The 60344-nt window shown below is 41.1% G+C and overlaps 1 pseudogene; it reads right to left on the bottom strand.

Moving 5' to 3' along the window:
• Positions 1–28308: 28308 nt before the first annotated feature.
• LOC149204110 (F-box/kelch-repeat protein At1g55270 pseudogene) lies at positions 28309–59852 on the bottom strand (annotated as a pseudogene).
• Between the last annotated feature and the right edge of the window lie 492 nt (positions 59853–60344).

The following is a 60344-nucleotide window of genomic DNA, read 5'->3' as shown; positions in this document are numbered from 1 at the left end:
AGAGCCATGAACAACCATGCAACAATTGGGCCACAATATTTAGACTTCTAATGTCAATCAACTCTCTAGATCTCACTTAGAGTTTATGTTGATTTCTGACAGCAAAACTATTCACTAAATTATGTTCCAAAGCTTCATATGGAGGCAGGGCTAAATATAGGGATCTCAATCATGATTATGTTGATTTCAACATTGGGAACCGACATCCATTCTACATGCCTAGCAATCAACCTCTACTTAAAATTGTGAAGGAATTAAAGCTCCTTTCTTTCATGAACTTCATGTCTCTAAGACATCACAACACTCATGAAATCAACCATTCATATTCCATACAAAAAACAAGCATCACACATTCCTCTATAGACTTTACTACAGGAATTTAAAAAAATGGACAAACACAACGATGGAAGCTTCCATGCTCATATTCTTAACCTAAATCGACTTTACAAGTGAACACTTCTAAATACAACAACACATAGGAATAAAATGGGATTGCAACAATTTACAAATAGAAATTAATTTACCCCAAAGACCAACACATCATTAATCATATACAGATAGATAGGTAATAAATACATAGGCATATAAATAAACTTCTCATTAATCAAAACCAACTATATATTAAATTTTCCATATATACAATGTGGGCATGTGAAACTCAAGACTATCAACCTCTACCTCTTCTCCTCGCGTTGGAGCTTCTCTTCTTCTCCTCCTCGTGTTCCTTCACCACACCACTCTTCTCAAACACTCTTCCTCTTTAAAAAGAAAGCTAACATGGGACAACCAATAGTCACAAGAGATGATTTGTTTCCCCTTCCAGAAAAATAAGGGAAACTGAAACTATATTTACATTAGGAAATAATTCCTCCAACTTATTCTAAAAACCAAACTCACTTCCTAATGTAAATATCTACAGTTTCTTACAAAAAAAAATAAATTTTCTCCCAACATTATCATGTGGCCATCCCATCACATTGGAAAGTTGTTGTCCAGTCTTCATCGAATTTTGTGCTCCACCTATGCACCTGCATCAGACTCCCAAGGTACAAAAATCTATGACCTCCTATTCATATGCATTTGGTCTTCTTGAACAACTTCAACTTGTGAGCTGCATCATGCCTCTACAGTAACAAATCCCCACCTTGCTACTAGATACCTCACCAAACTTTCTCTTGAGTTTGGGCTTTTGGCACCTTCCCGATTCTCTTCTCTGGAACCCTTCGATCACTCATTTCTCTACGATACTGCAAATATCCTCACCTTCCTCTATTGTCACCTACACAGTGAAACTTAAAAATATTACCATATCTTTAATCAACTTGTACCTTCTTCTACTACTTTTTTTGCAAATTCTGACCTTTACTTGCTACTGAACTATTCAAACTTTCCAATACATTGCTCAAAATTTCCCCATAGTCATAGGTTGTATCTTCATACAACCAACTATACTTTCATGCTTTCCTTTTGTCAATTTCATCTTCTAATTTAGCCCTTGGATGAAATTTGTTGTCTTCAAGTTGCTTCATCCACTATAACAACATCCTCACACATGTATTCATCACCCTTGGATTGTTCTTCCATGGCTGCAACTCAAGTCCCTTGAGATTTTCCTTTAGCTAGGCATTTGATCTCTGTGTCAGCTTCACCTGCAACAAATTCCATTTTATTTTCTTCCAGAGGGTCCATCTGTAACCCTGGCTTTCCTTATCGTTTTGTAGCAGTCCTCTCATCATCTCTAGTTATAATTTGATTCTAGATACTTCTCTATCAAGTTGTCCTGACTTGATCTACTATGACTTTTGTCCGAACCTTTACTATGACTCTTAATAATCACAAATTTCCTTCTTCTATGAGCTTATCCCTGCTCACGGTGAGTTGTACACAGGCCACTGCAACAAGATGACTCCACCAACCTATTTGTAAATACCATACTAAGCTCTTCCATACCTATTATTCTCCTGGTATTTCGGTTGACTCCTTCCTCTAGAATCTTCATTCAAACACTATCTACTCTTCTGGCATCTACATGCAATTTACTTATCTTCTTCCTCTCAGAAATTTGTTGTTCTTCCTCACTTTCTACTACAAGATTCCTTAACATCATCCTCAACTGCAAACATGCATCACTACTACTTGCAATCCACAATTAACTTAAACAAAAGACCATTACCTCCTGTTCAATATTTACTTAGACACACAACTGATGCTGCAAAATTCTTCTTACTATTATCATCCCTTTGTTGTTGCAGACCCTCCTGTTCTTTAAATCAACACCATTCTTCTTGTTCATTATCCAACCATAACTTTGGTCATCTTGACTTTCTTGTAGCAATTGTTTCACATGATTGATTTTTTCTCTTAACTCAGCCATCTCATTCTCAAGTTCTTCATCACACATTCCTTTGAGTCTAACTACTTTGGCACTTTACTTCTTCTACTTGTGACTTTCCTTTGAACCCCTACTACGACTAATAACAATCATCTTCATATCTTCCTCTTGTGAACTCTCATTGCCTACTAGTGAGTTGCAACAAGCCCTTCTTTTATTTGTAACAAGTTTGCTACTTGTCACCCATACCAAGTCATCTTCTTGGTATCTTCTCTTCTCTAGGTTCTCTGCAGTAGAACCTCTTCTTGAGCACTCTTGCTCCTCCACTTTCAAAGCTATTGGTTGTTTCATATTCAACTGGTCACACTTCTTAGTTTTCAACAAATTTATTTTGTTGTTGGGTTCTGTCACCATTTCTTCATCTAAGAGTATTTTTTTCCGCTCCTTCTTCTTTGACATAACTTACTTGCTATGGTAGTTGCTACCAATTTATTCCTAAAAACATGATTCTTTTAATGACCATAAACATGATATTGAATTTTATAAGATCTATAACAAGATCTCATCTTCCACAATCTTTCTTGGATCTACTTGCTGAACCAATTCCTTTCCAACCAATACACTTATTTTTCCTCAAGAGCATATCAACTCTTCACTTCCCTGCAATCATCTCACTTACTTCCTAAGAATTCAACTTGTCCTCCTCTTGTTGTAAGGTTATTCTTCTCTTCAACCTCTTTTCATTGTCAAGTTGTCTTCAAACCTAGAAATTCCATCTGTACATGAAACAAATCTTCTTAACATGCAAGCATCTCCACTATCACTTCATTTCACTTTCAAATGTATTGTAACTCTAAAACCTAATCTCTGTTATTATGACGGCATCACAAAAGAGCAAACAGGCTCATCACCATAGGGAATTTAGGATCTCTTCACCAAAGAACGTAGCTTGCTCTGGTACCACTTGATGATGACCGGGGTACCCCGATTGCCAATAACCCAGGATAACTCAACACACAACTTTGTAAATCTTTCCAACAATATTTCATGCAACATTTAAAATTTGCAGTCAAAAAGAGAATATGGATTTACATTTCCTAATGTCATGACAGATCTTTTTCTCACCTTATAATCCTTGGTCTCACCTCATCCAAATTTCATATGCCTATCTTAACGAATGATGTAACAAACAGGCCAAACATGCTTGAAAAACCCAAACATGCAGTCCTGGAAATTTTGGTTGTAGGCATTGCGAAATGATTTCGTAACGCTGTTATAAAATCTTGTAGGCACTACGAAATGATTTCATAGCGCTCCAAAAAACTGCCTTTTCGAATTCCTAGAAGGTGAAACGACTCTACCTTGTTCTCGACTGATTCTCCACGACCTTGAGTTGCTCCTTAACACCATATATGGTGTTACGCAATAATTTGTCACTGTCTCCCTGTCAGTCACCCTACTGTGTTAGGAATTCACAATAATCAAGGTCATGCCTTCTGAACTGGCCAAAAACCCGCTTTTCCAAAGTTTTCCTCATCAGCGCGTCTGTTTCTAAAATATCCGCGATGATTGGCGCTTTATAATAGATCGCATGCGCTGCCAGCGTGGAAGCACACGACTTTTCCGCGCTGATCGAATTTCATGACCAGCGCAGCCTCTGTTTGTATTTACCCGCGCTGACATGGCCCTTTCCATTATGTCTTTGCAACGTCAGCGCGCCAGACCAGTTATGCACCCGCGCTGATCCAGTTTTGGCGAATTTGTTCCAATAGCCAGCCTTCCAGATAACTCCAGACTTGGTTGTTGGCTTTGTGAGTATCGCCTCCCTTCTATGGCATGTCTGTTCGACCCTTTGCAACTACTTCCCTTGAAGATAAGCTCATCCTTCCCCCCTTTTAGGAGGCTCCTTCTCCTATATAAACTTCCATCATTACCATGAGCAGCTGGGGTTTTGGAATAGCTTGGATTGTGTGGAGCTTATAGTGCTCAGATTGCTGCTACTATAGGTAATTGGTGTGATAAGTGTGGAAGTGCTTGATAGCTTAGGGAAGGTTGTGTTGTGTTGCTTGTGTGAGAGAGAGAGTTTCTTGTCTTGGGAGAATCATTTCCAAAGGTGAATGCTTAAGAGACTTGCTGACTGGCCCCTCCTGAGAAGGATACCGACGTCAGAACATTTGGTTGTACTCTTCTCTGCTTGATTAATAATAGATGACTACTATTATTGTTCCATTCTCATTTGTCTATGCAATGGTTAATGTGAATTACATCCTTTCTGACTGATGTATGGTTTCTTTTATTAGATTTCACGCTTGTGTTTGTTTCCTCTTCGTGTGTGCAGGTGTCTATTCGCGGAGATCGCGGAGGATCGTGACCAGCCAGAGCGAAGGAGCGAAGGCGGCATCTCTTCATCAAACAACAGCGCTGGAATCCAAGTAGGTGCTCTTTGCCTACCTTTTAATTGCAATTAGGAACTTGCATAGTAGCATTGACTGATTGTTGCTAGACCCGTTCTGGGCTAGTAGGGATCGCCTCTATCCGTAGAGGGGATTTACCTCTCCAACAATTTGGCGACTCCGCTGGGGAGTTCAGCCTTTTGTCTCTTGTGTCCATTCTTGTGTTTGAATTTGATTGTTCTCTCTTTTCAATATTTGGGGATTGATTCTCTGCTTGTAGACTTCCTGGGTCCATCTGGGAAGTGTCTTAATTGTTAAAGGGTTTCTACCTTTGGTTTGGGAGCTTTTGCTTTGATTCTACTCGTTTTTTACCCTCAGCGTGGTTTAATTCAAAACAGACGCGCTGACGTCGCATACCTGCTTCTTTGTTTTCCCTGTCATCGCTCCTGTACGCCTAACAGTCGCGCTGACCTCATTTTTGAGACAGCGCGCTTAATCCATGTTCTTCCGCGCTGACGGCGCAAAGTTGCTACAGGCCTTCTCTTGTCAGCGCCGAGTTGCTGAAGGCCACCCGCGTTGATCCTGTAGAATTCATTTTTGTCCAAATTAGCCTCCTGAACCTGTTGCTTTGACTTTCCCCTCTTCTCTCCACTTGGTTTATGACTTGTTTTTCATTGCCTGAACTCTGAGTTACTTGTTTACGAAGTCTTGTTCCATAAGGTTTCGTTTTTGCTCATTTTTCGGTTTTGCAAATACCTTCCTCTTTGCTTTCGCTGCTTGGTTTGTATTTCAGCCATCATTTTTACGGTTGCTGGATTGAGTTGAATCTCTAATTGGCTGGTTGTAACTCTCATCCTCCAGGTGTTTGCTCTTCTCCATTGATTTCGCACTCTAGCCCTAGGGCATCTAGTGGCCGTGTGTGTGTGTCAAGCCTTCCGTAGGAAGCCTGTTCTCTTGTTTGACCAGCCAACTTCAGATTTGTTTTTTTTACACTTGTTCAGTGATTGTTGAAGTGTTTTTGGTTGTGTTTCCGAGCGGTTTGTGCTTCCTCCTTGTTTGAATTCTTGTTTGTTTTGCCGAGCTTAGATCACATAGCTCGTGCGGAACTTGGCTTTTCCCTTTGATTTGGAGATCTTTTTGGATGTTTTGGCAACTTTGTGTGCTTTCATTAAGTGATTTGCTTGGTGTTCCTGTTCCTCAAAATTCATTTGGATGCTTTGTGCCATTGAAAGAAAATCAAACTAGTACCTTTGCTTTCGAGAATTGAAAAGGAAAAGAACATTTCATTGATTTGCATTTTCAAAAGAAAAGTTTCCTTTCCTTGCTTTTAGCTGCATTAGGTTGTTTGATTGCTCGTGTTCGTTTTGTTTGATCGAAAAATTCTTTACCTTTTCATAGCTAGAATTCATCGAACAAAATGGTATTCTTTGGCATGTAGTTCGCATCTAGGTAATTGTGAGAGAACACACGATAGGGCCTGAAATCGAAACTTAATTTCAAGATCAACCATAAAATGAACTAAATTAACCTAAAAACGCATTGGAACTAAACGCAAATATCTAGAGGTCTAGGTTAGAGACGTGTTCCAGCGTCTTTAAACATAGTCACTGTTGTTTCACATTATGGTTGGGTGATTCCTCCTTCTGTGACTCGATAGTGGTCTAACACGGACTGTGCTCCCACGTACCGTCGCGTATATAGGGAGACCCCACTAGGCTTTTATCCTTTATCCATAGGAAGCCGAGTCTGCCGCCTTGTGAACCGTAACGCACCGAACACAGCATTCGGGAAGATTGACTGCAGTACGGAAAGTCCTTGGCTCTCATACGATTGCTAAGGTGTATAAGCAGTTTTACGGGTCGCCTGGTAAACCCTTTGCCTAGAGTCTCCAGAGCAGTCACTTTTGATCCTTTTCGGACTCCCTAAATGAAAACGTGCCTGTGAGCGTCTTGTCACTTCGTGCTCATTAAACATTCGAAGGAGACTGGAGTCATCTTTTCGTCCTTTTCTCGACTCTTGAAACATGAAAAGGTCAAGTTTGGTTCTTGTGTCTTAAAAGTTTATTCGGCCACGATAACATCACCTGGTTAGATCTTGTGTGCGTTAGCTTGAGTAGGTTTCGTTTTCATTTGCTATGGCAGCTTTTCCAGGATTCACTAACCCAGGTTCCCCCTCTGGTGGGAACCCAGGACAATTCCCTCCTCTTGGGAATGTTGGTGCTCCGTATATGGCGACGTTGTCCCTACCAGGGTTAACTGTCGGGTTGCCTGTGTGGTTGTTTTCAACCTCTTTGGTCCCTACCGTATCGGCTGTTAGTCCATCAGTCCCTCCACCTGAACAACGTCATGTTGATCCTAAGGTGGATCTCTCCCCTTCGATGCCTACTTCTACGTCGTCCTCTTGTACTTCGCCTGGTGAAATTCTCGATGTGAGTAACCAGGTGGCTAAGAAGAAGAAGAGGAAGACCAAAAAAAAGAAGTCCCCTAAGGGACAGCCTACACACACAGTCCCCCTCTCAAGTCCAGCTATCCACTCCAGTGCACCTGAAGTCGGGTCACCTTCTGCTCCTCCGCGGAAGGTTAAGTTTCCCTGTCGATTATGCAGGGAGGACCATCTGCTTCGTGATTGTCCTAGCATTCCCAGGGTATTAGAAGTTTGGTCTCACGATCCGGCCCGCCCTTCATCGTCCACTGATGATCATGGCGATGCTACCTCATCAGTTGGGAATGGTAAGGAGAAAGGGAAGCTTCGAATCCCCTGTCGACTTTGCGAAGGCAAACATCCCCTTCACCTTTGTCCATTCATGGATAAAGCCTCTGCTGTGTTGGAAAGTCTTGCTGCTCCTCCGAATCCATTTCCCGCTGGTTATCAACGTCTTTCTACAGCTGTAGATCGCGCCCCTGTTGAAAAAGAGATCGCTTCAGATTCCCCTTTTGTCCAGGCCCCTCTTCCCGACCCTGGCTGTTCCCAGCCTGTTCCAGACCCGTCGTTGGTCGGAAAGGGTGTTGATTCGAGTTCACCTCCTCTCGAGCACTCTGTTTCAGAAGAGCAAAATTCGCATGTTCTTCTCGTCTCCTCAGATTCTCCTGAGCTTGATAAAGGTTCTCCTGAAACCTCTCCGGAGAATTTAGATTCGGTTCTTTCCGAACAGGGGGGCAACCATATGGTTCCCCCACCAAATAGTTCGGTCATCTCCTTTGATTGGATTCGTTTGACTGCCCCTCCCCTTCCGTCCCATGCGCCTTTCTGGGTTACCGCCTATGCTTGCAATAAGGCGCTACCCGGCACTGTGTTAGACGAAGGAGCATCGGTTAGTCTCATGCCCGTTACTACTTGGCGAGCTTTGGGTTCCCCATCGCTTGTACCTGTCGCACCGCATCTCACCGCGTTTGATGGAGGAACGAGTCAGCCATTAGGGATCCTCCCGAAGTTTCCTATTACTTTGGGAGGCAAGACTGTCTATATAGACATCTCAGTTACCCAAGGTTCTTTAGACTTCAGTCTTCTCCTTGGTCGTGATTATGTGTATGCCATGGGAGCCCTTGTTTCTTCACTTTTCCGTGTGGTCTGCTTTCCACACGACGGAAGAATCGTGACGTTCGATCAATTATCGTTCGTTCGTCCACAAGCCCCTCCAGCACACTCGTCCTTCCCTCCTGGCTTTCATCCACAAGTTGCATCTGCCCCGCCGCAAATCAACTACGTGGCTACTCACCCCGTGCCCGCACCCAGTGATGACACCATCGTTCATAGTGTCCTGGGGGAATTAGGTCCTGATTTCCAAGATGTTGGCCTTCCCTCCGGAGCCACTTTCTTGGGGGACTCCACTTCCCGTTCATTATGACGAAGTCTGGATGGAGCACAGTTCCTTGTCTTGTGTCAAGCTCGCTAAACAATGAAACAAGGCGTTCCGAGGACAGTTCTTTTACCTGTGTCAACCTCGTTAAAACAATGAAACATGAGCTCGTGCAATTCGAGCGCAATAACCATTTTGTCAACCTTCAACCCATTTTCAATGGCTTGAAGCTTGGGGGGCATGTACCTCGAATTGAGACACGATGCTGGGGGCATGCCCGTTTCCTTTTCCATCAAGCATAGTTTGCATGTATATACGTGCCTTTAAGCTTGCATCAAAAATAAAATCCATTGTTCAAAGCATAGTTTGCATACGTGATTATCATGTGTGTTTTTAAGCTTTCATAAAAATAAAATGCATGTGTACATTCCATCATGGGTCGTTTGTTATGCCGTAGATACATCAGATCACATGTGTGTCGAACAGTCGCATAGCATATAAAACACATCATCACATGAAGAAAAGATCCATCTAGGAATAGGCATACGCATATAAGATATTTCCCAAGCATAGTTTGCATGCGTGTCATGTGTGCTTTTAAGCTTGCATTTAAAACATTAAAATATATGGGTCATGTGTTGTGCAATTCATACATAAGATTACATTTGTACTGAACATTTGCATAACATAAACAAAACATCATCACATGTAACAAGATCCATCCAAAAATCGGTATGTATATATATATATATATCGTGTGGCGCACTAAGGCGCTCAAAAATAAATGTATGTGTCAAAAATAAGAGTCACTGTCATATGTCTCTCAAAACATCAAGGGAAGTAAACCTAGGCGACTACTGTGCTGGGTTATGCTCTCTGTAGCATACAGCCGCTCGTGCCACCCGCCTCAACAGGCGGTGCATCCTGGGTGCCACCCCCACTGTGTGGATCTGGTGCTCTATAGGGACCTCCTCGACCCCCTGATAGTCCGGTACACCCTCTAGCAACCCCTCAAGGTTGCGAGCTATAGTCTCTGTAGTGTCAACTCCTGGAGGAACTAAGGCCAGGGCTCCGGCTCCTTGCCCCTCCCTCCGTGCTGACGGTGCCAGGCCTATGGGTCTCGTGGGTCCCACATCTGCACCCAGTGACATCTGTCAAGACATGTACATGAAAAACCAAAAACATCAAAAAATGTTAAAATGAGATCAAGTGACATACCTCCATCATCCCAATGCTCTCCTGCGGGCAGCGGCATGTCAGGGTCGTTGCGGAAGTCCATGCCCGCATACGGCCAATCCTCGACAAAGATGACCTGTCGCTCCAACCACTCTCTGAAATACACCCCCCAAGCCACTGGGCGACCACCACCTCCACGTGGCATGACGCGGGCCCATCGACTGGCCCTCGTCTCCCGAGGATCTCTAGGTGGATCTACAACCATGGTCTGTAGCTGTAGAGCCGGCACCCGCTCCAGCATGAGCGGCAGAAGAAGCGACCCATACGCGAACTGCTTCGTCTCTCCACGACGGCAGTTGCTTAGTTGCCTCTTCATGCTAGTGGTCACAGCAGTCGCCCAGTCAAAGATGGTGGGCTGTAGGCACTCCAGAGCTAACAACAGTTGGTTCTTCGAGGCCTCATGGTTGGCCAAGGAACCCGCTGCCCGTGTCACTAGGAAGAGTATCGTGCGAAGAGGCATGTCCCGCACTGTCGGGATACCAACCTTCCCGCTCCATGTCTTTTCAGCTCCTGGGCATACTCTAGCCATCAGCTGGTCCAGAGTCTCACCGCTGGGTCGCTGCCCCTCCAGGATGGGCCTCTGGCCCCGGCGCGACAAACCAGTCAAGAAATAGATATCCGAGGCGTCGAACTCGATGTCTTGGCCGCGGATGGTGAATTTCCCGTCTATTGGGTTCCAAGCTCTGATCAGGAACTCCAGCAAGTCAGGTTGCGCTCTCAGGCGCGGAGTCAGGAAGAACTTCAGGAAACCGCACGCCCGCATTGCGTTCCGGCATTCGGCAAGTGCATATGCGGCTATGTCTTCGTTATCATGGGCTCTCTCTTGCCATACAAAAGCCATTTTGCCCTGCAAAGCCATGAAGAAACATTAGAATGCTGTTTGTGGAAAATTGTACGTTCATTTTATAAAAAATCAAATTTTTCCGCGCCAGCGCGACTGTTTTAAAAACAGTCGCGCTGAAAATGGCGCCCCTGTGTTTTTTCATTGGGTCAGCGCGGAAGCACACGTGTTTTCCGCGCTGACCCAAAAGGTGGTACGTGTATTTTTAATTCGATCAGCGCGGACCCGCGCGGGAAATCCGCGCTGACCGAGAGCGCACCAACGCTCAAAGAATTCGGCCAAACGGCCAATTCCCACCGTTAAAATGCTCAAAAAGGGACTCAAAATAGAGCGCATGGCAAGGGGAACCTACCTGGAGCAAGCCGTTCGATGAATGGTGTCCGCACGGGGAAGAATTCGCTCCGTCAACTTCGCAGCTTCACAACGTTCTCAAAGGCTCAATATGGTAACAATGGTAAAAATGACTATTTACCCTTCTATTTATAGTAAAAATGGCTTAATTAACTATAGATTTTACGAATGTGGGTTTTTATCATGCTTTTACCATGGATTTAGCAACGTCTTATGCCTTTATGCATGTTTTACTATGTTTTTAAACATGTCGAACGGATTTATGCGGGTATTTTTACTATGCAGGTCCTCTGAAACGGTGAAGTCATAACGGTCCTAAATGCACTTGGTCCCAAAAAATGTCGTCTTTGAGCTCTTTTCTGACATAAATCAAGAAAAGATTGCCGAGCTTCCCCTCGGCTCGTTAAAGGGAATGAGAGGCGGTCGTTTTAAGCTCTTTTTCCGACCGTGTAACTTAAAAAGATTGCCGGGTGTTTGTCGTTTCGCACTCGTTATTGGCTCTAAAACGACGTGTTTTCGACTGCTTTTTTACTTTTTTGGGTCGAAGGCACTATTTACGAAAAGTACTCCTCGATCGTAATGGTCGGGCGGTTCTTTCGAGCATTGTTTTATACTTTTTCGGGCTCGAGAGACACAACTTTACGAAAAAGGACCCCCCTGGAGTTTCCTTTTCCGCTGTCTTTTCAGACTCTCTAAACAAGAAAAGACGCCGAGTTTTTCCTTTGTCAGGCTCGTTAAACACTTGATGACATCGGGCATCGTCGAAATGACACTCTTTCAAGCATATGCTATCCCCGTCAAGCTTGTCATCCAAAAATAACCGGGGTACCTGCCAGAAATGGTGGGGAAAATGGAACTGCAATTGTCATGTCGGCAGTATGTCGCTCTTGAACGTGGCACTGGTCTGCATTCGTGTCGGGTGGGAATTTCTCATTTTGTTTCACAACTGGCCTCCGTGGGTACGGGTTATCCTATTTGACCTCTCATTTGCTCATTGCCGTCATCATCATACCCTCTGCTCATTTGATGTCAAATACTGCCAAATCCACTGTCATGCCGCCGATATGTTCAAGAGAAGTTGACCTCTGCAATAATACAACGTCATCTGCTATCTCACACAAATCATTTTACCTCTGTCTCGTGTCGATGATGTGGGAGACATTATGGCCCACCTTCGATCAAGGTCACTTCCCGTCGACTTCAGCTCATTATCCGGGAAGGTGACTTAGAGACTCCCTTCAAGTGCTTTAGAGCCTGCATGCCTCAATGGCAGGTTCTTCGTGTTCGACGCGAGGTTTTCATCATTGGCCTCCGATCGGATGATTCTGCAGGTGTTCGACACCAGCTCATTGATTCACACGCCGCAGATTGTACCTATAGTACCTTGAGGACCATTGTCATTATTGGTGGTACCTCTCGCGTCTGTTAACAGTTTTCATCACTGACTGGTAATCAGACGATGTTCATGCATGTTCGACTTCAGCTCATGTATTCACATGCTTGGACTTGTACTTTGTTCGGGTCGGGACGGAGCGCAAGACCCTGGATCTCTGTCTGTTATGGTCCAGGTTGCGATTTTGTGGATGATCATTACATGACTCATTGATGGATGGCTGCGCCCATACCTGAGTCTTCATGGATGGCTGCGACCATACCTTATCATTATTCTGGTCTCTTTAGCTGGGTGGCTGCGTCCATTCCACAGACCTTTTCGCATGTCTTTCGGATGGCTGCGCCCATGCCTAGACTGCATGTACTTGATTATCAGAGATATTCGGTCCTTCCTGGTGGTGTTCCAGTTCGGCAAGTTTCGTAAAGCATTTCACCCCTCCCACTCTCTCGGTCTTCATGCTTTAGGGGGCATCTGTTACGCAGTAATTTGTCACTGTCTCCCTGTCAGTCACCCTACTGTGTCAGGAATTCACAATAATCAAGTTCATGCCTTATGAACTGGCCAAAAACCCGCTTTTCCAAAGTTTTCCTCATCAACGCGTCTGTTTCTAAAATATCCGCGATGACTGGCGCTTTATAACAGACCGCGTGCGCTGCCAGCGCGGAAGCACACGACTTTTCCGCGCTGATCGAATTTCATGACCAGCGCAGCCTCTGTTTGTATTTACCTGCGCTGACATGGCCCTTTCCATTATGTCTTTGCGACGTCAGCGCGCCAGACCAGTTATGCACCCGCGCTGATCCAGTTTTGGCGAATTTGTTCCAACAGCCAGCCTTCCAGATAACTCTAGACTTGGTTGTTGGCTTTGTGAGTATCGCCTCCCTTCTATGGCATGTCTGTTCGACCCTTTGCAACTACTTCCCTTGAAGATAAGCTCATCCTTCCCCCCTTTTAGGAGGCTCCTTCTCCTATATAAACTTCCATCATTACCATGAGCAGCTGGGGTTTTGGAATAGCTTGGATTGTGTGGAGCTTATAGTGCTCAGATTGCTGCTACTATAGGTAATTGGTGTGATAAGTGTGGAAGTGCTTGATAGCTTAGGGAAGGTTGTGTTGTGTTGCTTGTGTGAGAGAGAGAGTTTCTTGTCTTGGGAGAATCATTTCCAAAGGTGAATGCTTAAGAGACTTGCTGACTGGCCCCTCCTGAGAAGGATACCGACGTCAGAACATTTGGTTGTACTCTTCTCTGCTTGATTAATAATAGATGACTACTATTATTGTTCCATTCTCATTTGTCTATGCAATGGTTAATGTGAATTACATCCTTTCTAATTGATGTATGGTTGCTTTTATTAGATTTCACGCTTGTGTTTGTTTCCTCTTCGTGTGTGCAGGTGTCTATTCGCGGAGATCGCGGAGGATCGTGACCTGCCAGAGCGAAGGAGCGAAGGCGGCATCTCTTCATCAAACAACAACGTTGGAATCCAAGTAGGTGCTCTTTGCCTACCTTTTAATTGCAATTAGGAACTTGCATAGTAGCATTGACTGATTGTTGCTAGACCCGTTCTGGGCTAGTAGGGATCGCCTCTATCCGTAGAGGAGATTTACCTCTCCAACATATGGTTTCATACGCCTTTCTCCATCAACTTTGCAAAACCATAACACATTTTCCAATCCAAATTAGTCACAAGAAGGGTTTTGATAACATTCAAACATGGTACTCTATTTTTTGTGACAAAGCTTCATTCGTTGTAAATGCCACACAGTGTCTACCCTTGAACATAGAGAACATTCATCCATGGGGTTTTGAAATGAAACACAAAAGAGCCAGGAACAACCACACAACAGTTGGGCCACAATATTCAGACTTCTAATGTAAATCGACTCTCTAGATCTCACTTAGAGTTTAAGTTGATTTCTAACAACAAAACTCTTCACTAACTTATGTTCCAAAGCTCGATATGGAGGTAGGCCTAAACACAAGGATCTCAATCAGGTTATGCTAATTTCAACACTCAGAACCAACGTCCATTCTATAGGCCTAGAAATCAACCTCTACTTAAAATCGTGAAGGTATTCAAGCTCCTTCCTTTCATGAATTTCAAGTCTCTTAGACATCCCAATCCTCATGAATTCAGCGATTCATATTCCATACCAAAAACAAGCATCACACATTCCTCCACAGACTTTACTACATGAATCAAAGACAAATGGACAAACATAACGATGGAAGCTTCCATGCTCAGATTCTTAATTAAAATTGAATTTACAACTGCAAACTTCTAAAGACAACAATGCACAGGAATAAAATGTGATTGCAACAGTTTATAGACAAAAAATGATTTGCCCCAAAGACCAACACTTCATTAATCATATACAGACAAAAAGGTAACAAATACAAAGACATAAATAATCTTCTTATTAATCGAAATCAACTATACATTAAACTGGCCAGATATACAATGTGGGCATGTGCAACTCATACCTCTTGACCTCTTCCTCTTCTTCTTGCGCTGGAGATTCTCTTCTTCTCCTCCTCTTTTGTCTTCGTTGCACCGCACTTCTCAAACGCTCTTCCCCTTTAAAAAGGAAGCTAACGTGGGACAACCAAGAGTCACAAGAGATGATTCGTTTCCCCTTGTCACAAAATAAGGGAAACTGAAATTATTTTTACATTAGGAAATAATTCCTCCAACTTATTCTAAAAACCAAACTCATTTTCTAATGTAAATGTCTACAATTTCTTACAAAAACATTTGAAATTTCTCCTAGCATCATCATGTGACCATCCCATCACATTGACAAGTTGTTGTCGAGTCAGACCGAGCATTTATAAATTTTATATAAAATCCAATAATAAAAACTTAAGTTGTATAGTCTACACAATCAAATAACCAACCAGATTTCAAGATATAAAACCGATTATACGTTCAAAAATACAATTTAAAAAATAAAAATATATAAATATAATCATGAATCTAAAAAAACTAATTTTTTAATTATATTTTTTTTTCCAAAATTCTATATTTAAAAAAAATGCATCTCAACAATCACCTACCATGGTTAAATCCTTGATTAAAACAAATCTGTACTAATTCCTAAAATGACCCTTCAGCGTGCAGTGGAGGCCATTATTTAGTTAGATGACCATCTAACCTTGTTTCACCGCCCATCTATTTGCATTGAACCCCATAAATCAGGCAAGGCAAGGGAATAATCGGACTTGCAAGTCGAAAAAATTGAAATCCATAAAAATTTATAGTCACGTATGATTCACGCCAGCCAAACGTGCGGGATGCCGACGCGGTGAAATATGGAGGAGGATTGTTATATCTTTAATGATTTTTGAGGTCCGCCTGTCGTGGGAAGTCATGGATCCGTCCTATCGGTGTACGTATTAGATTTAGTGTTGATGTTAGGAAGGACCCGCTTGAATTTGGTGTTATTCTCAAATTTATTTATTTATTTTTATTTTTTCTTGATTTAAAATGTGATGAACTGGCCTAACCTTCCAACAATATTTTCGTTAAAAAGACAATGCCAAGAAACTGATGTTAACATGTTCTCATAACTTTCTCTGATGTCTTTGAACGCATCACATTCCAAAATGAAATGTTTTTCCGATTCCACAACCCTAGACATGCAAAATGTACACACATGTTCTTCGCAAACTTCTTTCAGCATTTTCCACCATTAGTTCATAGTCACATTGTGAGCTTAGCATAACTATTGATAATGTTGTCAGTGTTTTCATTTGAGTTATTAAATGCATCTTTATTATTTTTATACTATTATTCATATTACTTGAATTCAACGCACATAATTAAAAAACTATATTAATATAAAATAAAATTCTAATATATAGATATGTTATTATAATAATGAATTATGTATTATTATATAAGTAATAATCATAAAAGTAATTTATTTATTATATGCTTTAGAGTTTTTTAAAATATATTTTTCAATTGAATTTGCCTAGAATTTGATAAAAATATAGATTTAAATTTTATTCGTTACATGCTTACCTAAATTGATAGCTCATGAAAGGAGCTATTTCATGTGGATGAGACAGGTGTTATCTTTGAGTGATTGTTGATGGATTAGATTCCCTGGTCATAGCAGTGTAGCTAAGAATGGATTCCATAAGTCCACAGGTAAAATTCCTATCATTGATTGGAAGCACTCAAACAAACAAAAAACCATGTTCCCCATCCTTCAATTTGCAATAGTCTAATATCATGTTAATATGTGAGGGGACTTATGATCAACTAACTTGGGAAAGGCAATAAGTGTTGAGAGTTCTAGAATTCAAACCATTAATGCAACATAATTTGTATGCACACGATATAAAAAAAAATAGTATTAATGGTAATTGTAGTTCAATATAAGGGCTTCCAATTATTGTTATTGTCATCCCAGAATGCCACGCATCAAGAAGTTGTGTTGTATAGACAAATTTTTCAATGCTTTTGTTTGTGAGAAACTTATTTATGGATATTGAGTATGCTCAACCAATGTCACAAATTGATATCATGTATCCTTTGTTTTTTTTTTTAACAAAGTCGGATACTTATATATTATAAAAGGCCAGCAATACTGAATTCGATTACATAGGGGAAAAGGATTTGAAAGTTGAGGGTCAAAAACGGGTTCGCAGACCCGTATTCCTCATTGCTTCTTTTGATTAAACTGAAAACAAAATGAAGACGACTGTACTATCTAACGAAGGAACCGCCTATCCATTTAACTTTACATTGCATATCTATGAAGGAAGGTGTTGAGTGACTGAGTCATCCTGGTGTCTTGCGCTTGCCTTGGTTGAAGTTTCGGCCTGGTAACTCTGAGTGAGGGAGCGAATGTGTTGAATGGCTGCCTCCAAGTGGCTGCATCTATCTTGAAGAGCTTCGATCTCATTCTTCCTTTTGTCTAGCTTTTTTCGCTTAGAATTCCTGTCTGCATGGTAGTCATCCGTCAGCTCCTTGAGTTGCTTTGTGAGGCTATTTATCATAATCGTATGGGCCTTGCACATGGTGCAGTCCCTATTATTGAAGATTCTGTCCAGAGCGATGCCGGGTTGGGCCTGAGCGGGGGGGTTGTTATGCTGTTCAGCCATTTCAGTAATTAAAGGACCAGTGTTTGAGAAAAGAGGGGGCCCGATAAGAGCTGAGGGCGAGGGTATTAGAGGAGGATAAGCAAAGGCGCAGAGGTTCTGGGATGGAGAATATAAGATCAAAGGGCTCAGGGAGCTGAGATGAGAGAGCTGGGGAAGATTTCTAAAAGCTCTGCAGAGAATGGAACACAGAGAGTTAGTTATAATAAAACCCACAGAGCGAGAGACAGAGTTTACCAAGATCCGGATGTAGGCTTGATCCCGCTGCGAGCTGTTGGAGATCACACGAAGCCAACTTTTAAGGAGAACAACAGTATTATGCCTTGCAAACTTGCGGGCGTTGTGGTTTCTGAGATCTAAGGTGCCATTTAAAGAGAGCGGGAGGCTTCTCCTGTTGTCGGTCCGATGCATGAATCCAGACATGTGAAGAGAGCTGCTCTTTGAAATGATTTCTCTGCCGCCCAGAATCGTGTGAGAGAGATGGACTCGATCTCCCCTCCAGAGATTGGCTGCGCGAGTCAGGATAAAAAACATGAATAAACTTAGCTTGCTGATATGGATCATATTTTGTTGACAGAAAAAGGATCCTTGGTACCGAGTTATGCAGTCGAGATGGATTGGGAGACAGAAAGAAGAGTTCGAGGGAGATCTAAGATGATGATCCTCCTGTCTGAGTTGACTTCTGTCCTGAATTGAGGCGATGTGAGGGATCTTTTTATGGGATATCCTTACCATATACCTTGTCATTCTCTCTTATCTGACCTGGCTGCCTACTTGTGGCTTTATTTGCTTGCTCATCCGCTTCCCTGTTGTTCTCCCTCAGAATATGCTTGAACGAGACCTCTCCCAGCTGCTTAATGTTTTCCTTTATCCTAGTTTTGATATTATTCAATGCCATCTGCTTGAAGTCTCTCCCTGATTTCATGGCCGCAATGATGATTGCAGAATCGCCCAAAATAAGAAGGTTCTGAAGGCCTAATTTCCGAGAGATAGAGGTTCCCAGCAGAAGGCTATACGCCTCTGCCTTGTTATTGGTCATGGTGCCTAAACCCCATTCATAAGATACTATAACTTCCCCTTGAGGATCTTTAATGATCCCACCCACTCCAGCTTGACCAGGATTATTCTTGGAAGCTCCATCGAACTGGAGGACCGGTCTCCTTTGGTTTTGGATCCACTGGGTGACTTCTTCTTTTGTCCCACGAAGTTTCCAATCCGGGTTGCCTTTCCAGATGCTTGGGTTTTTCGAAGGGGTTGTCCCATACTTAAATTTTCCCATCCACTCTTTTATTTTTGCATCAGACGAGTCCATGTCCACCTGAGTTATACCATTAGCCTCAATAGTTTCTGAGATTAGTGCAGTTGTTTTTGCAATGGTGCTAACTATGCTTGGTTTTTCGTTGTTGAATATACATTTATTCCGGGAGATCCAAATCTGCCAGCAGAGATTTGGAGGAATGCTGTTCCAGAGCCTTGCTGCTAGGGTCTTGCCTTTTTTGCTCTGAGGTAGGAGTTTCCCCCAGTTTTTCTGAAGAAGAGTGATTTGGTTTGGCAATTGACCTGTTTCTAAGGGGCTGGTGAGGAGCTTCCAACAAGTTTTGGCGAACGGGCACTCTATGAAAATGTGTATGCTGCTTTCCTCTGCTGCCTTGCACATGCAACAAATAGAGGGACCTTGGATGCCTTTCTTCTTGAGGTTCTCCACAGTGAGGATTTTGCCATGGAGTAGGGTCCAGTTGAACAGTTTCACCTTTGGTAGACTTTCACTTCTCCATGCAACTTTGTGTAGGGGCCATGTGTTGACTGCTGAGGTATTTTGAAGAGCTTTGTAGCCTTCTTTCACCGTGTATCTTCCACCATTAGGATCCCAGACAAAATTATCCTCAATCTGTTTGTTGGTGGAGCTGCGCCTGTAAGGGAAGTCTTGAGCTCGGCCCATAGGTTTGCAAGATCCGAGGGGAGGTTAAAGGATCTCCACCCTATCCAAGAGTTGTTCTCCCAAAGAGAGATATCAAAGAGGGTTTTGAGTTTTGCTTCAGTCATCCACCTCTGGAGGGGCCTGAAATTGAGGAGGGATTCCCTTTCATTTGACCCCATTATCCTGTCCTTCCAAATATTAATCTCCTTGCCATTACCCGGTACCCTTGATATATAGGATTTGAATTGAGGGAGCATTTTTTTAATCAGTTTCCACATAGGCGTACCCTGCCTATCAATGATGGTTTCAGTGAGTATGTTGCTATTGGCCCCGCTCAGATACTTCTTCTTAATGGCTTCTGTCCACCAGGTTCCTCTTTCATGGAGAATTCGCCAAATTAGCTTGAAGCCCATGGCCATGTTTGCAAGTCTTGGAATTCTGATTCCGAGTCCTCCCTTCTCTAGGGGAAGAGTGACCTTGTCCCACTTTACTAGACTAAACTTTTTTGAATTTTGCTTTCCTCCTTGCCACAGGAAACCTCTAATTATCAACTCCATGTGTTTGTGGATGCTAGCCGGGGCTAAAGTTGTTGCAAATTGGTATATTGGGAGAGCTGTGAGAATGGCTTTGATTAGTATTGTTCTGCTCGCCAAGTTTAGCCAGTACACTCCCCAGCTTTGAAGCTTGCCTCTCAATTTTTCAATCAGCTTGACCCAAATCTCTGATTTTAAAGTTTCTTTTGCTAGAGGTAGCCCTAGGTACATAAAGTAAGTCCAATTCCTTTGAGCCGGGATTTCCATTATTGTGGAAATTCTCTGAATTATATTTCTAGGGACGTTCCAAGTATAAATCATGCATTTGTGGTTGTTTAGCTTGCCTCCAGAGGCTTGCAAAAAAAGGTCTAGAGCTTTTTTGAATCTCCGGGCCATGAGACTTGAGGCACCTCCTATTAATAAAGTGTCATCTGCAAACATGGAGTGATTGATCCCTTTGACACCTCTTGCTATTTCGACCCCTGTTATTTCCTTTGTCCTTCGCATATTCTCCAGCTGTAGGCTGAGAGTTTCCGCCATGATAATATAGAGGAAGGGGGAAAGAGGGCACCCCTGTCTCAATCCTCTCGTGCTTTTGAAAGCCTTGCTGGGCCTGCCATTTATAAGGGGGGCCGTCCAATTGTCTGATATGCATTCCATGATCTTGTTGATGAAGAGCTCAGATATCCCGAATTCTTTTAGAACTGCCTGGAGGAATGCATGATTCACCCGGTCAAATGCATTTGCCATGTCAAGCTTAATGATCATACCCCTTTCGTTTCTTGATATGCTGCTCTGAATAGCCTCCTGGATAAGGATGACATTATCAGAGATTTGCCTCTTGGGAACGAAGCCACCTTGGTTCTCTGAGATGAGGGAGGGGAGCAGATTTTTGAGTCTGTTTGCTAAGATCTTGGTTATGATCTTGTAGGAGACATTACAAAGGGATATGGGGCGGAATCTATCAAAGGATTGGGGATTAGGGTCTTTAGGAATAAGGGCCAGATGGGAGGATTTCATACCACTGCCCATTTTGCATTTAGCGAAGAAGTTTTTAGCCACCCTGATGTAGTCCTTCTTTATGATATCCCAATGGGTCTTATAAAAGTCCACTGTGAAGCCATCGGGCCCCGGGGCCTTGTCCGAGGCCATACTGTATATTGACCCTTCGATTTCTTCCACCGTGAGCTCTTTGTCCAGTTCAGCGTTCTGTTCTTCTGAGATTTTGTTTTTCAAATTTTTGAAGAAGTCCAGGTTGAGCATGTGATGCGGATCAGCGGTTAAGAGGTTTTGAAAGTGCTGAGTTGCTGCTTCCCTAATCTCCTCTTGATCTTTTATCTCTACACCTTCCACTGCTATTTTTTCGATATTGTTTCCAGCTCTTCTTAGTTTCAGACTGTTATGGAAAAAGGATGTGTTGCGGTCTCCCGATTTGAGCCAAAGGCATCTTGATTTTTGCCTTTGCTCCTCTTCCTCTTTTCTATTCTGCTTGTACATCTCCTTGTACAATTCGTTTTCTTTTGCTTGGTCTTCCTCCGTTTCTTGTCTGGTTTCCTTTTCTAGATTCCATATTGTTAGTTTTGCTTGGAGTTCAGATTTCTTTTTACTTTCTTCTTTTGCCTTGTCTCTTGCCCAATTTTTGATTGCTATCCGAAGGAGCTTGATCTTGGTTTCCCATATGAAGTGAGGGGAGCCTAATATTTCAGTTGCCCACTGCGCTTTTATCAAAGGTTTGAAGTCCTCGCATTTGTCCCAGGCTCTGTTGTATTTAAACGGGAGCGGACCCATATTCCTCCCCTTATCCATTTTCAGTGCCACCGACTTATGATCTGAGATATACCCTTGAATGATGAAGCTTTGGATGCTTGTGAAATTAGCCACTATTGTCTCTTGGACCAGAATGCGATCCAGCCTTTCTTTTATGTTGTTCCTTCCTGTTCGCTTATTTGACCATGTGAAGCGCCCATTCTGAGGCTGTATGTCCACCAGATTATGAGCTTGAATGATTTCTTCGAGGGCATCTCTTGAGGGATCTGCCAAGAAATTCCCTCCTATCTTTTCTTCTGCATTTCTGATTAGGTTCATATCTCCTCCCAGGCAGATGTTTATTCTTTGGGCGTCCAATAGATCAGATGAGATTGACTCCCAACAGATGGCTTTTTCTCTGTAGTGAGGGGGGGCGTACACATTGTAAATAGTGTATTCTTCTGTTGCTGCTATGTTTTGTATATCTGTTCTGATCCACCATCTACTTTTCCTGTAGTCTTTGAGCTTCCATTTGTTCTTATCCCAGAGCGTCCCTAAGCCTCCTGAGGCTCCTGCTGCATTTACTGCTGTTCCCTCATATATGTTGCTTTTTTTCAAACTGCTTTGGAATTCCTGCTCGGTGATTTTGGTCTCCTGGAGAAGGAGGATGTCCGGATGTTCTGATTTTAGTAGGTCTCGGACTGCATTTACTTTAAGGGAGGAGCCCATCCCCCTACAATTCCAAGAGACCAGATTCATCATTTATGTTTTGTGTGGGCCCCGCCTTTCTCTTTCGTTCTCTCCCCGCTTCCTTTAGATTTGTCTAGAAAAGTATCCATTGGTTGTTGGGTCCCTGTGGCCATCTCTTTGGCAGCTGTCTCATCCCTTATTTCTTTATTGGATTTTCTTCCAACTTTTCTTGGAGGGTCGATGGAAGAGCTAGTTTCCTTAGACTTGTTTCTCTTTAATATTCTTTCTGCTGTTGGAGGAGGAGAGGATGGGTGGGGAGATTCAGGAGGAACAGAGGGGGCTCTTGGAGAGGGAGGGGGGGAAGGGGGTTCTTCAGAGGATAGGGTTTCGAAAGGGTTGGAGGATGAGAGGAATGGAGGGCCAGATCCGGAGGGATGAGAAGGGGAGGGAGGGGTTTCTGGAGGTGGTTTAGAGATACTCGATGGAGGGGGGTTTGATTTCTTTTTCTTGACTGTTTCCCATGCTTCTTCCGGAGCTTCAATATTAGTTTCAGAAACATTTAACTTAGATTTAGTACATCGGTTTGCAAAATGCCCATATTCATGACATACCTTGCACTTGAACGGTAGTTGTTCGTAGTCCACTTGCTGTATGTGCGTCCACTGGTCCACTTTGAGCTTGATTGCTTCTGGCAGCCCCTTTCCCAGATCAACTTCCACACAGATCCTTGCGCATGCATGCATATTCTCTTTTGGTTCCGATCTATCGATATATTTTCCCACTGTGTTTCCAATGGCTTTTACAGATTCGTCACCCCAGCAGTGGAGCGGCAGGTGCGGGAGGCGGACCCAAACAGGAACAACATTAGGGACGTCCATCTCTGGGTCAAAATCAGGGGTCCATCTGTTCAAATAGAGGCCTCTAGTGTCCATGAAGTAAGGACCATTTCTGAAAATGAGGTTCCGATCCTCCGTTGTTTCGAAGAGGAAAGTGAAAAACCCTCTTCCACAGAACCTTATTGCTATCTTTCCTTGAACCATTGAGTTCCAGTTCCTTTCTACCCATCGTTGAACTGTGCGGGGAGAGGGCCATAGTCCGGTAAACTGGCCAACCAGGCCCCGGTCAGCTAAGGCTACTGCAGCTCTCCTCGGGAGGGCGGGAGGGAGCGAGACTTCCGGTATTTCATCTAGCTTTTTGATGAATCTTGTTGCTGTATGTCTGATTCTTTTGGCAGAGTTCTCTGGAATAAGAGAGGCAAAGGACTTTTCGAGGTCCTCGGGCTCCTTATGAGGTGGATCCATTGAAGTTGATGCTTCTGCACCTCTGGCTCTCCTGCGGAGGGGCCAGAGGGATGGAGAACCCTAGAAGCAGCGCTGCCAGGCGCAAACGCTCAGAGGGGAAGGGATCAACAGGCAGACGAGGCAGAGGCCCTGGAAAAGAAGGAGGGCAGAGGCCCCGATCTGAGAGAGGGCAGGAGGCCCTGGGCAGAAGGCAGGCGCCGCCGAGCAGCAGCGCTGCCAGACACAGGCCCGCGGGGAAGGATCAGGAGGGAGCCATGGAGGACTCCGGGCTTCAAACGCGCGCTCAAGCTCTCCCAACTTTCTTCATCATATTACCTTTCATATTTCTTAGTACACTATTCTATAGATAACTTTACACCTACAGGAATAGGAATATCATGTATCCTTTGTTATTGAATGAAAGAGCTTATATTTGCATGCACTAACAAAAAAAAAACAAAATAGCAAGGAATAACACCAAACCTATCACACAACGAAAAAGAAAACAAAAAGAGCATTAATAGATGCAACTACTAAATTTTTAGTCATTGAAGGAGACAAAATAGGTACATAGTATGTCTCAATAACACATTTTTTTACTTTGGAGTATGTACAATGTTTCAATGGGTACTAGTGATGGTCAATGCACACAAAAGAATCATGTGGTATGTTGCAAAATACAAATACATCAGATCCCTTAAAGAGTGGGCACTTGGAACCCACTCTCATACAACAAAATTTCTAATCGTTGAAGGAGATAAAATAGGTACATAGTATGTCTCAATAACACACTTTTTATTTTGGAGTATGTACAATGTTTCAATGGGCACCAGTGATGGTCAATGTAGGTAAAAGAATCATGTGGCATGTTGCAAAATAAAAATGCATCAGTTCCCTTAGAGAGTGGACACTTGGAACCCACGTATGTCAACATGAGATTTCAACAGATGAGCGAAAATTATTGTATTCAACTCATGATCATATCTACCTTCTAAGCTTAACTCTTTCTCTAGAGGTGACCCCAAGGGTCCAAGTTTGCCTCAGAGCAACTTAACCATAATTTAAAGTATCTACCAAATTCTATGTTTCACTACAGGTGGCTTATGTAGCTCAACTTCCTACAAGTCTGATTTCAAGCTCAGATCATGTCTTGACTCTTACCAATGGGTTCAGGTACCAAATGCAATATTATAAAAACTGAGTTGTGTAGATTATGCCTTGATTTTTACCAATGGACCAGATCCCAAATACATAGTTAAAATTTTGAGTTACCATGCATAATAGACAGGAAACTAGACATGCGGTTTTGTTAAATGTAATGCAATGTCAATTTTTAACAATCCATGACTAAAATATATTGTGCCCTAATTATGCATACATTCAAACATCTTATAATGAAATGAGATGAATACAAAAATAATAAATGAATTGCTAAAAATAAAATATCGCCATGAGAACCACGAGGAATCCAAATCATATCGCCCAATTTTATTAAGCCAAATATCAACATATACATCAATCAACATCTATATATCTCTTTGCACCTAATTTTTGGCATCATCGTCATCTTTTAATGACAGTTTCCACATAAAAATGACAAAAACACCTAATCCAATATACCTCAATTCCGTGACACCAAAATCCCCTATTTTCATGGCAATAACTTACTTCTAGAGTCATTGGCCATCTTCCAATATCCACCAAATTATTACAAGCCATGAGAGTGAGTTTCTCAAGGTTAGGGAAAACACCCTAAGGAAAAAAAGCCTCTGATATTTCTACATGATAAAGTTGTAACTCCTTGAAATGTAGCATGTCTTTGTCAATGGAATAATCCACTTCATTCAACACTCTTTTCCTTTCAATTATGGTAGTAACAACATTTCTCTTTCTCTTTCAACATTTTTAAATGACAGTTTCTGTAATGGACAATTCAATATTCTTAAAATTTCTACGTTGTTCATCTTCATGAAAACTGGTGGAAAGTATTTCATTCCACAATTTGATATGTTCAACTCTATTAAATGAGCCATGGTTGCAACTAAATCTGGAAAACATTGCAATATCTCACATCCATCGAGCCACAATTCCTTAAAACTTGTTAGCTCAACAAGCAATGGTGGCATCACTTCCATGATACAACTACCAGGAAGAGACTGTATCATGTGAGGTGACCTCATGTTATAAAGGGTGGAGAAAACAGTCAGAGAATGTAGGGGATATACAATGAATGAATTTGAACAAAGAGGATTGACATCATGAAGTTAAGGTTTTTAAGGGCATTGAGTTTAAATGGGAAATTCCACTGAAGCTCATAAAGGATAATGATGCAAAATTCACAGATGAAAAAATCATAGACCTGGAGGACAACATAACAGATGACAACCTGAATATTAATAATAGATGAAACCATTTCAATTTGGACCAAGGTATTGGAAGTTAAAATATCTAAGAGAGTCGGGGGGATGTAACAAACATCGAGGCCAAAATCTCTAGTGATGATGGAACATGCTCACTAAGAACATTCAACACCATCTTTGAAATTGTGTGGAAAGCTCTACTAGATAGCACATGAACTCACAAACCAGCCATAGAGCTAGTGGTCCTTCAGGATCCAGATAAGCTTATTACCTAGAGAAAAATGAGATGTTCTCAATATTTCAAATGTTTAAATCTGATGGTCAATTCTTAAAATTTTGATGGACCTGTATAAATGGTTATAACCTTGTGGCTTGACCATGAACAATTTAGTACTTAGTATTTGATACGATCATAATATTCTTGGGATCAATCTATATAGTTTAAAAGTTCAAGGGCTTGAAGGGATATATATATATAAACTCCAAAAGCAAGGACATATATGACCTCCCTGCTTTTGGAGATTGTATCCATAATGACCTCCATAGTTGATTATACCTATATAATAATGTATTTTCGTTCTTAGCAGAGCTAACTATATTATTGTCCCAATTGTTCTTTCGCAATAAACTGGTGATATAATAGTAATGTTTTTCTTCATTATTATCCAAAAGGCTTGGAGATGATAAAGTATGATATTCTAATATAGGCATTGTAATAATCGAACTCAACTACTGACTATCCATTTTCAACTCATTGTACAAGGAAGAGTAGATGGCAAAATGTTTTTGCACTCTCATGTGGGCAATCAAAAAGGATTTCATCCCAAATCATCATTATCTTTATTTCAATGATTCAGACTAAGTGACTACAAAACTATAGAAAATTATGAACTTGGCCCTCACAAAAAAAAATTACTTGTGAAATATGGAACCCTGCATACAAGGATTGTTACCTATACCTCTACTACTTACAATCAGTAATACTTGGATCTAGTGAACTTCTTATGGTAGCGAAATATTATTCTTGAATTTCTTATAGCAAACAACAAATGTCTTCTCCTTGATCGAAGTTTCCATCTAGTATTCATACCATTCAAGACTACTCCTTAGCTATAGTCCATCCATTCCATGAGTGCATCTTCCTCCTTTTGAACTATGTTCATTGTTAATGGATCTTACTAAGCAATGAGAATAACATAGTTAGGTGTCATTATATTTAGTAAAAAAGAAAGCATCATTCTGCATCAGCACAAATAACAAATAATAAATATATAACAAAATGTATGATCAACAAACATCTAAGCACTGCCATCAGAAAATGGAATATCACTTCCTGAATACTTAAGTCCATGAAATATGAAGTTCTCCAAGCACACAAGTCCCAACTCGAAATTAAGACACTCATATACATGCATAGACTAATGCAAGTATTTATAAATCTTCAACCTCTTTATATGAAAAATGGTTTATTTAACATAACCTCTAACAAAGTTACATGTGTACAATTTCTATAAATATTTGAAATAAAAATAGCTTATTTTTGTTGATTTGCAATGGTAAAAATTCAACTAATTTGATTATTTGTCCACCGTTCTCTATCTTTGAGACACTTCTTTGTCTCTTGGCCTGTACAAGGTGATCTTTAGCCAGTTTAGAGAATCATAATCACTTGTTAAATCACTGATCTTTTCTTTTTCCATGGTTAAATTTTTTCATTTGAAAAGTACAAGGATTTTCACTAGACATGTAAAGGCACATAGAACAATAGAAAACAAGTTGATCAATGCATGAAGCTTTGTTATAACCGCAAATATTCTTAATGGATAAGTGCAAATCCTCATCTTGTTGAACCATTTATTTCCCACCTCTTTTGCCTCCACCTTCTGCAAAAATGTTTTGAACTAAAAGCCCACTGATGTAAAAGTTCATCTCCAACTGTAACGTTGTTGGGATCAATCCAAATGCATAAGTGAAACACTTAGAAGGTTGTGGTTTACTTGTAGACTTTTACACATGCAAACCTCTTCATAAAACAAAATAGACTTTGCAAAAAAAGGTTTGCACTCTTGTACCAGGAATATCTGAAAATGGAAATGCTTGATTACCTTTCCTGCAAATTTGGATCTCAATAGTAATCTTATAAAAAAATTTACCAACAATCACAACAGACAACACCCATAACTTGCACACAGAACTTGAACCATTCTCAACCATATGGCTACAAAATTATGTAAGAACTTGTGGCTACTATCTACTCCTGATTGTATTTGTCAGAGGATGTTTAGAGACTCCTAAATATGTTAGAACAACAATGGAGTACCTACCACTATGCTTGAAGTACTTAACAATGAACAATGTGACTCTTGAGACGGTTTCTTCCAGCAATATTTGACTAGAGATTTGTCACAAATGTTTTGAAACGACCTTTTTCCTGTAATGATTTCCCAAAGCATACCTTTCCTTGTTGCGTTGTCTACTTTTTTCACATCAACCATTGTGATACTCATATTATTTCAAATTATACAAAGCTTCCCTTTTAAGGGGAGCAACGCTGCTGCCTCCAATGCACGGGAGTTACCCAAGTGTAGCTTGTTGTCCACATATTTGTTCTAAGAATCAATACACCATCATAGACTCTCATCCTACAGCCATCTCTATAGTCTAATGCATTTAGTTAGCCATTAAGAGCGACACTAGGATTGCACGAGCGTGCAACCATGCCCTCATAAACTGGGGACCAATGATTAGTTTTAGGAACATACATTTCACTCATGACTTGACGATGAGAGCCAAGGCATTTCAAAAACCATCTCCCCTCATATACAACTCCAATGAATGGAACACGAATTAAACAAGCTATGGCTAAATCGTTAGGAAAGCCAGGAAATAATGTAGAAGGAACCTTTTTCTTTCTTCCTCGTGCACCATTGCTTTTCTATCCTCGAATAGATGGTTTAATATTAGGATATACACACATATTTGATCCCAGTACAAATTTATTTTCCCAAGCTACAATTTTTAGGTTTGTATCTACTCTACAATAAGAGGTTGCAGTGTCAATCTGCAACAAGCTCACATAGTGTTGCAAATTAAAAATCATTTAATATAACTGAACATAATTCAGAGTACCTTCTAAAAAAAATATCATCAGTAAGACGCTTCAAATATAAGCCATATAAATATTGACAATTCAAGGTGAAAAGGTTTGCAAGTTTTCACCTTCAAATACAAGCTTTAACTAAAACATTAAGTTTCATCTTCACAATGAAGGTAGTGTTCAAAATATCATTGTCAAAACATACCCATTACATGGTTAAAGTTATGCATGACCATAATATTCTTCTTTTAAACGTTAGACTTATTGTTATCAAGGAATTGATTAGCCCAAAAACCCACTTCCAGATTAGCCAAACAGACAATATAAATAGGCCAAAGAGGGAAAATAAAATTTTCAGCCAAAATGCACTTTCAACACCAATTGATTTAACACTTATAGTGGGGTCAAAGAAAGAAATCTTTATATTCAACACAACAACAAAAAATCATCAATGAAAATTTGTCCATTTTTCTACCACCATCTGAAAGAGATGTAAGATAATATTGCACGCATTTAGGATGATCATCAGACCATCAAAAAACTTATTCCATTAGCTGCCCAAATTTTACTCCCTTTGATGATTCTAAACGTAAACAAACTTCATTGGTGAACCAACTAAGCGATGGCTTAGTCAAGTGGCTACTCAATGGCAACTGGAAGCCAATATTGACAATTTCAAGATACATAGAGAAATGCCACTTGATCAAACAAAAGTGCAAAAGGTAAGACTTCCAAAACCAGAAAAGTTGAACTTTGCCGCCTTTAGTTGTCTATCAAGATTGCGCTAGCTCTCTCTTTATGGATCTCAAAAACACTAAAGGATTAGTACATTTGTAACTTACTAAATACTATCCTAGAATATAAACAACTGAATCCATAAGATGTCCCCAAATCTAAAAGCCAAAAAAATAGCATATGCTAATTACCTAAAGAGAAAATTAACAAGTTGGGAAATTTCATAATAGAAATCCTAGAACAACATCTCACAGAGAAAAATCCTAGAACAAGGACCTTACTTAAAGAACTGCTGGAAATTATTATATGGTCCTACAAACCCCATGTGGTCTGCATGGCTAATAAAGAGGGCAAAGGTAAAGTGGGGAGGGCGTGGTCACAAAATATGCCATAAGTTTTATCTCGAACCCTCGTCGACTATTTCAGCCTTCAGGTATCCCAATCAAAGATGTTTGGCTCTATATATGCAAGAGGCTCTTAGTTTTCGAGCACATATCCTTCACCTGCCATCAAACTAGACCCCACACAAAGGATCACAACATTTTTTAGGGTGATACCTTTAGACAGGGGCACCAAGAGACTGATTGATACCAGTAGTTATCCAAACTCTATATCAGTGAGGACGCGTGGGACCTCACCTCGCCACACGAGATCTCAACAACAGATTTATCTCAGATCTGTTCTCGGGAGACGGACAAGGTCCTCCAGAACTCAACAGCGCGCGAACTCCTCTAGGCAACAGTTAGTGGACAATTTGCATTTTCCACCGGCTTTTCATTGGGCCAACATACTTTGTTGAGTTTTATTCAGTTTTATTCATTCAACCTCAGATGTTAGGAGAAATAGGTGTGATCCTCAAACCCATTAGCTCCTAGATCTTCTCCGCCAGGGAATTTCATGCATTGTGTCTTTTATAGGAGACAGTTTAGTTCTCCCGCATTATATGGACATCATTGTACTCAACAGTCCCTTTGACCTACTTTGTGGTCAATAGTTGGACATAAATATAATTATCTTATCTTATCTTATCTATCCAAAAAGTTATTGGTGGTATTAGTGGCCAATACAGAACCCCCAAGCCGTGGTAAGAACATCGATGCCTAATAAGCATCGAATTAGCCCTGAGCTTCACCATCTCAAAATTGCAAAACCAAATCATTATCCTGAATGAGAATAAAACTCAACCCAGTTGTTCATCATATTATTAAACTACACAACATATCGGCTTGATTGTGGTTAGTTAATTAAGAATAACATCATAAGATAATTAAGAGTAATTAACAATAGTTGGAAAACAAGAAATATTTAATTTATATTAAGAAGAAAACCTTATCCAAATAGATAACATAGGGATACCCCATTATAGGGCCCAATAATAAACCATTAAGTTAAACACATATGGTTTGGTAAGGAACCAAATTTGAACAAGCACTGGGCTATAATGTTGGGTGCAATAACTTTCACGAACAGATATGGCCAAATGTCAACAAAACATAGATACAATTCCTATGCCATAATGTGCTACGGTTGGATGGGGAAATAACCTAAGTATTTTGAGTTTCACTTGAAAAGTGAGGGTGCGGGGTGGGGGACCGAGGAACTAACCTGTAACAACCCCAGAGATAAATTTGAATTAGAGTGTGTAGGGTTAACCAAGAATCTCTAAGTCATGAATAATAGATAATCCAAATGAGGAAGAACTTTCTCACTTGTGGCGTTGTGGTGAATAAGAGCCATGCCATTGTCAAGCCTAGGACAATAAATTTATATGGTTGGAAACCATCTTAGTAAAATAGACACAATGCAATAAGTAAACCCAAATTTTTTGAGTAGAAACAGAGGAACATGAACCTGCATGACATAGATACAATATTTGCTAGGTTTGGAAGCTAACAACTTCAATCTAAACCAAGGCACATTTCAAAAAACCTAATTGATACAGTAAGTAACATAAAGAGTTACCTGCACCTAATCCATAGTAAAAAAATTAAAACCTTGGAAGCCAATGGAAAAAGAAAAGTGAGTAGGAGATGTTACTTGGGGAACTACGGGAAGAAAAAATCACTTTCACACCTAATCCATAGAAAAAAAATTATAACTCTGAAATCGAATGGCAGAGGAAAAGTGAGTAGGATATGTTACCTAGGGAACCGTGGGAAGAAGGAACTGCCTCATTGGTTAAGAGAAAAGAGGTCCTAATGATTTCCACACCAGAGTTGTAAAGGTTGAGCCAGATCAAAGTTCGAAACCCATAAGAAAACCCTAAAAATGCATGCACACATTAAGAAACATTATCAGAAGTGAATACAAACGTCATGTTAAAACATACATATATCAAATAAGAAACAAAGCATGTAGACGGAGGAAAATTACCAGTGAAACCTTTGGGTATCCTTCAAACTCCACCAACAATACACCCGTTTTCATTTATTACGTCACCATGCTAACATCTTGGTGTGTTTTTCCTCCCCACTATTTTCGTTGCAGACAAGCAGAACCCGAGCCCCTTGGTTGTTCTTTGCCATATCTTTAGCCATGCGGAGAACTATGCCTCCAACGAAGCCGCCATGTTAGTACATCATGACTCTCGTAACGCTAGAACAAAGACCCAAAAGCTTTGTTAGATGATAATCAACTATGGGCATATAGACTCCATTGGTAGTGTAGAAAATGAGATGAGTATGTATATTGTAGGTTCAGATCAAGGATGAGAATGTGTTGATCATCAGGGGGAAGTGAAAGTGTGAGGTAAATGACGAGAATACTAAATACTTTCACATGGAGAGAAAGTCAAGTATCTTAAAAAACCCATGCTTCCCTCTCACGCCAATTTGGATGCAATTTCCGTGCTCTATGAGGATGGGGTTCTTACTATTACCATGCCTAAGGTTCCTTCACCCAAGCCTTAGAAGCCAATGACTATTGTTAAACCGAGGCCCCCATCCCCATGTGATTAATAGGTCACAAAGACCTAAGGCCAAAGATAGGCCCAATGATAATAAGGTATGAGTTATGTCATGATGAAGTGGACGATGACAAATTTGGGAATGAATGAAATTTTAACGTCCACGAGACTAGATATAGTCTTTGGGACCACTAACTTCCCTGCCTTTTGCCTTTTGCAATTCAATCCTCTTATTATTCAAATTAATGATGAGTTGACCCAACCTTCTAACAGTCCCCTCATTGAAAAGACAATGCCAAGGCACCATTGTTAACATATCGTTGTAACTGTCTCTAATATCTCTGAAAGCATCACATTCCAAAATGAAATTTTTTTCCGATTCCACTGCCCTAGAAGTGCAAAAAGTACACACCCGCTCTTCCCAAGCTTCTTTAGGCCTTTTCCACCGACCTGTTTCACACCGTAGTTGATGCGAGTTAGTTCTTAATTGAGCAATAAGAATCTTTGCTCTCCATGGAATGCTAGCTCCAATGTACTCTTTTTGTTGGAGATCACAAGTGGGGTTGAATTCTTGAACATAGTACTTCTTCTTTCTACCCAACTCTTTTCCCCATATATGCTTACGAAACTTCTCCATAACATAACTCTTTAAATCCTTGCTATTTGTGGGACATGCATTGAGGTAAATATTCCATTTTTGCATCCATTTGTTGTTTTGTCTCATCCATGATTTCTTTCTTTCACTCATTCCTTCATTGAAGATAACTTTAGGCCATCTACCTTCTCCCATTTGCTCAATTCTCTGAAGATACCTTATGAGATGCACCATAGCAATTGCTTCAATGGAAGTTGCTCTTGTTTCACTCAACATTATCTCATAAGACACCAAACTTTTTATTTTAAACTTGCTCATGATCAAACATTTTTGGATTTTCTCAATTTGCTTCCATTTTGAGACAGGGATGCTGCTAGCCCACAATTCACACCCATATAATATCACTGGAAAAACTAGGAGCCCAAAAATCACTTTAATTATTTTTGAATCCCATAACTCTGTCTCTCTACATATGTTTTGAAGAGCATATAGTGCTTTGAATATTTCCATGATGTGCGGTGCAAGAATGTTCATTCGTCACTTTAGATATTCTGCTTGAAGTTCAATCAAGTCCTTTGCCTTTCCTATTTTCAACTTCTTAATTCCTGTCTCTACTTCCTGTAATGTGAAAAGATTTGTAGTTGTTTTAATCTTGGGAGGAGGCTCCTCCTTGGTTCTTTCTCATAGAGTTGTTTTGCATAGTCAAACCATTGTTTGGTTGTAATATTATTTTCAATTTGCTTCTTCCTTGGTTGAATTTCCTGCCAAAAACGCTTTGGGTGATTCTTGCCTAGATATATTAACTCTTCTTGCCTTGTTTGCATGAACTCATATTTTTTCTTTTTTAAAATATGCTTATATAACTTTACATTCATCTTCTCCTCGCCTGCCTTTTTCAAATTTTTTCTTGCCATTTTGCATTCCTCATCAAACCAAGCATTTACAGGAAAACAATTTGATTCAGATTTCCTAGTTTTTGCTCTTTTGCACTTCTCAAGTGCACTCTAAATTATATTTGTTAATTCATGACTATTGAGGCTTTGGGAACCACTCTTCCCCTTCTGAATTGATCTCTCCAACATTGTTTTGAAGATAGTGAAATTTTCCCGTGTTAGAAGATTTTTTCCCCTTGATATCGATTGTCGAGAACATTGGGTTTTCTTCCTATGTTGTCTTTCTTCTAACCAATATAGCTTTATATAAATTGGGTTATGGTCTGATTTTAAGTCCCACATATGCTCTCCAATATTAACTTTGTCTATCATTTCTATCAAGCTCTGTGAACAAATAACGTCGTCAACAACACTTGCCCCATTGTACGTGTTGCAAGTGAACTTCCCATACCTTTTCCATTTATCAAGACCATTGCAGATGATTAAGTTGAAAGCACCACACAACATGAGCAACTCCTCTCCAAAATGATTGCTAACTTTGTCATCTTCTGAACTTCTCAGCCATTGGGGATTCCCCTCTTCAATGAACCAGATAGGATTGTGATCTTCTTTGCAACAAAAAAAACTAGCTTATTGATTTGTTGTTCTAGCATTGAAATCTACCCCTAAAATAACTTCTCCCTATTAAAAATATACAACAATATCTTTATTTAAAGCTGCATATGGGTCTTCTATATCTAGCCCCTTATTTTTGTAAGTTTTTGAGGCTTGAGGTGCAAAATCGCATGCTGCAATTCTTATGTGGTTCTCATTCTCTGTTATTTTGAACCACAAATATTGCTTATTTGTATCTTCCTTCACAAACTGTATGTGGCGACCTTCTTTTTCTTTTAGCATTGCTTCCTTCTAATGCCAATTTGGATGCAATTTCTATGCTTTGTGAGGACGAGGTTCTCACTATTACCATACCCAAGCTTCCTCTGCTAGAGCCTCAGAAGCCAATGACTATTGTTAAGCTTCGATGCCCATCCCCATGTGATTAATAACCTGCAAATGCCTAAGGCTAAACATAGGTTCAATGACAATAAGGTATGAGGTATGTCATGATGATGTGGAGGACGATGAATATAGGAACAATAACATGAGGAAAAACTTCATAATAGAACACCTTTCAGTGTAATTAACAACTTCGACCGCTATGTAAATTCATTAGTAGTTAGCCAATGGCTTTTGATAAACAACTTAAATTTCATTAAGTACACATTCAACTTGATGTATATTTTTTAGAATTTCATTAAATATCTACATTCAATGTTAATGGTATTTTAACATATGGTATATTAAATTAACTTTAATACAATAGCTCTCTGTATGGGGTGATTAAAGACGTGATAGGTGGGAGGGTGCATGGAAATCATCACATCGTGTCATGATGGGAGGGGACACGCCATTATGCCCTCCATTGTTTACAGTGAAAGGTGGTTTTCTCTGCATATGCAACATTATAGGACATTACTTCACCTAGTCGTTGCACCATGATGTTCACCTATGTCGTGTAAGGGAAGATTGTGAGAGATGGATCACAAGTGAGGAAATAATGCATGGCAATTCATTGCAACTCTTTCTATTAATAATGATTTTCCTTTGGATTTTAGAGTTACTCGAAGTTATGAATAGATATTCCTTCTTTGCTCATTTTTTCTAAATATTGGTTGAGTTGTGTCCTCCCTACTCTTCGATCTTTACAACATAAAATACTATGTTGACAACTTTTTCTATTCTATTTACAGAAGGAAGTTGATGAGAGAAGGTTTCATAGCTAAGGTGAGGAGAAAAAGGGGGAGTGAAACTACTATTTGTTGGTTTTTGGTCATGTTAAGTAGTCTATTTCTAACTATCTTTTTCAAATCTAGGTGTTACTGAACTTGAAGCCTCCCATGCACCATCAATGTGCTTGTTGTTGGCATGGGCCAACCCACTATGAGGTGTAGGGGGGTTCCAGGGCTCAATATTAGGCTAAATCATTACCTTGTTAGTATTCTGATCATGCTCCCATAATAATACAAAGGAAACTACTAGAGACTGAGCAATAGGTGTTAGGGGAATGTGGTTTCTTGTCTGATTGGAAAGTCACAAACACTGTAGCATCTTGGATGCCAGATACATGTCATACATGTGGATGATAAAACAATATCTGCACACGATTTATTTATATTGGAAAATGAAATCTTTTTTGGGCAAGGTGTTGCTGGATCATTATGACCTCCGTCATTTACTGTGGAAGGTGGTTTTCTTTGCATACACAACATTATGGGACATTACTTCACCTAGTCGTCACACCACTCTATTCGCCTATGTCGCGCAAGGGAAGATTGTGAGAGTTGGATCACAGGTGAGGAAAAGATGCATGGAAATTCATTGCAACTATTTCTCTTAAGATTTATTTGCATTTGGATTTTGGAGTTACTTGAAGGTATGAACACAAAGCTTCCTTCTCAGCTAAATTTTTCTAAATATTGGTTGAATTGTTTCCTCCCTACTCTCCAATCTTTACAACATAAAATATTATGTTGGCTACTTTTTCTATTTTATTTGCATAAGGAAGTCGATGAGGCAAGGTTTCATAGTTGAGGTGAAGAGAAAAGGGAGGACTTCAACCACTCTTTGTTGGTTTTTGGTCATGCTAAGCACTATATTTTTTATTCTCTTTTTCAACCTAGGTGTTAGTGAATTCGATGCTTCCCATGCCTCATTAACATGCTCGTTGTTGTCATGGGGCAGTCCACTATGAGGTGTGGCAGGGTTCTAGGGCTCAATATCAGGCTTAATCATTACCTCGTCAGTATCATGATCACACTCCCACAAGAATATAGAGGAAACTACATGATATAAAGAAAGAGGTGGTAGAGGAACGTGGTTGCTTCTGATCTAACTGGAATGTCACAAACACAATAGCATCTTAAATCCCAGATACAAATCATACATGTGGATGATAAAAAAAAATGTGCACGATTGATTTATATTGGCAAATGAAATATTTGTTGGGTAAGGCATTGTTGGATCAATACGATAGAAAGGATGAGATCATGCTTTAGTTATACAAGCTCCAACTTCAGGTCAAGTATTTGGATAAGAATTTGGAAAGAATTGAGGTACAAATACGCCCCCCTTGAATTGGAGGAGATTCCACAAGTAGGGAAAAAAAACCATAGAGGTGGACCCATTCGATTCTACATAATTCTCATGTTGTTATCTTGGTTTAGCTATTTTTTCTTTCTATCTCATGGTTATCAATATAGGCATACTAGTTGGTTAGAAACTCTTAGTTTGGGCAACAAGCCTTTTATAAATTTTGATTGGAACTTTGAGTTTCAATCTCTGGAAAACAAGAATTCGATGCACTGCCATTGGTATGGTTTCCCAAGTGGGATATAAGGGCGTGCACAATATATTTAAAACTATAACCTTTTAATACATTAATATAATTTTAAATTACAAAAAAACTTTAATATAATATCATGACATTGATATTTTAAGTGTATATCATTAAAGTTTGTATGTCGATAAACATACAAAATTATACAATTTATTGTGTTGAAAAGTGCAGTGTATATTATATTCATAATACTAATTAAAATTAAAATATTAATTAAATGATAATATACTCTATATACGTGATATGAGCATAATATGTCACTTATAGGAAGGAAAGGATAACAATCGTTCCTCCCAACCACCCGAGAATAACCCAATTGACAACTTTGTGTGTGTGTGTGTGTGAGAGAGAGAGAGAGATATTGACCATGAGCATTGAAATTATTTGTAAAACACAGACACACACACATATGTTTTGACCACTAGGCTGGAAATTATTTATAAAACAATTTTTATTTTTTTTTAATTTTTTTTTTAAATGGGGGTTTGATTATTTATTTCTAAGAGTGGTTCTTTAACCAACAATCCCTTCAAAGTTGGATCAAAGGTTTGTTAATGTTACTAGCAAAATAACTTTCGAAGTCATGATTCACTGACTATAATAGATGTGTATATATACACATGATGGGTGATAAGTCATGCCTTTTGGCAAAGGGCATGACCTATCATTATTACCCTTTAATGATTACATAAAGATTGTTATATGACTGTTATTTACAATATTATTATTTCTTACATAATAATCATTATATTTTAGCCCTAGTTGCAGTACACTCTAGGTATATTATATATTATAGTAGTGTAATCTAAATATTTTACATTTTTTCCTTCTTTTTTTTTAGGTATATTTTCCAATGAGTTTTGTTTGAAATCCAACAAAAAATGGTTAGAATGGTAGCTTTGAATTGTTAAATTTGACCAAATTGAACGCCTTGAGAATTTTTCAAAACTCTAAATGTGTTTATACGTTCAAAAATGCATTTTAAATAACAAAAAATAAAATGATCTCATAGAAAATTGTATCATTGAACTCATATGAAAAAGGAAAAATGTAGAATAATCAAACCCGACCTATTATAATTTGTGAGAAAAACTTAGTAAGAGTATTCCTTTAAAACTAAAAAGTGATTTAAGACGTTAACTCTTTAATAATGCGAATAAAAAACAAGAACAAAAAGTTGTAATTAGACTATTGTGAAGATGGATATAAATTCGTAGACAAGGGAGAACTTAACCCCAAAGAGAAATCTGAAACTTAAAATATAAAATTCATAATTAACATTTAGTTAAATTCATAGCAAAGTATAAGCCTTTGTGCTCATGGATAAAATCCAAGTCTAACAAGATCTCAAAAAAACTTCTCAATTCTTTCCTAATCTTTTTTCACCAAAAATGAAGATCTAACTTTTCATTCAATTTTATTATTATTTTCCTACTTGATTATTTTACACAAACAAATTAAATATGTAAATCAAGGTGTTTTTAACTTTTAAATCTTAGGTGTTTTAGAGAAATGATTGAGATCTTCCCCAACCAAGTTAAATTCCCGCAAGTGACATGATAATTATATTATATTATATAATACAAGTAATGATAATTATATTATACTATTTAATATAAGTATAGTAAAATGATAATTCCCATGAGAGGTGCCCATCTACCACGGAACATGATGTCAACGATGAGGTTAGTGAAGATTCATGAAGGACATGTTGGTGCCCCCACCTGGCAACTTTCATGGCCACCCCGCCCCCGTAAGGAATTATATGAAGGTGGTAAGTTTTTGTTTGCACATGTAGGAAGCATGCGAGGGATTGGGAAGGTACAATGATGTGGTGGTTTACACATTCATAGACCCATAACTTCAATTATGGGAGAATATAGGTAGAGAGAAGGTTATTATGTAGAGACATGGGGTGAAGGCAGTAGCGCAACATGCATGAGGATCTTGGATCGACTTATAATCCACCAAACATGGCATGATTCCTCCACGATATCCAATTCTAGACTGTCAGTGTCATTTTATGGAGAACATGTAAACAAAGACCCTAATTATAGCAGTCCATCTCGACAATTCAAGGCTCTCATTGTTCGTGCAAGTCAGTCCTCTCTGCAAGACTTTCTTTTCTAGTTTCAACCTTTTCTTGCTCTTTCCTTGCAACTATATTCCAAATTTATATCAATTTTTGTTTATTTCTTTGTCCTCTGCAAGCTCCTTTGGTTTTTGGACCTACATCCCCGTTCTTGGTCCTATGTATTTGGGAGGCTACTTCTCACTTGTTTCTCTCTAAGTTCTCCCCCAGTTATTGTTTCTTCCTAGTTTTTTGTTGGACCTATCACCAATTCCCCCTCTTGCTCCAGCCCATGCCTCCCTATTTTCAATTTCTATTTTGGTGGCTTCGTCCCTCATTTGGCCTTCCATTGTCCACCTTTTCTCACTCCATTTTTCCTCGACTTGTTCCTCCCTCCTCGACTTCCCCTACCCCCCCTTCTCAATCATGGTTCAATGTCGACTTGTTGGATGCTCACGCTGAGGAAGAAAGAAGTAGACTAAGGGCTCCCTCCTCTCCCAAATTCAACCTCCAACCTTGAGAGGCACTCGTGCTCAATCCTCTGCTAGGGAAGCTATGGACCAATATAGGGTATTATCCCTGAAGCCATCCAAAGGGAAATATAAAATGTAGAGGAGCAAGTTCAACAAGCTTGCAGGTTTATCCCAGATACACACATGGAGTGGGAGACCAAATATTGGATCCATGATGTTGGAAATTCCATTAGAACGAGAACATTTGCTTATATGTAAATTTTCAACTTGTATTGGAACATAAAAGCTATCACGGGGAGAGTTCTTATTGATAGATTTGACACTTAGTAGGAACTGATCATTTAAATGGCTAAGTTTTGGGAAAAAATGGATAACATAAAAAGGAAGGTCACTCTTCTGAACAAGCAAATCACAGGCACTGATTCCTCATCATCCAACACTGATGGTAATCCTCGACAGCCAGATCAGGCACACAATTCAACTGAATGAAAGAACTCAATGCTCATGCTCAGACTAGTATTTTATTTTCCAATGTGGCAATTTCTTTCAGTTTATGTAGTGCTTCCTATGTAGATATTTTTTGTCGGTTTTGTTCTATTATCTCAACAGATTAGGAACAATAGAAACAACAAAAAATTTGGGTTTGCAAATATGTCCGATTTATGTAGCAATAGACTAGTAGAGATTATCAATATTGTAAATATGTGTTTTTTGCAGTAATATAATATATCCGGTCTTACAAAAAAAATAGTAAAATGACAATTATATTATATAAGTGTGTTAATTAGATTTAATTTCTTCTCACCCAAATCAAGTTGAAGCCTATGCCCTTCTAATGAGAATAGACCTCGCTTCATCTTGTGAAATGCATAATCTAAAAGTTATGGGTGGGGCAATTGTAAAAACACTATCTGCCACATTTTCCTAGCAAATCCTAAAGACTTAGCTTTGACTCCATTTTTATTCGCATTAGACTCATCCTCCCTCTTTTCTCCTCGACAACATTTCTCTTTACCTGCAATCCAATAACATGTTAGCATATCATCAAGTTAACAATGCTATCCTAAAAAATATGGGGGTTCAGGTTATCAATGGGAATATATCCTCTCCCTTATCTTATGCTAAAATGGATCACTAAACCTCCTCATCAACACATCATACATGTGTCATGCTCGAACTTTTAGAAATCCATGCATAAGACACCTTCCCCGTCACACCATACTTCTCCATTAACTTGCATCAATGTAATATGCCCTTCCCACATTGCCCCCCTACTCAAGGTGGAACTTTGCATGCTTTGGTTGCCATGGTAGTGTAATTGGTTCATTATGTTTCTTCATGGGACTTGATCAACAAGGTATAGGTATTTATTTGCCTTAGATTTCTCCTCACAAGGTTATGATATCTTTGGCCTTTCTAGTTGTTAACACTCTTACATGCTCGCCTCTTTGTGGTTTTTGATTTTCCTTCCCTTTGATTTCCATTTCCCTAGTGCTCCTTGGCTCATTAAGTTGGAATGGTGCTCGCAGCCTCCCTGCAGGTAAGTTAATCCTCTCCCACTTAGAAGGTGAGATAATTGACATTGCTTCTCCTCTCAAGTTATTAGCATATGCTTGGAAAATATAAAAGTTTGGCTGGACATAATGACAGAAGTTATGATCAAGCATGAAGAATTTATCAAACAACTCTCGGGTGAGATAGATACAATTTGTAGCATGTTTCGAAACTCACCACTGGATGAAACATGGGTTCCATGCACAACCACTCTTCTACGAGTTAAGGCTCCTCTTCTACAAACATAGCACACTATGCCCTTCCCTACCTTAACAATGTAGCACCTGATGGATCATTTTTGAGACCTAAGTTCACAGGTCATCTTCCTCATACAATTCCTTTTAAATGTGTTGCTTTTGTTTCTTAGTGTTAAGAATTGTTCTTTGGATCTACACTGTTAGATTTTCTGCAATCCTTTTCACTTTTCTAGTTCTTGATGGCTAGATATAATTTTTAGCCCACTACTTGGGTATGCCCTCTTTCCAATACAACTTTATAGTTTTTGTACTCATATAACATCCTTTTGGGACAATTTTTCTAAATTCATATATGTTCACAAGTTTATGTTAAAAAATATATACTCAAAATTAGATTAAAATTTAGAAGGATCACTAGCATTACATACTTCAGTTATAGTATTTTAAAGATTTTTTAAAGTCCTAAATCAATTCATGCATTCAAAAACACAAGTTAAACAATGTAAAATTACAATTTCACAAATAATTTGCATAACACTATTAGAAAAAATACACATTAAAACATTTCATCTCATATTTTTAAATTAAATTGCATGAATAACTATAGAAATTATGGTTTAGATTTGAAACTTCTCATAAAATTTACTAAATCACAAGACTCACACCTACTCTACTATTTCGCGGAATTCAATTCACAATCTAGAACTCAAACCATAAACATAAAATAAGAAACATCACACATACATTGATTTATCTAGGGGAAAGAAACTTCTCAAAACCCCTCCTATATGTATTGCATTAATCAAAGAATAGAGATGTATTACATATGCTTGCTCAAGCCTAAGCACAACTTGCAAGTGAATAGCCTATCTCTCTACTTGAATCATTGACTCTGGCCAACACTTAGCCAAATATCAAGCCCTCCAAGCCCCTATTTCCTTGCGCAAACCCTGACTAATTGGGCCCCTATCAATTAGGAATTTCCCCTTAATTGATTGTGCAATCCATAAGGTTTGATATCTGATTGCATGCACCACATGTACACATTGGAATAGTCTACAACTGATAGTACACTACCTTGGAATCTCCACCTCAACTGGGTAACTCGAATTCTTTGCATGAAACAGTTATTTTGGGTTAATTGATTAGTTATCTCGATGATCACTGAACTTTGCCTGAAGTCTAGTTGTGCTACTTAACCTTCCACTAGTTCCTCCAATAGTTAGAACTAGTTTAACTAACCAAAACTCAATTTAACTAAATTATATTGCTACAAATTATGAATCACTCATGCTAATTTGAACTCAAAGCTTCCAACTAGAATTAATTGAGTTAACTAAGTGACAAGAACCATGTCACCTCAGTTAACTACTTCCAAGATTTTTGTTGAAATGGAAATTCGAATTTTCTCTAGTTTGAACAAGGCAAAGTCAAACTGGGATTTTCTTAATGCAATTTTCAACACTCCGTCTCAGCAAGAAAGGGATTATCAACCACCTCGATCTTGCCTCTATGGAACTCAAATTTTCCTCTTGACAAAGCCCTTGTCAAAATATGGACATCTTGTTCCTCTATTGGAATGTATTCTAGTAACATTATCTACCTCTGCACACAATCCCGTAGATGGTGATACCAGATATCTATATGTTTGGATCGATCATGAAATACATGAATTTCAGAGAGCTTGTTGGAACTTTGATTATTGATGAGCCCCAAATTTGGTAACATTTTGGGCTCATTTAGCCTAATTATCCTTGTTCAATCCTTCATTTTTCGTAACTTATGCATTATTTTTTAGTGTGTTTATGTCATTTGTACGAATAAGGGTAGTCACTCTTCCTACGTGGCTAACACGTGCTCATTTCAGGATTTTTTGACACATGTTGGAGCAAAACCGAGCAGTCATGGGCTAGGAGACAGCCAAGCTTGGGTTGAGGATTCGTAGGGGGGTTGTCTATGGCATTAAATAGCCTCCCTCGGGATCTTCACCCCCAACTCCGAGCTCCAAAGGCCACCAAAACCGGATCTAGAAGGCAGCCAAACAGATTTTTTGGAAGGAGCTGTTCACTCACAGTTTGGGCAACCAAGTCCCATGGATTTAGGAGGCTAGCTAGGGCCTCGTGGTGTATAAATGTTAAGGCCTCAGCCTTCATGAGGGACTTTGGGAAAAACTCTTGCATACTTTGCACTATAGTGCTGCTAGCTCTATTTTGTTCTCTTGTAGCCGTTTTTGGCATAACTCTTGACTTATGATTATTTTTTGATAATGAGAAGCAGTCAGATTTGATATCAGCTCTGAGTTTTCTATAGGAGCCATAGCTCTCGGGGTTGGGCCCAACCTGAGAGCCTAGGGCCTCCTTCTTTGTATTGTTATCTTTCCTTTATGCATTGTGATTTTCCTTTTATGCATTTGAAACGTGGTTTTGTTGAGCAAGATTTAGTTGTGTTGGTTAAATAGGTCACTGTTGAGGAATAGAATTGCTTCAGATGTGTAGAATAGATTGATAGGATAATAATCGATAAAGCTCCAGGAAAAGGGGTTGTCTACACTCTCAGTTTCACCTCTCCCTTATTGGATCAGGGGCTGGAATTACAGAAACAATGCTGCCCAACAAAACACTAGTTTGCTTGACCATGCAATCTTTGGTGTAATGTCTTCATTTGTAGAAGTTAGTCATGCGTTCAGACCTTTTGAGATGTTTCTTTGATTAAGTGATGTACATGGTTCTCTTTAGAAATAAAGCTGATGTTCATTTGTTTCGTTGAAAGTTAGGATAGATTAGCTAAGATTTTGATTGTGTGCAGGACTTGGTTGATTCGGTTAAGTGTACACCGTGCAAGGCATCTCCATCACTCTCTCATCCATCTACGCTTCGTCCAGGCCAGCTGCTCCATCCCCTAGTTAGGTTCCTCGTCTCACAACTATTCTTCTGCCCACGTAACCCTACCTCTTGCTCTTCCATTGTCTTAGCCTTCTTTAAGTCAAGTCAGCCTTCCACACCCTCTCATCACTTCATCCATCAGTCACTGGGTCATTTCAGGCCCTACCCTACCTCCCTATCCATTCATGCATCTTCTCTCACTCACCCATCCTCCAAAATCCAATTTTAGAACATCCTGTAGAAATTTTCTGAACATCCTGCAGAAATCCTTGAAACATCCTATAGAACCCCTGCAGACTTCCTGTAGAAGCTCACAAATGAGGTTGTTGGATAGCCAAACTTTGTGAAACTCTCTGGAAGGGTGTTAGGGACTCCTTAGACCCTCCCTGAACCTTCCCAACTTTTTCCAAGCATTTCTCTTCCTTGATCCACCCCTGCACAAGTAAAAAGCCAGTTAAAACACATGCATGATAATTTTGATAACTTATTTGAAAATACAAAAAATATGTTTCCTTCAGATAGAGGTAGCCTAGACATGTGCATTTTACCTTCATAGAAGTAATGGCATCTCTCTTAATGGTTTGCATTCTCTCCTCTGCATCAGTAGGACTAGCTGGTAGAATTAGGGTTTGCTAGGGTTTATGTTACTTTTTGGCTTTCAGTTTCTTTCTGCAAGTAGATCAGTTTCCTTTGAATTAGCTTCCAGCCATCAGTTAAAAAGCTTCTTCTAAGAGCTCATAGAAGTTGGCTTAAGCCCCTAGCGACTTGTGCCAGCTGACCAAGTGACAGCTGCGACAAGAGCTAGTACTTGTGCATATAGCACCGTCGCTTCCAAGTTTGTTACGAACTACCGGGTTGATAAAAGTAAAGAAGGGAGTCCCAGGAGTTGCAGCATTATTGCTGCAATACTGGAGCCCACCATCTTTTTGGCGCCATTGTCGGGGAAGCGTCAAAGTATTGGTGATTGTTGCTTTTCTTCTATTTTCCTACACTCGCCTTCTGCTAAATAGTTTATTTCATTTCCATTCTGCAATTTCATTTCTGCAAAAGTAAAATAGATATTTCCTGCTTTCATAGATTAGCATTTCAATTCTACAATTTCAATTCTGCAAGCGTAGATTAGCAATTTCAATTCTGCAAGCGTAGATTAGCATTTCAATTCTGCAAGCGTAGACTAGCATTTCATTCCTGCAATTTCATTTGAGCAACATAGCTTAGTCCTTTCCTGCTTTCATTTCAATTCCGCGTTTTCATTTCAGCAAGATAGCTAGTTGCAGTTCAATCTATTTTCAGTTTTGCAGGTGCCAGAAACAAAGAAAAAAGCAATCAAAAGCCTTTCCATTTCATGCCTCGTAGGAACAGAGATAAAACCGGAAAATTCTTACCCAACACCCCCACCACTTCACTGAGTCACCCTTCTCTCTTCTTTGGTGACAGTGATCCAGAAGAACCTATAGGCGAGCCTCCTGAGATATACGAAGATCCTATAATAGAAGAAGAGTTAGAGAACACTCCACCTGAAGCCATGGCTGAGAATAGAAGAGAAGATGAGAGAATAGAAGGTGCCTTTCCCATCCGAGAGACCAATGGAGACATGAAAATGAAAAACATAAGCCCCTCCGCTTTACCTCACTTCCATGGATTGACTACTGAAGACCCTGATACATTCCTGTTTGAGTTTGTTGTCCTTTGTCGAACCTATGACTATACAGAAGATGAGCAAAAATTGAAACTCTTTCCCTCTACCCTCAAGGATGCAGCCTTACGCTGGTTCATGGGCTTACCTGGAAACAGTATCACCACTTGGGCTCAGATGCAACAAGCTTTCAATACCAAATACCAGGACTATTGTAGGTCCAAGGAAACCAAGGGAGAAATCTTTCGGATGACCATGGGAAATGATAGTCTTTAGAAGATTATGAGGAAAGGTTCCAACTTAGCTATAAACGAGCCAGGTGCACACTTGACCTTGAATCTCTCAAGTTGGTCCTGCTCCGAGGAGTCCCTGAAGACCTTCTAGATACCCTTCACATGCTAGCTGGAGGAGATATTTACCAACTACCTTATGAGGATATAAAGACTGTGTTTAGAAACCACTCTAGGGCAGCCCGAAAAAGAGGTAGGGGAAACCCCCTTTCAGCTAGTACTACTTTCTCCAAGCATGAGTTTGTTAATCAGCTGGAGGACCTCAAAAGTGAGGTGAGACAGACCATTGCCATGCAACTTGATACATTCCGAATCCAGCAAAAGAAAGAGGAAGCTGAGAGGGCTTTGGCCATCTTCTGTCCTAGGTGTACAAGGAAGCACCCTAAGTCCATTACACTCAGTAGAGGTATGTTCCGTTTGTGAGGAGGACCACCCCAAAAACCAATGCCCAACCTTGCCTGGGTTTAAGGCCATGTACCAAGGAACTGAGGCACCCACTGAACCTCTCTACTTCCTCAACCAAAGGAGGCCGCATGGACCTAGACCTTACCAGCAGGGGATGCAAGGGACATCCCAAGCTTATTATAGCCCCAACCAATCTGCTCCTATGCCTTCTTAGGGTCCCCCTGCTCATCCTTCCTGGTCTGTGCCTCCTCCATGGTCTTACCCACCTCAATACCGTACTCAGCCCACTACTCATTCATTTCACTCACATGTCCAGCCACAGCCTCAGTGGAATGCACCTCAACTGGGGTGGAGGCCCCAGTACAACACTCCTCCCGCCATTTTGCCTCCACCACCAGCTCAACCACAACCATTACCTCCTGCTCCTCCAAGACAACCCCAAATGCCTGCTCAACCGAACCCGAATCCTAACAACCGACAGGCCCAACAGGTATATACTGGGGAAACAACATGCCCTACCTATGCTGTGGAGATCCAGGAGATCAACCTGCGATCCGAGAAGACTCTTCCGGATCGCCAACCTCCTCCCCCAGAGGACGAGGAAGATAAACAGGAAAGTGAACCCAAGGCCACTCCACCCTTTCCTGAGAGACTAACAGTAACCACACAACCCGACCCAGAGGAGAATGAGCTTCTGGGAGAACTCAAACAGTTGTGTGTGAGAATACCACTTCTCCAAGCCATCAAAGATGTACCGATATACAACAAATTGGTTAAGGAAAAGTGTTTCAGGCACCCAGGCAGGTGAAAAAGAGATGCCTCAACCATCAATGTCATAGGACAACTGTCTGATCTTATGTTGGGGCAAGTAATCTGTCCAAAGTATTTGGATCCTGGGAGTCCTGTAGTTGATGTCCACATCAATGGCACCATCATACCCCACACTTTGATTGATTTAGGGGCTGCCATTAATGTGATGACCAGGGATACCATGCTCAAACTCAACCTTCAGGGTTCCTTAAGGAAGACCTCGACGGTCCTGCATTTGGCAGATCGCTCCACCGTGACTCCTGAAGGGATTGTGGAGGATGTCTTGGTCTCTGTTGACTCTTGGGAGTATCCTGCGGACTTCTTGGTTCTTCAACCAAAGGTAAAGCTTACTGGATACCCCTTTATTTTGGGAAGACCTTGGTTAGCCACTGCGGATACTTACATAAGCTGTCGAGCAGGAAACATGACCATCAAAAATGGTCCTATGTCCAAGCAGCTAGTCCTATACCCTCCTGCCCAACCTCTATTAGAGCATGACTTACCACTTTGGTTGGAAGAAGGAGAAGAGGATGAGGTGTACTCTGCACCCTTGTGCACCTTAGAAACCACCAGGGGAGGTCCTCAAACCGAGGATGATTTGATTGAGACCTTGATTCAGAATCCGCCTCCCAGTGCATTGTCCTTAGAGAAATTGGTGGAGGATACTCAAGCCAACACCTTAGTGGACCTTTGTGTGACCGATCCAATCTCTCCCAGAGTAAAAAATGTGGAGTTTGGCCCCGAGAGAACGTTAAAGATCAGCTCCTCCCTATCTCCTTCCCAGGAAAAGGAGTTGTATAGTCTGTTGGCCAGTCATCTAGATGCTTTTGCTTGGAACTATAAGGAGATGAAAGGAGTCCATCCTTCGGTCTGTACCCATCACATCTACATCAAAGAAGATTGTAAACCGGTTAGGCAACCTCAAAGGAGAATGAATCCAGCCCTTAAGGACATTGTCAAAGAAGAATTGCAAAAACTGTTGGATGCAGGATTCATCTACCCCATCTCGGATAGCGAGTGGGTGTCTCCTCTGGTGTTGGTACCCAAGAAAAATGGAAAGTGGAGAATCTGTGTGGACTGCCGAGGACTGAACAAAGCCACCAAGAAAGACCACTTTCCTTTGCCTTTCATAGATCAAGTGTTGGATGGACTGGCGGGGAAGAAGTTTTTCTCTTTCCTAGATGGGTTCAGTGGGTATAACCAGATCCAAATCAGCCCAGAAGACCAAGATAAGACCACCTTCACTTGTCCTTGGGGTACCTTTGCTTACCGAGTCCTTCCCTTTGGGCTATGCAATGCTCCTACCACTTTCCAAAGAGCAGTATTGAGCATCTTTTCTGAGCTGGTCCATGATTCGGTGGAAATCTATATGGATGACTTCACTCCTTATGGGTCCAACTTCCAGGAAGCATTGTCCAATCTGGGAAAAGTTCTAACCAAGTGCATTGAGATGAACCTATCCCTTAGTTCTGAAAAATGTGAATTCCTGATGACTGAAGGAACCGTGCTAGGACATACCATTTCTCGCCAAGGATTGCAGGTGGATCCTAATAAAATTGCTCTCATAAAAAAGGTTCCACCTCCTTAGAAGGTAAGAGATGTTCGGAGTTTCTTAGGCTTAGCAGGATATTATAGAAGATTTATTAAAGACTTTAGTAAGCTAGCCTCGCCACTGTTTGGCCTCTTAGCAAAAGATGTTGAGTTCAAATGGACGGACGACTGTCAAAGGGCTCTGAATGAATTAAAGTATAAGTTGGTGTCCGTCCCGATATTGAGAGGTCCAAACTGGGCCCTACCTTTCCACATCCACACTGATGCCTCGAACAAAGCCATAGGGGCAGCCTTAGGACAGGTTGAACAAAAACTCCCATATGCCATATACTTTGTGAGCAAAAACTTATCCAAGGCAGAAATGAATTATACTATAACTGAGAAAGAGTTCTTGGCCATGGTCCATGCCCTGAACAAGTTCCGACACTACATCACCGGCTATCAAACATTTGTACATACTGATCATGCTGCAATTAGATATTTAATGAATAAACCAGATGTGAATGCTCGTATTATTAGATGGTTACTTCTGTTGCAGAAGTTTGATTTGACTATCGTTGACAAACCAGGTAAAGAAAATGTTGTTGCTGACTTCTTGTCTAGACTGGATTTACCTGCAGGTGAAGATGGAACAGTGGACGACCAGATGCCAGATGAACATCTGTTTGCTATCTCAGTACTCTCTCCATGGTTTGCTGATATAGCAAACTATCTGGTCTCAGCACAGTTCCCTCCGCATCTATCTTCAAAAGAGAAAAGTAGAATTGTGAGGAAGAGTGCCTCATTCACTTGGATCGGGGGCAACCTATTCAAACTTGGCCCCGATCAGATCTTAAGGCGTTGTGTAAGGGAGGAGGAAGTCTTTGACATCCTCCTAACCTGTCATGATGGGCCTTGTGGAGGAAATTTTGCAGCCAAGAGGACTGCCTTCAAAATTCTATAGGCAGGCTACTATTGGCCCACGCTTCATCAAGATGTCAAGAGATATATCAGCCAATGTGACCGATGCCAACAAATGGGGAAGCCGACCCCAAGGGACGAAATGCCTCTCCAACCTCAAGTGACTCTTGAACCATTTGAGAAGCGGGGTATGGATTTTGTGGGTCCTATCAATCCTCCTTCAAGGCAAAGGTCTTACATCATTGTGTGCACAGACTATCTGACAAAGTGGGCGGAAACCAAGGCAATCAAAGCAGCGACAGAAGAAAAGGTGGCTGAGTTTTTAAGAGAAAACATCTTCTACAAATTTGGCTACCCAAGAGAGTTAGTCACCGATCAAGGAAGCCAGTTCACCTCCAAATTAATTGAAGACTTGCTTGCTCATCACAAGATCAAGCATAGGACTTTCAACCCCTATCATCCTTAAGCAAATGGGCAGGTGGAAGTCACCAATAGAACATTAGAAGGGATTTTGACTAAGGTGGTGAGCAACAGCAGAAAGGATTGGGAAGATCGCCTGGTTGAGGCCACTTGGGCTTACAACACCACTTGGAAGACCACAACCGGCTTCACACCTTATGAACTGGTCTATGGGAAGAGAGCTTTGCTGTCAATTGAGTTCGAGTACAACACATTGAGGATGGCAGCTCAGCTGGACCTAGATCTCAGCCATGCCCAACAAGAAAGGTTATTGCAGCTGAATGGGCTAGATGAACACCGAATGCAGGCCCTTCTCCACTCAGAAGTGGTTCAACTTCAGAGGAAGATATGGCATGACCGGCACCTCAATGACAAGCAATTCCAACCAGGAGATTGGGCGCTGCTGTATGATTCCAGACATAAGGATTTCAAGGGGAAGCTGAGGACAAGATGGCTAGGACCATATGTAGTGGAGAAATGTAATGAAAATGGGTCTATTCTTATTCGAACCATTGATGAGGAAGCCATCCCCATGCTCGTCAATGGGCATTGACTAAAGATCTACAAGAAACCTCTTTCGAGGCAAGAGTTCATCAAAACTGTGGAAAAATCAGTGCTGGTCATAGAGAAGGGTTCTGCCTCTGTTTTGGGCATACCCTGAGCATCATAAATAATAATAATAATAATAATAATAAAAAGATCCTTGGGTGAAAACCTTTCTGAGGCTCCCAAGGCAGATGGTAGGGGTGAAAACCTCATTGAGGCGCCCCTGCTGTCTCTCTGAAAAAGAATTGGAATAAAAAGACCCTTGGGTGAAAACCTCTCTGAGGCGCCCAAGGCAGATAGTAGGGGTGAAAACCTCATTGAGGCGCCCCTGCTGTCTCCTAAAAAAAAAAAAAAAGAAGAAGAAGAAAAAAACCAAAGAAAAAAGAAAAGAAAAAGAAGGAGGCAGAAACAGAAAAACAGGCTCAATCTTTGGAAATTAATGCAGGTTGCAGGTATTCCATGCAAAAAGGAGGCCTCTCAACTCAAGGACAAGGGTCCCTACCATGCTACCAGGCGACCTCACCAGCACTCCCTCCATAAACACTCATCTCTTCCAAGGTTTGGGCACAATCTGGTCATAGTTTAGCCTTCTACAGGAAGCTACAGGACTTTCTACAGGAAGTTCTATATTTCTACAGGAAACATCCTGTAGAATCTTTGGACGGGCCAGGACCGACTATGTAGAAGAATTTGAAGCTCGAAGTCCAATAAGGAGGCATGCAACCAATTTTTTCCTCCATCCCCCACTGCTGTCACCTCCTTTCACCACCATTGCTGCCATATGATTGAAATACCTGCACAGTCATACCAGAACATTGGACTCTCAGAAGAAATATTTTTAAGTGGGAAATAAAGCATGCATAGGCTCAACGCTTTACCTGTCAAGGCAATCTGAGGACCCTGCACCTGTGAATGTGACTCCACTATTTTAGCATGCACCTTAGGAGGAGAAACGGCTACAGGATGTCCTACAGGAATCCTGTAGCAGTTGATCCGGTTAGAGCACACACCATGAAGGAACCTGCAAGTCATGAAGTCGGTGCATGCACCATCCACAGCCAGGAAACCGGTCTCACAACCAGCAGCAGTCAATAAAAAGGAGCTCCCGTGCCTGTGCATGAAGCAACAGCAAGCGGATCCATCACCCCTCGTCCTGAAGCATGAGAAAAATCACGTCCACGGTCGCACAGGTAAGTGCCTCACCCTGTTTCGTCAAATTACATAAGCGATGCTCTAAAATGTGTGTAACTATGGAAATGAATGGATTGAACAAGTCGGGTAGCCATTCAACTGGCCACCACAACCAGTCCGACGGCCTCGTCGGATCCGAAAAGCTTTGGTTGTGTCGTCAAGATGGGAAATGGACACGTGGGAAGCATCCAATCGGAGAGAAGCGGCGATCTAACAAGAGTGGCGGCGGTAGATATACAGGGAAGGATTCGGCGGTCAGGCATACATGCAGCGGAATGATAGCAGGTGACATCGGCCAACGGGCCGACGGGGACAGCTCACCCCCGCGCCACGAATTCCGCAGAAATTCAAATCCGCCGGCTAAATCACGTATGGTGCACTGTACTCATTTATTCTCAACCGTTTTGCAGCCGAGTACGCATCCTAAATTCTATGAAGGCTGTTACTCCGAGTTCTCGGCCTGTTCCAACGTCCTGTTGCTGCACAGAAGGCCCAGAACCACTGAAGCGCTCCCCAGAATCTGTGCACGACTTCTACAGGAAGCTGCGCTACAGGAAGCTCAACATTACGGAGGAATTTGGACTGTTCACGTCGAAGGTGGCAATTCTGGAATGAGGTAATCCTGAACATAGTTCTCCCATGCAATTGGTTCGAAAGGTGGTGAAGTCGACGTGTTGAAGGGGTAGGAAACCGTGAATTAAAGTCTGTGCATGAATTTACAAGCGTTTTCTTGTCGCTGCATGAGAATTGTCGTCGTAGTGTGTATGCGGGATTTTCTCCAGGGTTTGATTTATAATTGAGCCACTGTTAAGGCTCACTCGTAGAAAGCTGTGAATTTTATAAACTGTGTGCATAACAGAGACATAGCTTTGCGCTTTTTCTAAGGAAATCCCAAAGATCCACTTTCGTATACGAGCAGGCAAGCTCAGGACAACAAAGAAAGTTTTTACCATGCCGGGAGGGTTCATTAGAAAAGAGCCTACAGACTCAAAGAAGTTACGGGAAACCCATGAGGTGGTGGACCTGTTTTCTCGTGCACGATGGATGTCATTCTGTGACAAGCTTCAAGGTCACGATGACGAGGTTGCAGAAGAATTCCTGCGATCGTTGAAGCCAAAGTCAAAGACATTGGCCGTTGTCAACTTCAGAGGATTGACCCTCAGACTCACCCCACAGTTCATTAGCAGAGTAACTGATCTACCGATGGAGGTACCTTGGGATAAGGAGGAGAGAAAACTGGGTCAGAAAGCTAAGAAGGAGTTCTTTTTGCCAGAGGAACAATTCTCAGAAGATAAGAATGGAGTTCGAAGAACCAGCCTACAACCGTTCTGGGGTGAGGTCAGCCTCCAGATTATGAAGTATATCACATGTGAGGGGCGATTTAGCATCGTGTATGGATATTATTTCCGGTTGCTCACAGAACTCAGGAACCAAATGGACCTACCCTCAGAGAAAAAGTTGAGCATTCCTTACTTCCTCCTGCAGTCCATGATTGAGTGTGCCACCAAATTGAGAGAGGGAACGCCAGACCAGATAGCCCATCATGGGCTCATTAAACTTCTCGTGGAAGATGCACTCCACACGTACACCGTCCCTCTCTCCTGGGAAACCTTTCAAAATTTGACTAAGGATGATGACATCCGAATTTTGGCTTAGGAGCTCACCTCCTCCAGCAGCGAGGAGAAGGAACACACTCAAGCAGAGAAGAAAGGTAAAGGCTAAGAAACCCTGCCCAAAACACCAAAGAAAGAACAGAAGGGAAAACAAGAGAAAAACCAAGCTGCCAAAACAGAGGGTGACAAAACCACACTAACACCCAGGGAGAAAAGACTACAGAGCAGGGTGGAAAGGACTGAAAAAGTCCACATCAGTGAGGGCACCTCTAAGGCAGCCTCAACAAAGTTAAAAGAAAAAGCACCCTCAGCCAAGCAGGCTAAAACGGTGTCGTCTGTTTCTACAGGAAGGTTAAAAACAGCTTCTACAGGAAGCCAGAAATCAGCCACTACAGGGCTTTCTACAGGAAGTCCTGAGAAAGGAAAACAGAAGGAGAAAACGACCGAAATTCTTGCTAGGGAGGCAGTAGCTGTGCTGGCCACCCTAAGTACCTCTCCCAAGCCAAAGGAAAAATGAAAGAGGGAGACTCCTCTGTATTTCAAAGCGAGGAGAAGTGTAAGAATTAAAACTGGCAGGCCCCAACCTCCATCCAAAGACCCAATTACCATTGAAGACACCCCTACCTCGCCAAAGGAGAAGTCCCCCTCCAAAGTATCAGTCACTTATGAGCGGGGGAGCCCGAAGACAACTACCTGGAGGGAGAGAATGGAAAGGTTAGCTTCAAAAACCCCTCTACAGGATGCTGAAGCCGTTCTACAGGAAACATTGGCCAGGCTCAAGGAGACCGAAAGAATGGAGGGGGAGGCAGCCACATCACCACAAAGGGAAGAAGAGGTAGAGCACATTATGGAACCTAGCCCCCAGCCCAGCTTGAGCTCTTATTATAACTTTTTGGAGGCTGGGAAAATTATTCCACAGAAATTCACAGTGCCGCTTTTCTTTGCACTGGAGGAAGAAAGAGTGAGGACCCACACATGGATGAGGATAGCTAAATCTAAAGGAGTAGCAGATATAGGCCCCTTGGAGGAACAACTCAAGGAGGCAAGAAGAGAATTGGCTATGGAAAAACACGTGGGAAACTGCCAGCGAGTATTTCTACAGGAAGAGAATGAGAAGCTCAAACTGCAGCTACAGGGACAGAGGAAAGAAAGGGGCACAACATCAGAGGACACTACAACAGAACCTCAAGGCAAAGAAGGAATGCAAGCTGGTCTTGAGGAACTAAACCAACAACTACAGGAAAGGGAATTGCAAGCAAACATAGAGATACAAGCTCTCAAACAGCAGGTGCAAGAAAAAGAGGCACAACTGGCCTGCATGGCCAGTTGGGCTATGGATGCTCTGCAATGTAGGCAGCTGGCCAAATCTTATGGCCTATACCTACGGGACCAGTGGCTGCAATTCCAAATTAATGCATTGGCACAGAGGGGTATCTCCCAAATCCAAAACCCCCAACAGTTCACAGATTTATGCAACAACAGCTCAACAGAGGACAAGGCCAAGCTATCAGAGTTCTACCTCCATAATTTGGCCCTTCCAAATGTAACTTCATGGGACCCCAACACAGTCGTGGGAGATATGCAGCTGATGGCATTTACCTCATGGTTAAACCACGAAGAAAAGAGAGCGACAGAGGTCAAAGATGTTATGAACCGAGAGTTACATGAACCACTGCTGATTAGAGCAGAGCCAGGGGACCCCACTGCATTGATATCAGCCCATCAACACCTAGCAACCAACTCTCAGGCTTTATTAAAGTACATGGATCAACAGGCTCAGGCTATAGCACACTTCGAGGATATGGAGCGATTATTAGGGGACAATTGTGTTCATGCTTGCACCTGAAGGTGGAACACATTGTCCCACAACCTCAAAATCAGGGAGTATCACACTCCAACTAGAATGAGGGAGGCCCTAGTACGGGTGCCCCTCTACAAGAAGTCCATGCAGAACCTCCAGGCCAGCTGGATCGGCCTCAAGCTCCCACCTTTGCTTTTGGGATTGGTAGAAGGAAGCATAGAGAAAGAAGAGCATAAGCAGTGGGAAGAGGTGGAAAAGAACGCCGGGTTCCATGACAGTGAGGAGGATACTACTTAAGAAGCCTGGGATGTGAGAGTGGCGATTAAAGCAATGAAAGACGAAGAGCTGGACTAGTTGCTCAGGGATGAGCAATCATTTTAGCAGGGGGGTGATGATGAGCCCCAAATTTGGTAACATTTTGGGCTCATTTGGCCTAATTATCCTTGTTCAATCCTTCATTTTTTGTAACTTATGCATTATTTTTTAGTGTGTTTATGTCATTTGTACGAATAAGGGTAGTCACTCTTCCTAGGTGGCTAACACGTGCTCATTTCATGATTTTTTGACACATGTTGGAGCAAAACCGAGCAGTCATGGGCTAGGAGACAGCCAAGCTTGTGTTGAGGATTCGTAGGGGGGTTGTCTATGGCATTAAATAGCCTCCCTCAGGATCTTCACCCCCAACTCCGAGCTCCAAAGGCCACCAAAACCGGATCTAGAAGGCAACCAAACAGATTTTTTGGAAGGAGCTGTTCACTCACAGTTTGGGCAGCCAAGTCCCATGGATTTAGGAGGCCAGCTAGGGCCTCGTGGTATATAAATGTTAAGGCCTTAGCCTTCGTGAGGGACTTTTGGAAAAACTCTTGCATACTTTGCACTACAATGTTGCTAGCTCTATTTTGTTCTCTTGTAGCCGTTGTTGGCATAACTCTTGACTTATGATTATTTTTTGATAATGAGAAGCAGTCATATTTGATATCAGCTCTGAGTTTTCTATAGGAGCCATAGCTCTCGGGGTTGGGCCCAACCTGAGAGCCTAGGGCCTCCTTCTTTGTATTGTTATCTTTCCTTTATGCATTGTGATTTTCCTTTTATGCATTTGAAACGTGGTTTTGTTGAGCAAGATTTAGTTGTGTTGGTTAAATAGGTCACTGTTGAGGAATAGAATTGCTTCAGATGTGTAGAATAGATTGATAGGATAATAATCGATAAAGCTCCAGGAAAAGCGGTTGTCTACACTCTCAGTTTCACCTCTCCCTTATTGGATCAGGGGCTGGAATTGCAGAAACAGTGCTGCCCAACAAAAACACTAATTTGCTTGACCATGCAATCTTTGGTGTAATGTCTTCATTTGTAGAAGTTAGTCATGTGTTCAAACATTTTGAGATGTTTCTTTGATTAAGTGTTGTACACGGTTCTCTTTAGAAATAAAGCTGCTCTTCATTTGTTTCGTTGACAGTTAGGATAAATTAGCTAAGATTTTGATTGTGTGCAGGACTTGGTTGATTCGGTTAAGTGTACACCATGCAGGGCATCTCCATCACTCTCTCATCCACCTACGCTTCGTCCAGGCCAGCTGCTCCATCCCCTAGTTAGGTTCCTCGTCTCACAACTATTCTTCTGCCCACGTAACCCTACCTTCTTGCTCTTCCATTGTCTTAGCCTTCTTTAAGTCAAGTCGGCCTTCCACACCCTCTCATCACTTCATCCATCAGTCACTGGGTCATTTCAGGCCCTACCCTACCTCTCTATCCATTCATGCATCTTCTCTCACTCACCCATCCTCCAAAATCCAATTTTAGAACATCCTGTGGAAATTTCTGAACATCCTGTAGAAATCCCTGAAACATCCTGTAGAACCCCTGCAGACTTCTTGTAGAAGCTCACAAATGAGGTTGCTGGATAGACAAACTTTGTGAAACTCTCCGGAAGGGTGTTGGGGACTCCTTAGACCCTCCCTGAACCTTCCCAACTTTTTCCAAGCATTTCTCTTCCTTGATTCACCCCTGCACAAGTAAGAAGCCAGTTAAACCACATGCATGATAATTCTGATAACTTATTTGAAAATACAAAAAAGATGTTTCCTTCAGATAGAGGTAGCCTAGACATGTGCATTTTACCTTCATAGAAGTAATGGCATCTCTCTTAATGGTTTGCATTCTCTCCTCTGCATCAGTAGGACTAGCTGGTAGAATTAGGGTTTGCTAGGGTTTATGTTACTTTTTGGCTTTCAGTTTCTTTTTGTAAGTAGATAAGTTTCCTTTGAATTAGCTTCCAGCCATTAGTTAAAAAGCTTCTTCTAAGAGCTCATAGAAGTTGGCTTAAGCCCCTAGCAGACTTGTGCCAGCTGACCAAGTGACAGCTGCGGCAAGAGCTAGTACTTGTGCATACAACACCGTCGCTTCCAAGTTTGTTACGAACTACCGGGTTGATAAAAGTAAAGAAGGGAGTCCCAGGAGTTGGAACATTATTGCTGAAATACTAGAGCCCACCAATTATCACAGTAGATCACAGTTGGATCCATCATCTGACCAAATAGTCCCACAAGAATCATTCTCATCCAGATCACCTCACACGTTGCTTGACTAGCAACCATGTATTCTTCTTATGCTGAGTTGAGTGCCACAAATATTTGCTTCCTATTGTACCAAGAAACAAATACGGACTAAACACTCAAAATTCCTCCTGATACACTCTTCCAGTCTGATGGACTCCCTACCAAATTTACATCTTTGAAGCGACACAACTTCACTCCCTCTATCTTTCTGTACCACGGTCCAAATTGGGTAGTGCCTCTGAGGTACCGCAAAACATGCTTAGTTCCTAACAAAATAATTTGGTTGGCCTAACCATAGCTTGGATCAATTGTTTGATTGCATAGCACACATCTAGTCATGTGTTGACAAGATACATTAGTGAACCCATAAGCTACCGATAAATGGTAGACTCCAGTTCCTCACCTGAAGTGGCATCCTCTTTCCCCCAACTGGTCACTTGAGGAATCCCCATAGGTTTGCTACTCTCCATGTAGAACTTATTCAATATCTCATTTGCATACTTTCCTTGAGAGACAAGCAATTCCCCATCTCCTTGCCATACTTCCAAACCGAGGAAGTAGTGCATGAGTCCCATGTCCTTCATTTGAAATTTTCTTGCAAGGTATCCCCTACAAGATCTTATCAACTCCTCATTGCCCATTAAAGTCAAATCATCAACATATAAGACAATAATCAACAATTTAACTTATACCAAGATATGATAAAGGTTTGCATCTGCTTCACTTTTGGTGAAGCCCAACCCGGTGAGATAATTGTCGATCATGGTGTACCAAGCATAGGGTGCTTGCTTGAGACCATACAATGCTCGCTTGAGTCTACACACATGCGACTCTTGATCAAAGGTCTCAAAACCTTATGGTTTCTTAATGTACACCTCCTCCTCAATAACTCCATTGAGGAATGTTGTTTTTACATCCATCTGGTGGATATTCCACCCCATCTATGCAACCAGTGCTAGAATTGATCTAATGGATGAGTACCTTGCTACAGGAGCAAAGGTCTCCTCATAGTCAATTCCCTCAACTTGAGATAATCCATTGGCCACAAATTTGGCCTTATACTTCTCTATGCTTCCATCTGCTTTATGCTTACCTTGAAAATCCATCTCGATCCCATAATTGATTTATCTGTTGGTCTTGGGACAACTTCACAAACACTGTTCTTTACATTGGAATCATATTCCTCCAGCAATGCATCAACCCATATAGGTTGCTCTAATGCTTCCTTAAAGGAGAATGACTCAGTCTCTACAAGTTCAGTCATGAGATCCATGTAGCTAGTGTATCGATCAGGTGACCTTCTCTTCTTGCGCTGTGAAGTGGGTGCTCCCACATTTTCTCTAGGATCATGTAATAATCTCTCAGCTTCCCTAGTTCTTTTTATACCTTCTCTGGATGATTTTGATTGAGTGGTTGTCTCCACTCTCTGCTCCTCAATTTGTGGTTACTCCACAACTTTCTGAGGTTCCTCTTTTGGAGCTAGAAGCTCCTCTCCTGGTGGAATATGAAGCTCCCTTTTAAGAAAGCATTGCATCACTTTCTCCTCAACAAAATTTACATCCCTTCACACAAGTTTCATTTAGATAGATGGCAAGTATACATGGTAGTTGTGAGGAGTTTCTATGTACCCCACAAAAACCCCCAACTTTGCTGTTGGCTTGAGCTTCTTCCTTGATTCTTTGGAGACATGGCAGTAAATAGAGGTTCCAAGAATCTTCAAGTGTGACACATCCAACTTTCCCCTTGAGAAAGCCTCCTTTGGTGT

This window comes from Pinus tabuliformis, chromosome 1_2 (genome assembly GCF_031772625.1).
Source record: "Pinus tabuliformis cultivar Carrire ecotype Pingquan chromosome 1_2, CPIR1, whole genome shotgun sequence".
NCBI lineage: Eukaryota > Viridiplantae > Streptophyta > Pinopsida > Pinales > Pinaceae > Pinus > Pinus tabuliformis.
This window is presented reverse-complemented; position numbering and strand designations above follow the sequence as displayed.